We start from the raw sequence: 72089 nt of genomic DNA, 5'->3' as shown, positions 1-72089 counted from the left end.
ATAATTAATATAAAATTTATGACTTTTTTTTTAAAATAATTATATTGAGATTGGATATATAATTAAATATATTTAAATTTCTTTATAACAATTACCTTTTATGATAATAATTTATTAAAATAGCCAAGTTTGTCATAATTTTTTTTATATTTTATTTTAAGTCACTACAATAGCTTTTCACTTGTAACAAACAATCCCTGTAATTATAAATATCTTCTTTACTAAAATAGCTTTTTTATAATAGCATTGTGCTCAAATTTTAAAATAAAATGCATATTTAATATAAGTGAGAATATTAATTATATTTTATTAAATAAAAATTATCTTGATAAATTAAATAAAAATAATAAATTTTAATTAAGCTATTATTTTAACAAATTTTTTTTATTTTTACATAAAGAAATCTATTAATCATATTTTATTAAATAAAAATAATATTTAATAACTGGAATTGCATAAAAATTTTTTATTAAAGATATCAACTTAATAAATCATTTAAGTTTCGTACATTTAAGTATTCTGCTACGTGTATAAAAAAAATTATTCTTCTATAAATCGGAAACTCAAATTCACTAATTAAACTTTACAACTCATAAATTAGTTAATTTTTAATCGAATTTAAGACATTTTTAGTCATAATAGCCAAATATGATTTAAATATAAAATATAATAATTAAAGAGAATTAGTGTAACTTATAATATTAAGAGATATGGTTTGAATGGGTTGGTGAGGAATTTAGTTCCAGTCCTTTGACTGGTCACATTAAACAAACAAAGCTTGGTATAATTTCAGTTTTAATCCTTACAATATGCTCAAAATATCTATCTATATCTAAAAGGAAGGTCCAACCTTCCTTGATTGACACGTGTATCAACCTCTCTTATTCTTTTTTTTCATTATATAGAAAAATTGTCAAATTTCAATTTTAGTCCCTATGATATAATCAAATTTAAGATTAAATCTTTATACTTCAACTTTTTGACATAACTTGGCACTCTTTTTTACAATGTTCATTGATTAGCCCAAATACTTTATTTTGATCAAAAAACTGATGTAACTTTTAAGAGTTGTTAAAGCTATTAAAATTATTTGTTAAATTCAAGTCAATTGCAATATTATTTTCTTTTGTTACATGGCTATTAAGTAAGTTTTTTTTTTAATTTTAAAATATCACACTAATGAATTTAACAAAAGAAACTAATGGTGTTGTGTTAACAATTGGATTTGAATTTTTAAATTCGAAAAATAGAGTGACTAAATATCTAAAGTTGAAAGTAAAAAGACTAAATTTTAGATATTCAAAAAGTATAGAGACTTGAAGTATATTTTAATATTCAAATATTTACACTATAAATTGATCCAAAAGTAATTAATAATCAACTATACTTGTATTCCTATTTTGATTATTCAACTCTTAAAATTTTCAATTTAGGCATTAACGTTTAAATGTATTTTTGTTCCGACCACCCACCGTTAAATTGATAGCATAAAACATTTTTCTAACTGGTGTAATAACACATTTAGTCCTCAATACTTACTTGTTCTATCCATTTGATCACAATTCTAACTAATTCAATAAATTTAATCCATCATATTTACAAATTCTATCAAATTGATCTTCAAACTTTCTAATCAAAGCTTTCAGCTTGTAAAACAGAGTCACCCCACATCTATAAATTTGAAAAACCCAAAAAAGAAAAAAAAAAGCTTCTCTCAACTAACGAGCTGTTTTCCGAGCTAATTCTAGATACCAGTGAGTTTATATTGAAACTTCATTTCATTTTTTTCATTAGTTTTCTTCTAAATATAATATTTTATAACATTGAGATTGATAAAATTTTGGATAAAGAAAATGGAAAAACCTTAAACAAAACACTTTAGATTTACTCTTGTTGTTAGCAATATGATATTTTCTTCCAGGTAAGTAGAAATAGTTCTTGAAGTGGGTCTTTGAAATTAGAAATTAAATCCAAAATAAAAAAATTATGGCTTTAAAAAATCCAATTGTTCAATCAATAATTATTTAAGAAAAAATTAAGAACATTTAATTTTTAATAATGAAAAAAATGTGAAAGAATTAATTGAATTTCCTTTTGCTACATTGATAAAGGTTTTTTTTAAAAAAATTATAAATTTATTAAGAGATTATTATGTGTTCTATTTATTTTTAATTTTTAAATTCACAATAAGCAATACGTATTGCTAATAATATGATTTAGTGTCAAATCATTTACCAAATCAATTAAAAACTAAAATTATGCTATTCAAGTGAAAAATTATTTTTTACAAATATTAATTTATTTATATAATTTTATTATATATTATATTTTTAAAATTTACTTTTTTATTATTTTTAATGGTGTTTGTTAATTTCTAACACCAACTTCTTAAAAATATAAATAAAAAGGGTTATGTACTAAATTAGATGATTTCAACCATAAATCAAACAGTTAATAGATGTGGAATCCTCTTGTTTTAAAAGTTGAAAGCTTTGATTAGAAAGTTTGAGGATCAAATTGATAATTTATAAATGTGAATGGTTAAATTTATTGAATTGTTAGAATTAGAATCAAAATGGTAGAATATGTGAGTATTGATGACTAAGTGTGTTATTATACTAGTTAAAAAAAGGCTTTCTGTTATCAATTTAATTGAGGTTGACCAAAATAGGAACAAATTTAAACATTAGTGTCTAAATTGAAAAATTTTAAAGTTGGATAACCAAAACAAGAACACAAGTATAATTGGATGATCATTTGTGGAATTTACCCTTGGAATTATTGGAAGGAAAAAGTTTTTGGCTGAATAGAATTTTATTAAGTGAGGGACCAATTGAGTGTGAAAACGTTGGAGTGGGCCATCACTATTCAAGAATGCATGGCATGATAAACATGCTTCTTTTTATCTTTTAAGAATTAATTGGTTTCTTAGAATAATCAGAGCAATAACCCTCATCAAGTGGGCGTGCCAGAGTGGTTATTGGCACCGGCAGGGGCCTAGCTAGGGGGCTGGCATGGACCGCCCCCTAAAATGGAAAATTTTATTTTAGGTTATTGAAATTTTTTAAAAATTTTAAATTAGTAAAGGTAAAATTATACTTTAGCCCCTCCTAAAATTATTAAAATTTAATTTAATCCTTTACAAATTATAGAAATATAAACTATAAAAAATTAAAATTTCATCCGGCCCCTCTAAAAAAATTTGCTGGCTTCGCCCCTGGTTATCGGGTATGACTAGAAATCATGTGGGCTTTGCTCGCGTAGGTTCAAATCCTGCCGCTCACGCTTTTTTCGAATTTTTATCTCCTCTACTTTCTAAAGCGACGTACTGTTTATCTTGGGTTTTTTGTAACATAATAATTTTATAAAAAGAAAATCAAATCATAATTTTTTGACACAAATCTTAAAATTATATTTAAATTTTAATTTAATATATAATTTAATATATGAACTTTAATTTGGTGTAATTATATGCATTTAATTGTGGTTAAAAAATATATATAACTTTCATTTTGATTTAATTATACATATTTTAAAAAATAAATATATTAAATTATTTTTATATTGGATAAGTATAATTATTTGTGTACGTAATATATAAATATAAATATAAATATAAATATAAAATGATGTTATATAAATAATTATGTTAATTTATGAAAATTGAATCAAATCAAAATTTTCTATGTAAAATTACAGATTAGACCAAAGTTAATGTATCGTTTTGAAATTTATCTTTTTTCTTTTTAAAATTACAATCAAAGCTTATATTATAATTTAGGGTAAGTGGATGTTAGTAGTGGGATTCAAACCCTTGACCCGAAGTGTTAACGCAGAGTTTTAACCATTTACTCTTTTGGTTGTTGACATTTTAAAATCATTTTTTTATCATATTTAATATACAATATTATTCCATATAATTAATACAAAGAAATATTATTCAAAATAATAAATAATATAATGATTATAAAAAATCTACTCATTATTAAAATATTTGTCCAATTAGAAAAATTGATATATTTTTATAAGATTTTTAATTTTCACCTTTTTTTAATCATCAACAAATTGATGATAATTCATAATTAATAAATAAATAATATAATTATAATCTATTAGATTAGATTATATAAATGTAGTGCATTATTTATAAAATTTATATATAATATAAAATTATTTATTATATAAATAATTAAAAATTGTCATTTAAAACTAAACTACTAAAAATTTTTTCCTTTTCTTTTTTTACTTAATGAAAATATAATAACTTAAATATAATATTAAATTTAATATTGTCTTGATTTATATCGAGTCATATGAAAGTTCTTATCAAATATTTAATATTAATATTTATTATATATAATTGGTTTAACAAAATCATTTTAATAATTTCAGAATTCATATTTATAAGTATGATAAAAAATTTTATCAAGTAAAATTATTTAATCAAAGTTTTTATGATAAATTTTATAAATAATAAAATATTTAAAATGATAAATTATGTATATAACAAAGCATGAGTGTTGGCTCAAAATAAGCAACAAAAAAATTAGAATTACTTGAGCATGTGACATTTGTCACCTATAATATGCTGAGAAATCGACAATAAAATTGACTACATGTGCAAGCTCTATTTTTCGACATCTTTCCAACTATATATTTCATCTTAGTTTGAATAAGGAAAATTCATTTAGAGTGTGTTTGTGTAGCATCTCAATCGCTCGACCAATCGATTGGCTATACCGGAATTGCCACAACATAAATTTTTAAATGAGACATTAACAAGCGTATTAAGAGTGATTAACAATAATAACTTCGCTAAATTGTAACAATCAACTCCGTTGGAATAATAACAATGTTATTCAAACTCAATTATAGAAATTTTTTATCCTAAGGCTTAGCCTGTAGGTCGCCTCCATTATATATATATGTTACAATTAAGAAGAATAAGCTCACACAGGCTCGACAAATCCTGGCTTAGTCCTTCTCCAACGTCTCACATAGTCCTTTTTACCTGAACACATAATAAGAAGCTAGGTAAGTTCAAATGAATTTAGTGAGTTATTAATATAACGTATTTGAACATGATGCTATCATAAGATATGTCTTCGATGGCCTGGTCTCATGCTGACATCACTTGCATGAGGGCAAATAGAACGTCTTTATGGTGCACTCTTAACATCTTTTGCATTGGAACAACTTGCAAATGGACACATTTATACATGGGCATATTTTCATTGTTCGTGCGTTAGTTTATCTTGTAGGATGGTTTCGCTTATGCATTTACATTGGTCTCATACAAACAACTTGTTATCAATTTTGGCAGTCGATCATGTGCTGGGTATCTTGGAAAATAATACTGTTGCAGATTAACACTAAGTGGTTGGTCCTTGAAGGATCATGCATGAAATTTTACACTTATAGGACCCTTAAGTGCGAACTCACACACGACGACTTAAACATGCGAGTTCGAACTTGGCAGGTTTATACATATGAATTCATTCTTGGTGGACTTAGATATTCAGAATCATGCTTTGGCAAATTTAAACTTGTGGATTCGTACTCGTCGGTTAGTCCTTATGAACTCTTACTTGAAGAATAGTCCCTGCAGACTTTTTCGTGTGGGTTCATGGATGCGGAATCACATATGCGGAACCATAGATATGAAATCATATATGAAAAATCATAAATACGAAATTATATATGTCGATTCATAAGTACTGATTCATATATGCGGACTCTTAGATACGGATTTGTATATATGGATTCGTAAGTACGGAATCATATATGCAGATTCATAAATACAAATACATAAGTACATATTCTTATATATGGATTCATAGATACAGATTCATGCCTGCGGACTCATTCACGCAGATTCCTTGAACAGATAGTCCCGTGGACTTTCATATGGTGGAGTTCTACGTATAACCTTTGCATGGAAACTTAGAGACAAGTTAGCGGATTGTCTTAATTTGAAGTATGGGGACAAGTTCAATAGACCGTAATAACTTGGAACATGATGAGAAGTCCAACGGACCATCATAACTTGAGTATGCCCATGGCTATGGGACTTGTTGTTGGATATGGTATCCTAAATGTAGTATTTTCGTCAATACACGCTTGTAATTTTTTCGAATTTATTGGTTAATAAAACAAATTCATTGATTATGTTAATATACTTTGTATAATTTTCCTCACATGGTTTTCGCGTGCAAAGCTAAATGGAAGCAAATGTTGCTCATTGGTTGTTTATTGTTTAACTAATACTAAACAATATTATGTGGTTGGATCGAAGTACAAAAAAAAACTTGTATTAGTAGACGAACCTAAACATGTCTTTAGTTTAATTGGAAATGAATAAATCAATTAAAAAACTAATATGTCGTCTATCAAGTCTAACTGGGGAGATGCTTTGTCTTGGGCATCAAAGCGGATTATTCCCAATAGATAGAGATATAGATGTGACTAAATGGACTAACAATACATCGGGCAAGACCCAAGCAGAATAGATCCTGAATCCGTTTATAGATTTATTCACTTGTGACGTTCATAGTGTGACATACCTAAATCCTGAGTGGATGGCGGACTATGTATGAGTGACTTGTACATTTTGATGTAAGTAAAAGCTTGAATTCAAATAGATAAGGAACCGGAATTTGGTGCATTGAGTGTACGTGTAACACCCCAAAATAGAGCTTAGAAGTTTTAGGGATATTTTAGAGATTATAGCTTTAGTGTGCTCAGAAATTTTGTTAGCACAGTATTCAAAAATGTTTTTGTTTATGGTATTTAAAAAATCCAATAAAATTTTGAAAATAATGTTAAAAAGGTTTTTAATTTTGAAATAGGGACTGATTTGTAAAATAGGCAAAATTCTGTGTGTTTACGAAGCAATTAAACCAAAGCTTTAAAATCAACCTAATATCTTCCTGTACCTATAAGTTTCATGTTATTTTTCTTCCTATTCAATTGTCTTGCCGTCCATTGCTCCCCAAGTCTCCCCTATTCAATTTTTTTTACAAACTTGATTCCTTTTGATTTCCATCATCACCCAAGCCATAAACCTTCATAAAATTTCAAGGAAAACACCCAAAACACCATAGATTTCTCCATTGTTGAATTTTTAGGTTTTTCAAGCTTTTGATCAAACACTCGGGTTTTCATCATCTAAGGTAACGATTCAACTCCTAAATAGTTTTAAATGTTATATAGTCTTTAAAACTAAGTTTTTAGCCATTAAATCACATATTTTGAATAAAAGCCGAAAATTGGCTCGTTATTGGTGGATTTCAAGATTTTGGGTAAAAATGTGGTTTCAAAATGTTTTTCAATTAGTTTTTATGAGATTAAAATGTTTCTAAACTTGATTTGAAATTTTGTTAAATATTTCTTGGGTTTTAAATTAATTTCGTGAAAATTTCCATGAACATGTTGAAAGTTTTCATACCATGAATTAAGTAGTTTTGCACAGTTTAAAGGTTAAAAATCTATCGTAGGTGAATAATTAGATGAACAGAATCAATTTTAGACAAAAAAGATAAATATAGACCGAGATATTTGGAATTTAAGTTTGTTATGTTGAAGGTTTCGATTATTTGAGAACTTAGTGTATACTTAAGTTTTTGATTGCTTGAGTTGAATCCTTATCTAATTTTTGAATGTGTTGTTGTGTGATTTGTTGTGTTAAAGCTTTGGATTCATTAAGACCATCTACAAGTTAAGGAAAGGCTAGTTTGGGCTTTCGGCATTTCGATGAAAACGTATTTGGTGAGTGTTTAGAATAGCTGTTTGTGGACACGATTCAATATGTTATTTGGGAATTTAGTTGTAGCCTAAAACCCTACTCTAAATTTCGAGTGTAAGCTTTCTCATACTCATGCTTAACTGGTGAAATATGTGTTTGAGTTATTATGAAAATATGGATTGAGATGAGATGCTATTACATGAGTTATGTGTTTATGATTACTGTTGTGAAAGTGTATATGGAAGAATGTCATACATGCTAAGTGGCAATAATAATATTGTGCTAATGATGCAAATATGCAGTGGTAGTGAGTGGATAATCGGTAAGTAATATGTGTGTTTAATAATTGATATTTTGGCCTTGTGAACTTTGACACTGTTGGATATAGTTGGTATGCCATAGGATTATGAGTACTCGCCTATATGTGGTATGTGATTTGGGTGTTGAGGCCCTGAGACATGTTGGACAGATAAGGGAATATGAGCTAAGCTCCATTCAATGGGACATGTTTGGTGTGATGGAGAGTGTTAGTTATATGCTTCACTTTTTTGGGATATGTTAGATTTTATGAATCTTTTGGTGTGTTAGAGATTTGTGTATATGATGAGTGGTGATAGAGCCCACTTTTACATTTCATAGCTTAAGTGCCAATTATCTATAAATATGTTTATGAGTATTGTGATACATGCTTAAATGTTATGTGATTATTTGTGTAATGTGATATATGCTTAAAAGTGAATGTGATTACCTTGTAAATGAACTAGTAAATAATGCACGAGTGAAGTATAATATAACAATAGAGTTGGAACTGTTGAGGTTTTGCCATATGGTTGTTTCATTAATGCTTGATGAATTGTTTGCATGGTAGTTGTTCTAAGTATTCACTGAGCTTGTTAAGTTCGCCTACTCCTTTTAATCCATTGCAGATTAGAAGCGTTCCGAGGGGTGATCCAAGTAAGCCTTTTACGTTAATTTGTAGGTGTTTATTATCTGTTTATGATTTGGGAAATAAATGCAATATGGTAGAACTATTGCATAAATGTTGCCATGACGTTTTGGTTATTTTCATAGCTTATTAATTCTTAGGATTTATGGATACTGTTCTTGTTATATTGCTTGGTTTATCAGACATGTTTTGGATGATTGAACTGTTATTGTGGTCATTTTGATATTTATTTGACAAGGTAGTAGTTACATGTTGAATTGTTTATGATTGTGATGGATTATTAACCTTATTATGCTATATTTTTGGTGTCTAGAGCAGATGTATTGACATTCGAGTTTTAAAAACGATACCTTTGTGATATTTCATTGTGTAGGAAGTCAGTATTGTAATTTGGTATCGATACCTAATCATAAGTATCGATACTCGAGGTAGAATAATTGATACTTTAATAAATATACCGATATTTTCTGGGATTTGATTTTTAGACAAGAAATATAATGCTGTTTTGGTACCAATTTTTCAACCGATATCTATACCTTTTAAAGGAAATATTGACAATGTTGTTTCAGTATCGATACCTACGTGATTGTGTTGGGAAATTATGCTATGTGGTCCCTATGCATATCTAACTATATTTATATGATTAATTAAAGTGTGAGTAGTAAGTCTAACTAATAATTAGGAGTATATTTGACTTAAAAACTTGTGTAAATGCTAGAATGGAAGATGTTTCTTTAACAATGAGATCATTCGTACTGTGTGTGATGTGAGACAGTGGTGTGGCATCTTGATATTCGAGCTCGACGACCGGGTCGGGTATAGGGTGTTACAGTATGACTTCTGTAGTATGTAGCATCATTCACAACAGTGAAATTCATAGCCCAAAACATGGGTAAATGATCCTTTAATTGGCATTACATGGTTGATGAAAAGGAAACGCGGCCTCGGGTTGTCCGTCTGTGATGGATGACTTGGTTACTATTTGATAGTGATTGACTTTTAATGAAGGAAGATGAAATGACTATCATAAGATAAAATATGATCGTATTGAGAGAATGTATATTATCCCAAAAGATATCAATGATATCCTATGAGGGTAACACATTTATGTCGAGGTTATTGGACGAGCACTGAGTAGTTGCTTTTGTAATGGTATGTCATTGAGAAGAACTTAATTATAAATCATTTGAGCCTCAACTACATATATCAATCGGTCCCTCTGCTAGCTTGTTGAAACTAGAAATGAATTATGTGTTTGAATAGAAATGAACATAATGAATATAAAAAAAAATGAGAAACATTTAGGAATGATTATGATTTATGATTTTCTTCAAAATGGAGAAATGAAATCATTTGGAAATGAATGTAGGTTTCTAAAAATAGAAATGAAAATGAAAATTTACAATCTTATATAAGGTTATTTAAAAAATGATGGAAGATCGAGTTTATGTGTTTAGACTATTTTGAAGCTTGAAAATGAAAATAAACTATTCGGTCACAGTAAACATGTTGAGTTGTGACATATTGAATGAATTTTCTCGAAATTTTATCGGGGTAAAATCGTCAAAATTTTACCTAGGGTTAATTCGTCAAAATTTTACTGGAGTAAAATTGGGATGAGAAAATTATTTAATATGTAAATATTAAAGTTTATTTTGGGAAATAGAAAAACTGAATCGAGTTAGATTGCATTACAGAGTACTGGGTCAAAAAGTCCTAGTAAGTATTCGTAATTGGACTTGATGTGAGAGAGGCCTCAAACCCCTCATGTAACATGAAAAGGGCAACAACCTTTGTAGAAATACAAGGGTGAGTCGTTTACGCCTCTCCTACTTTAAGTAGGATATAGTTTTCCTATTTAAAATAAACTTCTACAACTCTACAAGGGTTTTACATTCTCTTTCTTTAAATAGATGACACCGGTAGAGCTATAAACACAACTTTTGAGAGATTGTTATTCTGCCGAAAAATAGAGAGAATTTATTCTCAAATTATAAACATATTGTTTAGAATAACAATTTTACCGGTTTCTATTAAAGAAGAGAGAATTTTCGTTTTCACCCTAAATGAAAAACTTTTTTTAGTTTCGTGTTTTGATTCAATTGGTTCGAGTCCACACTCGAAACAGTTCGTGGTATGAGAATAATAGAGAATATCGTTTGGTTAAAATCCAGAAAACATCAATGATCCACTTATCCAAAAACACAGGTACAAATTCAGTTAATGTTATTACTATAAATACTAAAAACCAGGTCAGTTTTCAAAATTTTAATTTTTTGCTGTGTAAGAAAATCGTTTTCAAATTGATTTTTTTCCATACATGAGACTTAGAGCCTTAGACTCCGCAGAGTCTCATACTTGAGAAGAACCCTCATAGAGTTATCACATATTTGTGCGCATATATCTCCGTACAGTCCAACCGAACCTCCGCAAAGCCAGATATTAAGTGGCACAAAGTGCACAACATGAAATCTCTTTATTCTTTCATCTACATTACATCACTCCATACTCAGCATATCAATTATTTTCATCAAAATAACACATATCAATCATTCAACAATATATTGTAATCAATAGCAATTTACCCAGAAGCTGCTTATAAATACATCAAACTTATGTTTACAACATGGCATGCATTTGCACACCAATTTAGCATGCATCAACATTACAACAGAAAACTCCTCAAACCAAAAATACACAAGGTAACTGGTGGACAATTTAGATATCATCATATACCAAAACTTGAGCTCACAATAACATGCACCTTATATCCTAACATACTTCCGCAATTTTGGCAACTTTACCATGACAAGGTATCACTTTCTCATAAGCATAACGCACAATCAAAACAACATAGTACAAAGGTATATAAGACAAATACTGAAGATTTAAGTTTAGGAACTCACCGACATAATACCTCAAGGATGCTTCACTTGCTAATTTGCCTTTCCCATTGTCATTTGGTACCTTTCCATCTTAGCAGGTTAAATAATAACAACAATATAGAATCGACCGTGAGACATTTATGAGCATGATAATCGAGCTCTAACAACATGCAGAGTAAATTCTCTACTTAACATCTTACAACCAACATTTAGTCAGATATTCACAGTTTTTTTCTTTCATACAAAATCAAAAAGATAAAGAAGAGTATAAGAACGTTACCAGTTCACAAATTTCGTATTTGATTTAGCTAAATTGTTAATTTTCACCTACATGTAGTTCGATTCCTTCATTCCTCTGTCTCTGGTCCCAAAATATCTAGAGAGAAAATGATAGTTGAGAAGAAGTTGGAAGAATGAAAAATATATGTTCACCGTTTTCCTTCTCCCATTATATAGACACTCGCATCATATTGATCGTTCAACACTTTCCATGCAAGCACTAACTTGATGTAATATAAAATATTAGAAATGAGCCATTATTCCCCAACAGGTCTCTCAGAAAATTCGACAATCCTCATTAATAAGCAATTCAACCTCCAAGTTTTACAATTTGGTATAGATAGGATGCCATAGGATCAAATTGAAACATATAAAATAACTCAAGGCCTCCAGTCCAATATGGCCAAGTCTTGATTAAAAATTCAGGTGTGAGAGTTTTGATGAAAATTTTAAAATTTTTGAGATTTTTTAAAATGCTAGTATTTTAGAATTCATCAATTCAAAATGTTGGGATTTGTAATTTCTTTGTTTGGATAAAAATTTAATTTAAAAAAATTAGGTTATTGAAAATTTACAAATTTACAAATAATTATAAAATAAGAATAATTATATTAAAAAGAAGTAATATAAAAAATTATATATGCATATCATTATATTGGTAACAATTTATAAATAGTTTTAATAAAATAAAATTTAAAAAGTAAATATTAGATTTGAAATTTAAGCTTTTTATACCATGTCTATTAAATAAAAAAATTATGAGAAATTTTGAAAAACTACCTATTTAGATAGAATTTGAAAAAGAAAATTGAGCTATTAAATTCCCTTTTTAAATTATTTATAAATTTTGAAATTATTCAATATATTTATCCATACAAGTAAACTCACTTTCAAAATTTTAAAAAAGCTTAATACAAATAAAATCTCTTTTACAAATTCCTCACTCCAACCTTAATTTAAAATTCATCAAACCTTTCCCTATTAAAGCATAATTTTTCCAAAAACTAATTATTTTTAACATTATTTTTAAACTATTGCAACATTAATTTTTATCTAGAAAAGATTCATGATTATTATGTATGATATTTAACAAATGTTCAGAATCACTTGTTCTATGCAATATGCTTCTGTTCTATCTATTTCATGAATTAGAAAAAAAAAGAAGAAAACATAATCTTTTATTATAAACTTCAACTATCTATTTTAATTGATTGTTTTTAAAAAATAAATTATTATATAATATGTTTACAGTTAATTATCAATTTTTTCATAAAATTTATGAGAAATTACTAAATTATTTTACATATAAATTGATTAATCCGACTAAACCCATACATGACGCTAGTACGCAAACTAGTTAGTAATATAATAAACAAATTATAAAATAAATTTGTTAATAATAATGTTATTCATATAGCTCCCCTCCACTATATCAAAGGTTTGGAAGAGATGACGAAATGTGGTTGGGGTTGGACTGGGAGGGACCATTTTTCCATTTTGTTGGATGTTGAGCCTTATTCAACTCAAAAAAAAAAAAAAATCACACACACTCACAAATCACTCTTTTTTGGACCATCATTCAATCAGCACCACCTGCTCCAGACTTTATGTTTAGGTTTTATTTTATTCATTTTTGGAGGATGGTTGGAGATAAGGTCTCTGCCACTGCCGCGAAATACAAACCCTCAAATCTCTATGATGTGCCATTTTGATGCGCAGATTCATACACAAACAAAATACGCAAACTAACGACAAATGCAGTGCAGTCGCCACAACAACACCGAAACCTATTTTACTCTCCGGTTTCTCAATATATTTGTGTGTGTGTGTTTTCACATCAATAATGTTCAATGTATAGTCAGAATATGATTTCCCTTTTCATGGACATAAAATGTTCAATGTATATTCAGAATACGAAAAAGGGTATCGAGTATATCCGTATCGATAGGGACGGAACCATAAGTACAATTAAGGGAGACTTGAAAGGTATATATATAAATTTAACATAAAAAAAATTATTGTGAAAAACTTTTAGAAAATATGACAAACCAGGAGTTAGTATAAAATTCAAAGTTGACTAGATCGAGTTTTAGAGAAGCTAAACTTAAAAAAAATATGAAAATATAAATCAACAGTAAATTTTTAAATAAATTATCTTGTTAGTCATTCTAAATAAGCAATCGTTTCTATTTTGGTCATCTTAAAATTTTTCTAGTTAATTTGATTAGCTAAAAAAAATTAATTAAATTGATCACATCACCATTAAATAGTAACAGAAACCAAACAATGTATATTTACATTAGTCACTCTAAATAAGGATTATTTTAATTTTAGTCATTTCATTTTTTTTTTGTATAAATGCACCGTCATTTTTGTATAAATTATCTTTGCTCATAATTTTTTATCCTTTTTAAAAAAAATTTTCACGTAAAATATTTGTGTTCGATGTTTACTTTTTCTTTATTATTTTACTTGTCCCAACATATAATAATATTTTTTGATATAAATAAATATAATAATAACAACAACAATAAGTGCTTATATAAAATAGGAACTCATGAGCGGCTGCATTTGACACGGCTTTGAGGAACCAATCCCATTAATAACAACAACATGAGTCCCCTATCTTTATGTATATGATTATTATATACGCAAAAGATGATCCTAGAATCCATTAACTTTAAGGAGCAAATCTTATTAAAAAAAACTCTGACCCAAAGGTGTTCTACAAAGTGAAAAAGTGGAAGCTTTTAATTAACATTAAATGAGTTTTTGATATTCTTGTTTATTATGCAATACTTCACATTCAGACTAGATATGTAGCACTCTCAAAATGTATTAAATAATGTTTAAAAACTCTTCTTCATCTCTTGTCAATCAAGTTGTTTTTGAGTTTTCAACCTTCCGAATTAACTATTCATTGTGAGGTTATTTATTGATAGAGAAAACGTCTCTTTTCATCCGCTTTTTAGTGTTTATATTTATCTTTTTAAGGATTTTTAGAGTCTACTTGAGTATAACAACCTCATATTCTTTTAAAAGGAATAACAAAATGGATCCCATCATGCACATCTCTCACGTACCCCATGATCCATGATGATAACCACCTTTCCATGCCACCACTATTAAGTAAGGGGAATCTCTTATAAATACCTCCCAAAACAATGAGAAGAAGATCTTCTTCCCATTAAACAACCTTGAACACTTATCCCTTGCAATCAGCCTTTTAACCCTCACAACAATCTACCTCGTCCACTTACTTTTTTTCGGTTCTCTATCTGAATCAATCTCTTTTAAACCACTACCATTACTTTTTTGTTTCTCTTCCGTTATTAAAATTTGCATCAACAAATAATAACATGACTCCTTTTTAACTTTATGAATATGATTATTCTAAATGCAAAAGATGCTCCAAAGAATCCATTAAGGAGCAAATCTCATTAAGAAAATCTGACCCGAAGCTGTTCTACAAAGTAAAAAAGTGGAAGTTTTTAATTAACATTAAATGGGATTTGGTATTCTTATTTATTATGCAATACGAATGAGAAGGAAATTGAAGATGACTTGTGGGATAACTTTTACAATTATAACTAAAAATCCAAGCACATACCTCATTTTAGTTTTGTAGAATCTTAACTGCAGCTAATATTTATCTATTCACTTATTATTATCATTTGATTTTAGGTTGGATAAATGGAGGAGGGCATATATAATTATATTTTAGAAAAAACATTATATGTTGGATAGTTTAGTCCATATTTATTAGGAGCAGTGGTTAAAAATTCGTTAAATATCTGATAAGCATATTATATTGATTAAAAAAAAAACTACACTTGTGATATTTATTTTCATGAAAAGGTGAACCACTCCACTTACGGCCAATTAACATTAAATTGGGTGTTTCACATATCCTTTTAATTAATTTCTAAATACAATCTTTTGGGTTTATTTTACCTTTAGGAAATGTTGGAAAGCAAAGGAAAGGTGAACATCAGTAGGCATTTGTCAAATGATGATATGCTAATTTCAGTGGTTTGCAAGTTGCGAGGAAGATTAGAGGTGGAGGAGCATTCTGATCTCAATTAAGCAAGGGTGTGAAACAACATGGTGGTGTAATCAAATGAGACATGAACAGCAATTGATACTTGTCAAATGATGATATCCTAATTTCAGTGTTTAGCAAGTTGAGAGGGAGATTAGAGGTGGACAAGCATTTTGATCTCAAGCGAGGTTCTGCCATTTTGGATAACAACATGGTGCAAGATGGAGAACTTTGTGGCTCTGATTGGCCCATACAAGATTTACATGCGTATAAAACTAATGCTTGACATCTACAATACAGCTGATACCGCACGCCACTATCACCAACAAATAATTACTACCCACTAATTTTATATGGATCATGTGATTGGAAATGCAGCTCAAAAAATGTATTATATTCTGGATCTGGAGGGATATTGCATGCAAGCAACGGACCAAAAGGAAGTGAAGAAAATAAAAGAAAATTGCAACTTGATGGAGGTTAGCTTGCCGCTATTGATGAGAAGAATTCCGATATGGATGACATGACTCAAAAGAATATTCCTTCAAACCTTTTACAACAGAAGACTGAAATCAATTTAAAATAGCCGTCAGAATGCATGTTTTGTTTTTAACCACAATGAACATGTTTTTAACCAAAAGTGCAACTCCTCGCTCCTATTAGACCGAGTATAATAGAGGTTCGTGTATTAAGAGTTAGATTATATTTTATTTTTTTTACTTAAAAAATGAGTCAATTAGTCCATGTACATTAAATTAAAGAGCAAATATGTTATTTTGTTAAAAATTCCATCAATTTATGCTTTTGAAAATTGGTCTCTGTATGTCAGTATTGAAGTACACATGGCACGTTACATATTAATATCTAATTATTCTGTCAATCACGCCAGTTTTTAACAGTATAAATAGATAAAATTTTTAACAGAAAGGATTAATTTACTTTTTAATCTAATGTACAAGAACTAATTTACTCATTTTTTAAGTAGAGAAGGCAAAATGTAATTTGACTTTTAATATAATGACCTTCATAGTAGTTTTAGTTTCCATGGTTGATATGCTTGTATACTTGCCTTCCAATAAACTTCTTTTTAATAAATTAAACATGTTATAAATTTTGGATTCAAATCTTGAACTGATTAGATATCAAACATTAAACTAAGCTGAGATTATTATTTAATACAATTTAAATTAATTATATATGAAGATGGATGTGAGTTCAAACATGCATTAAATAGAATATTGATAGTGGAAGGGAAGAGGGTGAAAAGAGAGGAAAGGGCCCATGGGAGGTAGGAAGGGATTTTCATTTGTTTGATGAAGCAAGTGGGATGCAATGGCCGGTGGGTTTGGTTTGAATCAGTTTTCCAGTGGTGTCAGTGTTGCATTTTTAATAAGTGTGAAGTCAAAAACCCTGTGGCACGTGCAGGTCACATGGAGGAAATGAGAAATGCTGGGTATTACAGGTTATTCATTTTCTTTTGATGTTGTTGTTGTGTATAGGAGTTGTCCAAGGTTTTTGAGTTGATAGTCAACTTTCTTGACCCTACTGAACAATCATTATTATTCTTGTCAACTTCACTTTGTTTATGAAATTCCCAATATATAATGTCTTTTATATAGTGGTAGGTCTGAATAGAATAGTTTTATTGTTGATAGAGAGGGATCTTTTTCTCAATAGATTCAACTTTCATAATTAGAACCCAGATATGAAATAAAAGTAAAATAAGTGGTATTTGTTTAACCTGTTCAATCCCATTCAATTAAGGTATCTGCAAAATTATTCCTATATAAATGTTCACAAAATTTGAATGATTATATTTCACTTTTTATGTTCCAAAAAAAAGGATAAAATAATATTTTAAGTTATCAACTTGAACATTAAAAAAAAAATTTGGCTTAACATGGCAGTTTACGTGGTGGTTTTAGCATGTTTTATTGTTGACATATTATTTATTCGTCTTATATGTAATGTTAGTAAATATATTTAATTTTATTAAAAAATTAAATATTATAATAAAAATTTATTAAAAAAATTAAAATCTTCGTATTTTAAAATTAAAGTACATTAAAAAATATAAAAAAATCTACAAATTTCAACAATTGTTAAAAATACAAATTTAAAAAAAAAGTTAAAACCTCTTCAAAATTTTCAATGCTTCTATGATAAACAAGTTGCAGTGTTGGTTGAATTGGACCGGACAGGATTGATTGGTCGAAACGGGAACTACCGAGATACCAGTTTGGAGATTTACTTTAAACCGGTTAGATTGAGAATCGGTACGAACTGGTTGAACTGGTGTTTTTGAAATTTTTTTGAATTTTCAATATTTTTTAGTTGGATTGGTCGGACCAACAAATCGTTGGCCTAACTGATTTGACCATTAGTTTGGTTTTAAAAAAACATTGAGAAGTTGGCCTGCTTCCTAATTAAAATCTGTCTTTTTTTATATGAAAAATCACTATTAAAATGTAAATATAAGTACATGTTTGATCAACTACAATGTGGAATTAAACCAATACAAAGCATAGTGGAAGGAGTATCGAAAAGAATTGAACAAAACCTACATATAGTATACGTACATGATGGAACCAAGACCCACATATCACAATTGTACATGATGAGACTCATATCTAAATATTCAATGATTTAAGACCTTTTCCTTAACCAATAAGCCAAGGCTTCATTGGTGATATTAAATCTTTCATTTAATCTTTGTTTTCTGAAGCTTTATTTTTTTTTTCAATTTAGCAACATTGGTTTAGTTTCTAATATAGAAGCCCAATGAATCAAAACAAAAAGGATTTTTTTTCTTCTGATTGTGCACGTGGTATTATGAGAACCAACTAGAGAGACCCGCAAGCAACCCTCACCTTGTCTTGTCCAAAGGTCCACTTAGTGATCAACTATCCGCGTGCTTCATATCCCCTCATAGGTGGTCCGTCTGTCCTTAACCACATTATCAAATCCTTTGTTAAGCCATTTATTACTAACAAGTGCACTCTCCTCAAGATGACCACTTGGGAACTATCACCCACCTATAAATACCTCCAAAGCACAACATAAAGGAGGGCTCTCTCCTTTCCTTCCAACATCTTCTCATTTCTATTCTCTTCTCTACTACTTATTTTTTTCGGCTCTCGGCCCTGACATAGGTGAACTAACCTCCCTCATCACTATCCCCTCCTCTTTCTCCAACCTTATTCCGATTGAGACACATGGCAGCATGAGAATCAACTAGAGAAACCTGCAAACGACCCTCACCTTGTGTTGTTCGGATGATCACTTATTGATCAACTACTCGCATGCCTTGTACTCCTTCATGGGTGGTCTTTCTGTCCTTAACTGTGCGGTTGGATCCTTTGTTAAGCCAACCATTACTAATGAGTGTACTCTTTTCAAGAGGACCACCTATAAACAAAGAAATCCCAAATTTTTGTAATAAACTTGAAGAACTTGTAGACTTACCGATTGGGATTAAACCCATAGGGTGTAATTGGATCTACAAGAAGAAGAGATATGCAGAAGGGAAAGTGAAGAGACTTGTGGGGAAAGGCTACACATAGAAAGAAGGCATCGATTACGATGAGACCTTCTCTCCGGTAGCCATGCTTAAATCTATTCGCATACTCTTATCCATTTTCGCTGCTTTCGATTACATATCTGGCAAATGGATGTCAAGATAACATTCTTGAATGGATATCTTTATGAGATCATTTACTTGGCTCAACCACTAGCTATGTTGTCAAAGGAAAGGAGCAGAAAGTTTGCAAACTGCTAAGATCCATTTATGGGCTTAAGCAGGCATCCCGTTCATAGAATAAAATATTTGATCAAACGATCAAGACTTTTGGATTTGGGCAAAACACTGATGAACCTTGTGTTTAGAAGCGTATAAATGAAAAAAAAGTGGTCTTCTCATTTTGTATGTCGATGGTATTCTACTTATCGAAAACTATGGGGGAGAATTGTCATTGGTTAAACTGTGGTTAGCTCAACAGTTTAGCATGAAGGACTTGAGTGAAGCTAGTTATATTCTTGGAATTCGAATCCTTAGGGATTGAAAGAATAAAATGGTAGCTCTATCTCAAGCTTCATACATCGATAAGGTATTGGAACATTTTTCAATGACCGATGCAAAGCCAGACGTTCAGCTAATTACATCAGGTTTTCATCTTTCTTTAGATGACTACCCTAAGACAGCAGAAGAAAGAAAGCATATGAGTAAGGTTCCATATGCTTCAGCAGTTGGAAGCCTTATGTATGTGATATTTTACACACATCCAGATATCTGTTTCACAGTAGGAATGGTTAGTCAATATCAGATGAATCCAGGTCTCAGGCATTGGCAAGCTGTAAAGCATATAGTAAGGTATCTTAAAAAAACCAAGGATTATATGCTTATGTATTCTAGGGAAAACCTTACTCTTGTTGGATACACAGACTCAGACTTCTAAACCTGTAAAGATTTAAGGAAATCGACATCGAGAAATGTATCCATTCTAGGCCGTGGAGCGATAGCACTACCGGCTCTATTATGGAGGCCAAGTATGTGGCTGTTTTTAAGGCAAGGAAAAAAGTAATATGACTTTAAAAGTTCTTAATCGAACTTGAAGTTATTCCTGGTATGGAAAAAAGTTATAACATTGTATTGTGATAACAGTGTTGCAATAGCAAATACCAATGAAATGAGAAGTTACAATAGGACGAAACATATTGATCAAAAGTATCACTTGATACAAGAGCCAGTAACCAAAGAAATTGAAGATGTGATGAAAGTAGCTTTTGAAGATAACCTTGTGGATCCGTTTACTAAGACTCTTGTAACTAGGAGTTTTAACAAACACGTCAAGGATATGAGAATGCGAAACATGACACATTTACTTCAGTAGGACAAGAGGGAGATTTGGGAAATGTGCCCATGTTGTAGTAAACATGTAACTATTTTCTATTTATTTGAATGATGAATAAATAAATAAAATTAATTTCATATTTTACTATTATGTCTTGTATTTTCTGTCTTTTATATTTTGTATGCATAGCGAAATTGTGACAAATAAATATTAGCTCATTAATTGTTTAAAGTTCAAACTGAAGATAAGTGGCATTGTAAAGAACGTTTACATTGTGATAAATGAGTCCGTAATCCATAAAAGAATCAAAGTGAGTATGTGATTCAAATACTGAGAAGGATTATTATGTCGTCTACAATTCCAATTGGGGAGATGACTAGTTTTGACTATCGGAGCAGTTGACTCCACGAGTAGAGACATAGATGTATTCATTGGTAGAATGATACATTGGACTGGACGCAAGATGAATTAATTCTAAATCTGTTTGTGAATTAATTCATTTGTGACATTCATGGTTTGATTTACCTAAATCTTAAGTTAGTCACTGACCATGTGTATGCAACTCATGTGCTTTGATATAAGTGGAGGCTTATGCTTTAAAGATGATCGAGCCCATAACCGATATGTTGGGTACATGACTTATGTATGACATGGCTTTACTAGCAACAGTGGAATTCATAGCTCAATTAAAGAGTTAATGATATCCTCTCATGGACATTGTGTGGATTGATAAATATGGAATGTGGCCACAAGTTGCTTGTTCTCAAATGAGCAATTTATCACAGTTAGATTAATCATTAAGAAGACACAATGGTGACAATGAGATAAAAATAGGATTGTATTGAGTGAACGAATTTAACTTAAAAGAATCAAGAATATCGTATGAGGGTAACACACACATGACAATGTCATTGGACAAAGTAGTTGGATGAATTGCTTTCGTAAATAGTATACAATAAGGAGTTTTCAATTATGGTACTTTTTTGTGGATTGACTCCATGATTAAGTAGTTGCGAATTATAGGAATGATGTTTCTGGACATAATTGCAATCACTAAAGCCTAATTGTATATGTCCAATTAGTCCCCCCCGCTAGCTCAAAAAAAGCTCGATTGGACTGCATTTGAATCAGAAGAAAATTCTATTACTTTGGGAATAATTTAATTGAGTCGATTTGTTTAATGTGGAATTAAATTAGGTGGTCGTCAGAATTGTTCAACTAGAGAATTTAATTAAATAATTTTCTTGAAAAATTAATTTGGAAAATCTAAGTGATTTTTAGAAAAAATAATTTTGATCTAAGTAAAATTAAATTAATCAAATAAATTAAAATTAATATGATATTTTCGGAAGGTAATTTTCAAGTCAGAAAATTGGCCCAATGGGTAATTGAACTTGAAAATTGGACCTGAGATTGTAAATTGGGCCTAGGAGCCCAAAACTGAGACCGAGACCAAAAAAAGGTCAAATTGGGCCTGGTATGTAAAATCGGGTTACCGGTCCAACCAATGGCTTGGCCGAACCAGTCGAGTCGTCATTGACCCAAACCGAACTAGCAGTAGCAGAACCGGTTCGAGATGCCATAAGTGTGTCACACCTGCATCACTGGACATGACGGTGCCGGTGGCTGTGACGGAGGTGTCCCGATGGCTGGCGGCGGTTAGTCATCGGTGGTTGAGCACTGGAAAAGTTACACTCCTACTAGGACTCTACCAGAGAATTTGGTTTCAGATTAACTATTCCAAAAATAATATTATTTTAATATTTTAATATTAAATTAAATTTAATGTATATAAATAAGATAAACATTCTATTATTTTAATAAGATTTAATATTAAATTTAATTTTAAATATTAGATTGATTTATTTAGATTAAATTTAATATTAAAGTGATTAAGTTTAATCATAGTTGAACTCTTTAAACTCTTTCTATATAAAAAGAGCCTTGGGTTATTATTTACATACACTTGAATTTAAGAGAAAGTTGTAAAAGGAAATTCTCTAAAGAGATTATTCTGGAAAATTTGTAGAGATATTTTTCTGATTTACAACTTGACCCAAAAGTTTAAATAAATTACAAATTACCCCACTAGTAAATTTTGTGAAAAATTTTCTAATTTGAAGTGAGTCCACATTCGGCAGACGTGAGCTTGAGGATAGCGGGGAAGACTACTAGGTCGAAGCACTCATCCTAGACGAATCGAAAAGGTACAATTTTGATTAAATGTTTTTTACTTTAGATATCATAACCAAGATCTTGTTTTGAAAAAAATTTAAGCTCTAGTCTTTCCCTAAATTTATTTTCTGCGACATTTTCCAAACACGTTTTCCCAACATTTTTACGTGATGTTTCAAACTAATCCTTGCTTGTTCCCTAATTGTTTTTAGAGTATCTTAGACTTGATTTAAATCTCGATTTAGTACGAATAACTTGATTGTTGAATGAATGATTATTGATAATTGAAATTAAATTAATTTTTTGAATGAAATTGTATGTTTTTGATTTGTTGCATGTTGTAGCATCCCTAACTCAAATCCAGTGACGGAGATGGGTGTTACATAAGCAATCTTGGCTATTCATTGTGCTTTAGAAGTTAGAATTGGAGAATAACTTATAGAATTGATTTTAGACTCTCTAGTTCTAGCCATTTAAAAAAAAGAAAAAACAAAGCAGTATTGACTGAAGAGATAGAGGAAACAAATATGATTTCAAGAATTTCCAAGAGATCAAACTAGGTCTTTATATAGTCGTAAATGTAAAACTTAGGCAAAAATTTGGAAAAAAAAGTACTTAATTTTAGAGATTATAGTATGCAATTAATAGCCTTCCAAAATTATCACCAATATTTGAAAAACACCGAAAAAATATAACATAATAAATATAATTTTTTTATTAATCGCTTATTCCCTTCAAATAACAATCAAGTTTATATTATACTGTACATATTCAAAGTGCACTTCCCAACCCTTCAAACCTGTTAGCATTGAGTCATTTTTGTAAAGTCATCAACAAGTTATTTTTTAGCTAATATTTATTCTAACACCATTAAATTTAAATTCAACCAACCTATCGATAAAATGACATTTGATGCCAATACGATTAGTGTGAGATTCTAGTGTTGGATTCTACGAAATTTTTACCACACTGGTGTTTTAATTGAATACTATTACAATTCCTATTTTAACACCATAATCCATCAACATCTATCTCATCTAGAGAAGCATTTATAACAACTTCAAGCAATAATGTGCTCGACCTTAGTAGTTGATAAGAAGATGAAGATTTGCTTTTATTTTACCATGAGACCAAATTGTTACCAAGGTAAAAGTAACAACTAAAGGTACTATTTCAATCATTTTTGTTTTTGGCCCAATCAACATTACTATAACTTACTAGGTTTATATTGAATTTTTTTAGAAAACTAGATTTTTGAGATCAATCATCCTATTAATGTATTTGATAATATGTTTGATTACCTTTAGATGAGACTTATAGAATGCTTGCATGTAGTGAAAAACACAAATTTCCAATGATGCTATAGTATCTTTTTGGGTTTGTCGCAACACTTTGATTATCTTTAGATAACTTTTCATTTGTTCCAGTATGTGTCCTCATTAGTTCAACACCATTTAATCCAAACATCTTCACCAAATATTCTTGGAATATTTATCCAATGAAACAAAGATCTCATATTTGAGTTGTTTAACTTGGAAGAAAAGAGAAAATGTTAATTCTACATCTATGCTCATCTCAAATGGAGATTTCATGAGTTGTATAAATTCTTCTTTTGTAGTTGAAGATGTAAATGCATAAATAACATTATCAACATAGATATGCATAGAAATAATGTCTTCTTCGATCTTTTTGGCGAAGAGGGTTTTGTCTATAATCCCTATCAAGTGCATTCTTTTTTGTAAAGGAACTTAGAAAACCTTTCATACCAAGCTTGAGGAGCTTATTCAGTGCATTTAGAGCATTGTGAGTTTATAGACATATCTAATATGCTAAATGTCTATGAACCCTTTGGGTTGTTCCACATAAATTTTAACACACTTTACCTGACTCGAATCACCAGATTCGGATATCGAATGCTACCACATACAAAGACTTAGCATAAATTTTAACAAACTGTGAATACTTCTTTTTGTACATACTTCGTGATATTTTATTTATTAACATATGATATAAAGAAAAAATATCCAACAGTACAACAAGCATTTAAAGGTAAAATAAAACATTATGTCACGACAATTTGTTAGAGACATATTCCCTTGGTGTAGAGAACTATACACCATATTTACTATATGCATAGTATCACTGCTCGTCACCTTTCTGGTGCATCCTTGGCTTGGTCTCTCCTAGGGATGGTCGTAAAACTAACTAAAAATTTGACTAAGGCAAACGCACCTATCAAACAATAGTATAGTTGAGGTGAGACCGGAAATATAGTAGCCACGAGGACTAAAAGTACTAGTAATTACTATCTTTTTATTATCTAGCCTGAGAATCGAAGGGATGTTTTAAAAACTAAAATTAACTGTTTAATTAACTAAGATTACGACAGAGAGTAAAGTTGGAAAATACCTTTGGAAGACCAATAGCGAAGACAATACCCAAGGAAGAATCCATCTAGACTTCACCTATTACCTTTGAATTAGACAATTTATTCACTTGACTTAATCCGTAGAAATCCTTGATTTATGTTAATATCCCTCTCGAGACTAAAAACAACTGACTCTAAGTTGATTAATTGAAATCTCTTTCTAATTAAAACCCCTATTGTCGTATTAACTTGATCTATGGATTCCCTTATTAGATTTGACTCTAATCCGACAGATTTATGTCGTCCTATCTTTAGGATTGCATGCAACTCTGCTTAATTATGGGTGATTTACTCTTAACAGGGAATTTTCCTCCTTTGAATAAGCACATCAAAGACCTGAATTAATATCCTGGAATATTAAAGCAAGGGTAAAATTCACAATTAAGAATAAGAACAAGTATTTATCATATAATTCAAATAGTAATAAGATTCATCTTAGGTTCCTTAGGTATTTAGGAAATTTAGTTCATAATAATAGAGTGAAACATTTCAAAATTGGGAAAACAACAAAACATAAAGAAACCCAAAAACTTTGATAGAAATTGAATGGAGATCTTCAATCTTGAAGGAGATCCTTCTTCCGGGATGATTCCGATGGTTGACCTTGAGTGTTTTCTGCGTTCTACTCTGTGTGTCCCCTTTAATCCTATTCTAGGGTGTTTATATAGACTTTAGAATGCTTCAAAACCCTCAAAATTAGCCTTTTTCAAGTAGAATTAGACTTGGGCTTGACAAGGACACGACCGTGTACCATTCTCGTGTGAAGGTCCTCAGGCTGTGTGCAATTCTGACTTGGTTTTTAGTTGACACGATCATGACACACGGGCATGTGGCCTGCCCGTGTTTCACACACGGGCCGGTGGTTTACCCGTCTGGAAGTGCCTAGGCTGTGTGAAACACTAAATTAGGTCTAATTTGTCCATTTTTGGCCCATTTCTTTCTCTTTTTGCCTTCTTATGCTCACCTAAGTATAAAACATAAATTTAAAGGGTTAGGAGCATTGAATTCAATGAAACCAAGGAAAAATCATCCATAAATATGCCAAGCATGGGGTAAAAATATGTATAAAATGCGGTTTATCAAATATCCCCACACTTAAGCATTTGTTTGTCCTCAAGGAAAATCCTTAACTCACGATTAAAATAAATTCTTCTTAACTTATAATTATCATCAATAATGTTTGAAATAATCCACAAGTAATCATACGTTAAGAGCTTGACTAAAAGATTATTAAAGTTTCAAACAATCCAAATTGAGCATTTCAATCATAAAATCATAAGTATTCCCCTTTATCTAAGTAATCACCTTTAATTCCAAATTGGCAAGGTTGACATCCTTACTAATGATTCATTCAAATTTTAAGGTTCAATAATCAAGCACTCAATATTCAAACATGAAAAGTTATTACCATAGTTTTGCATAAAAATCAAATCTCCACCACTATAAATGAGATGATACACAAATCAAAAGGTCTTTAACCGGGTTGTAATGGGGCTTGGGTTAAAGGTGTGGATAAAGGCTAAACAAGCGGGTTAGAATCGAGAATGATTTAATAAATTACCCAACTTAGAAGAATAAAGCTAATTACTGAATTACAAACAGGTGCCAGAAATAAAACTTTCTAAGATGAAGTGAGCTTTCCCTCAATATAATAACTTTAACTTAGTCAAGTTCTTTTAAAACAATATGTAATTGAATGAATATAATTTTACAGTTTTTTTCTAGAATACGAACAAGTACAATACGGAGTAGTACATAATGAGAAGTAATTCAGCAACTGGAATGAATGAACATAGTTAGGTAACTAATCTAATCAAATCAAATCTCGATAAAAAGGAGTCAATGAAAGGGGAGAAATTCTTAACGAATCAAAAAGGGTTAAGTTGTGGGTTAATATTAAGGGAAAAATCACGAAACAATAGTTAAGGCTCAAAGGGGTTCACTAGGGGTCAATTATGTGGGTAGGCTTTTTATGGGGTACATGGGTTAAAACCTATGTGTCTTTATCATTTTAGAATATCAAATCAAAGGTATGGTCTCGACATGTATAATTTATGCAAGTTCTAGAACAGCAAATTAATGTTGACACACTCATGGAAAAATTAGTGAGCAAGAAGAGATATATGCTCTAAAAGGCTCAAAATCTCATGAAAATTAGAGGTATTTGATGTCAATCCTGCAAATTCAAAACTTCAAGATAATACCTCAATTCAGAGAAATAACCTAACAACTTTAATTCTCAAAAGTCAACTTATCATGCTTGATTCTCTAATGCGTTTAAAGTTTAAACAATCAATGCACCATTTCCTATGATTTTAATTCAAAACATATCAATAAAATCATAAATCAATCAGAATTTACTCTAATAACAATATGAGAAAATTATTTGAGAACAAGATAAAAATTTAGGAATTTTCTGATAATCACATAAATAACCTCCCACACTTTAAGATGTACATTGTCCTCGATGTACAAAGATAGATAATAGCAATATGAGCATAAAATCAAAAAAGAGGGAGAGAAACAAAACTGCCCTAAATTTTTGGATAAAATCCTTGGAAGAGCTAGAATAAGGATTGTAGAGAACGTCGAATGAAAGGCATGATTCTAAGTTACCAATAAGAAAATAAACACAACTGTGGAAGAGAATCAATGGGTTATTTGATAAAACCATAAAGATAAATAAAGTTCAAAATATAAAACATAAGTCTTCAAAAATAAATAAGTAAAAGAAAAATAAAATTAAAAATAAAAATAGTAATAATGATAAAATAAAAGGACTCAAAGGTCCTCATCATCGGATGCCTCGTGGGTTGATGGTGCCGAAGGAGAGATGTGGAGGGGTGGCAAATCTGTCGAAAAGTGGCATCGATGCTATTAAACCGCTCAAAATACTACTGCTCAAATCGAGTGAGTTGCTCGGATATATCGGTCAAAGTAGCAGTAGGAGGTCGATGACTCGGTGGTAGTGGCTGTAGGTGTGGGTCCTCGTGAGGGGGAGGGAGATCATTAGTAATGTCCTCTGGCTCATCCTGGTCATCAGAATGGATGAGTCTGTATTGAGGAGGGTCAAATCCACGGCGTCGCTCTATGATCCATATGTGGATCATACTCGATATCCCTTGAGGAGACATCTGGCCTACTACTGTGAGTGTCGATGAAATCTCTGAAGTGTCGAAGAGGCCGAAGTGTCGAGCGAGGTGAGTCATATAGGGAACAAGGCAGATGGGTCCCCTCCTATGGCGGTCCGCCTGATGGCGAAAAGCAAGCGCTATGAAATATTGATAAACCATAATATATACATATTTTTAACCTATGCTTGACATATTTATAGATGATTTTTCCTTGGTTTTATTGAATTTGATGCTCCTAATCCTTTAATTTCATGTTTTATACTTAGGAGAGCTTAGGATAGCAAAAAGAACAAGAAACGGGCCAAAAACGGATAGATTAGGCCTAAATCAGTATTGTACATGGCCTAGGCACTTCCACACGGGTTAAACCACACGCCCGTGTGAGGTACACGGGTAGACCACACGCCCGTGTATCATGGCCGTGTCGACTAGAAACCAATTCAGAATCGTACACGGCTTGAGCACTTGCACACGGGCGTGGCACACGACCGTGACCCTGTCGAGCCCAAGTCTAGTTCTACTTGGAAAAGACCACTTTTAAGGGTTTTGAAGCATTGTAAATCCTATATAAACACCCTGGAAGAGGATTAAGGGACACACAGAGTTGGAAGCAGAAAATACTCGAGAACAACCATCGGAATCACCTCGGAGCCAGGATCTACATCAAGACTGAATATTTTCATCCAATTTCCTAGAAGTTCTTTGGGTTTCTTTATGTTTTGTTGTTTTCTAAAGTTTAAGACGTTTTCCATTATTACTATGAATTAAACTTCCTAAATACCTAAGGGAGATGAAACCTAAGACGAATCTTATTACTCTTTGATTTATATGATAAATATTTGTTCTTATTTTTGATTGTGAGTCTTAATTCTTGCTTTAATATTCCTGGATATTAATTCAGGTTTTTGATGTGCTTATTTAGTAGAGGAAAAGTCCCTGTTTAAGAGTAGATCATTCATAATTAAGCAGAGTTGCATGTAATCCTAGAGATAGGACAACAAAAATCTGCCGGATTAGAGTCAAATGTAATAAGGGAATCCATTAGATCGAGTTAATGCAACGATAGAGGTTTTAATTAGAAAGAGATTTCAATTAATCAACCTAGAGTCAGTTGTTTTTAGTCTCGAAAGAGATATTAACATAAATCATGGATTTCTACGGAATAAGTCAAGTGAATAAATCGTCTAAGTCAAAGGTTATAAATGAAGTCTAGGTGGATTCTTTCTTGGGTATTGTCTTCTCAATTGGTTTTTCAAAAGTATTTTCCAACTTTCATCTCTGTAGTAATCTTCGTAAATTAGATAATTAGTTTAGTTTAAAAAAAATATTCTCTTAAATTTTAGGCTAGATAATAAAAAGATAGTGATTACTAGTACTTTTAGTCCTCGTGGATACGACATTTCCGGTCTCCCTAATTACTAGTACTTTTAGTCCTCGTGGATACGACATTTCCGGTTTCCCCATAACTATACTACTGTTTGATAGGTGTGCTTGCCTTAAGTCTAATTTTTAGTTATTTTAACGACCGTCAAGTTTTTCGTGCCATTGCCGGGGACTAAGATATTAGGAACGCTTAATTTTTATTACTTTAGCCATTTTCTATTTTTAATGCAATTTTATTTTATTTTAATTTTGCTTACATTACTAAATTTTCTTTTATTTACTTCTAGTAGGTGTTTATAGTTTATGACTAGAAGAAACCCGTCAGGACACCTACTTTTTGATAGTGAGATCGAAAGTACAGCTCGCAGAAACCAAAGAGAGATAAGGCGAAGCCTACGATACATAGAGGAAGGACAAGATGACGATATTCAAACCACAACCGAGGAGATGGCTGATAATCAAAATAATCCGTTACCTCTTGTGACTGTTGCGAACCCAGTAAATCAGGATCCTGCTCCTCGTACTATGTATGATTATGCTAAACCTACTTTAACAGGAGTTGAATCGAGTATAGTTAGACCTACTATTGTTGCAAATAATTTTGAACTGAAACCTAACACGATTCAAATGATACAACAGTTTGTTCAATTTAATGGTTTGCAGGATGAGGATCCAAATACTCATTTAGCAAATTTTCTGAAACTCTGCGACACTTTTAAGACCAATGGCATTTCTGACGATGCCATTCGCCTTCGGTTGTTCCCATTCTCATTAAAGAACAAAGCTAAACAGTGGTTAAACTCGTAACCACGAGGGTCAATCACAACTTGGGAACAAATGACCGAAAAATTTTTACTGAAATATTTTTCGTCGGTTAAAACAACTAAAGTAAGGAATGATATTTCTTCTTTTGTACAGATGGATTAGAAACACTTTATGATGCATGGGAGAGATACAATGATATATTGAGAAGGTGCCCTCACCACGAGTTACCCTTTTGGCTACAAGTTCAAACTTTCCACAACGGTTTGAATCCCTCAACTAGACAGATGATTGACGTAGCTGCTAATAGGACTATTAATAATAAGACACCTAAAGAGGCTTATGAGTTCATAGAAGAGATGTCACTGAATAATTATCAGTGGCAAGTCATGAGGACAAAGCCCACAAAAGCATTCGATATTTTTAACGTCGATTCGGTTACTATGCTCTCTAATAAGGTAGAACTTTTGAATAAAAAAATTGATGGTTTGCTTGGCTCCTCATAGGTTCATCCATTAATGCAGTATGATGCAAGTGGAGGTGGAATAAACAATTTGGACTATCCATCATATGGCCCTACCATGGAGAATAAGCAAATGAACTATATGGGTAATAATCCTCGACCTCAAAATAATCCTTATAGTAACACTTGTAATGCAGGTTGGAGGAACCACCCAAATTTTTCATGGGGAGGCCAAGGGAATCAAAGACCACCACGCCCTCCAAGCTTCCAACAACAACCGTACCAGCCAGAGAAAAAGTTGAACCTTGAGGAGATGATGAAAAAATTCATCTCAGTAGTGGAAACTCGTTTTCAGAATCCTAAAACCACACTTAAAAATTAGCAAGCATCAATTCAAGGACTCGAGAATCAAATAGGACAGTTGGCCAAGATGATTTCAGAGAGATTACTAGGGAGCCTACCTAGCATACCGAGCCCAACCCAAAAGAGCATGTGAAAGCAGTTACATTAAAGAGTGGGAAGGTGCTAGTTGAATATGAAAAGAAGCTGCAACCAGAAGCTGCAACCAGAAGCTGATAAAGAAGAAGGTGAGAAGGAAAAATCCAAAGATAATGAAAACCAGGTGCTGAAGGAATATAAACCACCAATCCCATACCCAGCAAAGTTGAAGAAAGACTGTATGGATGCACAATTCAGTAAATTTCTCAAACTTTTTAAACAATTACATATTAATTTACCTTTTGTTGAAGCTATCTCGCAGATGTCCACATATGCAAAATTTTTAAAGGAGCTTCTAACAAATAAAAAGAAGTTTGATGATTTATCTATAGTGGAACTCAATGAGGAATGCTCGACTATACTCCAAAATAAACTTCCAACCAAACTGAAAGATCCAGGAAGTTTTACTATTCCCTGTTTCATTGGTAGTTTGAATGTTGAGAAGGCATTAGCTGATTTAAGTGGTATCATTAATTTGATGCCATGTAAAATGTTTAAACAACTTGGTCTTGGGGAACCAAAACCCACTAGGATGAGTATTCAACTAGCTGATAGACCTGTTAAATATCCTAGGGGTGTTATAGAGGACGTACTCGTAAAAGTAGACAAATTTATATTCCTTGTTGATTTTGTTGTGCTTGGCATGGATGAGGATGTTGAGGTGCATTTAATTTTAGGTCGTCCATTCTTAGCAACTGCTAGGGTTGTTATTGACGTGGGTGGTGGTAAACTTGTGGTTCGAGTTGGTGACAAAGAGATTATTTTCAAAATTTATGATGCTATGAGATTTTCTAGGGAACAGGATGACTCATGTTATTTTATTGACTCTATTGAGCATGCTACTCAAGAATCTTTGCAGGAAATCATACATAAGGACACATTGGAATTGTGTCTTGTCCAATGAGAGGATGTAAATGATGATGATTTTGAGATAGGTAAGATAAAAGGGGAACTAAATTCCAATGAACCTTCATTGAGACAGAAGAACTATGAGGGTATTGGGGTAAACAATGAAGTAAAATTAAAACCCTCTGTTGAAGAACCGCCTAAATTAGAATATAAGCAATTACCAGATCACTTGGAATACGCGTTTCTTGGAGATAGTTCCACATTACTAGTAATTATTGCTTCAAATTTATAGCCAACCAAAAAGGACGAGTTACTCAAAGTTTTAAAAGAGCATAAAAGAGCCATAGCTTGGAAGATTTCTGACATAAGAGGGATTAACCCTTCTTTTTGCACACATAAAATCCTAATGGAAGATGAATTCAAACCCTGTGTGCAATCGCAAAGACGGTTGAATCCTAACATGAAAGAAGTTGTAAAAGATGAGGTAATTAAACTTCTAGATGCTGGAATTATTTATCCTATCTCTGACAGTTCTTGGGTGAGTCCTGTACAGGTTGTTCCTAAGAAATGAAGCATGACTGTCGTGGCCAATGAGAAGAACAAATTAATTCCAACACATACAGTCACAGGATAGAGAGTCTGCATTGACTATAGGAAATTGAATGCTGCCACAAGAAAAGATCACTTTCCTTTACCATTCATTGATCAGGTGTTGGAAAGATTATCTGGACGCATGTATTATTACTTCCTAGATGGACTCTCTGGTTATTTTCAAATCCCAGTAGCTCCTGAGGATCAAGAGAAAACAATATTCACATGTCCATACGATACGTTTGCTTGTCGATGAATGCCTTTTGGACTATGTAATGCTCCTGCTACTTTTCAGCGATGCGTGTTGGCTATTTTTGATGAACTTGTGGAAAACATTATAGAGGTATTCATGGATGACTTCTCGGTGTTCGGTAACTCTTTCCATCTCTGCCTTAAAAATTTAAAACGAGTTCTAACTAGATGTGAGGAAACTAATCTTGTACTGAATTGAGAAAAATGTCACTTCATGGTTTGTAAAGGGATTGTGTTAGGCCACAAAATTTCTAACAAGGAAATCGAGGTTGATAAAGCAAATGTTGAAACTATTGAGAAATTACCCCTCCTACTACAGTTAAGGCTATTCGTAGTTTTTTTGGTCATGCTGAATTTTATAGATGATTCATTAAAGACTTTTGTAAAATAGCTAAGCCTTTAGCGAATTTGCTAGAAAAAGACGTACCCTTCAATTTCAGTCAATATTGTTTAGAAGCGTTCAATACTCTTAAGGATAAATTAATTAACGCTCCAATTGTTGTTGCACCTAACTGGAACCTTTTGAACTAATATGTGATGCGAGTGATTATGCAGTAGGAGCGGTTCTAGGATAGCGGAAAGACAAGCATTTTCAACCGATTTACTATGTTAGCAAAACATTGACAGCTGGACAAGAAAATTATACGATGACTGAGAAAGAATTATTGGCTATGGTTTTTGCATTTGATAAATTTAGACCCTATTTAATATTATCTAAAGTTGTCATTTACACTGACCATTTAGCTCTTCGATACCTCCTTACTAAAACAGATGCAAAACCTTGACTAATAAGATGGATTTTATTGTTGCAGGAATTCGATTTAGAAATTTAAGATAAGAACAGAGCAAAAAATCTTGCGGTAAATCATCTATCCAGATTAGAGAACCCACATCTCAGTGAATTGAATGGACCGGAAATAAATGACTCATTCCCTGAAGAACAACTTTTGCTATCTCTGAATCTGAGGAACCTTGGTTTGCAGACTTTGCTAATTATTTAGCCGCTAACATTATACCAAAAGGGTTGACACATTAGTAAAAGAAGCGATTCTTTACTGATGTGAAAAACTATTTTTGGAAAGAACCTTTTCTTTTTCGTATATGTGCAGATCAAGTAATTCGAAGATGCGTTACAAAGACAGAAGCGATTAAAATTTTAGAGCATTGCCACTCAGGACCGACTGGAGGACATTACAATGGAACTAATACCGCACATAAAACACTCGAATCAGGTTTTTATTGGCTTACTCTATTCAAAGACGCCAACAGATATTTTGCTACTTGGGATAAATGCCAAAGAACAAGTAATATCTCTAAAGGTGACGAAATGCCCCAAACGTACATGCTCTTATGTGAAATATTTGATATATGGCGTATTGATTTCATGGGTCCATTCCCCAGCTCATTTGGGAATAAATACATATTAGTAGACGTTGATTATATGTCTAAATGGGTAGAAGCCCAAGCCTTACCTACTAATGATGCTAGAGTAGTGGTAAAGTTCCTTAAGAAACTTTTCTCTCGATTTGGAACACCTAGAGTAATAATCAGTGATAGGGGCACTCATTTCTGTAATACTCAAATTGATAAAGCCATTAAGAAATATGGAGTTCACCACAAAACCGCTACCCTTTACCATCCTCAAACTAGTGGACAAGTCAAAGTCGCTAATCGAGAACTTAAACGCATTCTAGAAAAGACTGTAGAGTCAAATAGGAAAGACTGGGCAAAGAAAATAGATGATGCTTATGGGTCTATAGAACCGCTTTTAAGACACCCATAGGAATATCCCTTTACAGACTTATTTATGGGAAGAGTTGTCATTTACCGTTTGAATTAGAATATAAATCATTCTGGGCTATAAAATTTCTAAACTTTGATCCCAAACTCGCAGGTTAAAAGAGATTGATGCAGCTGAACGAGTTAGATGAATGGCGAGCTAATGCCTACGAGAATTTACGAATATACAAGGAAGTAACAAAACGCCGCCATGATGCTCGTCTAAAGCAAAACAAACAATTTGAAGTTGGAGATCTTGTCTTGTTATACAACTCAAGGCTCAAATTATTCCCTGGGAAGCTTAAATCACGATGGTCAGGTCCTTTCGTCATCCAAAACATTTTTCCATATGGCACAGTAGAGGTAAGTCACCCAACTCAAGGCACTTTCAAGGTAAATGAACATCGATTTAAACTTTATATCGGTGAGGATTTCAAAGACAAAGGAGAGGAGCTTCGGCTTCACGAACCTGAATAAACATACCTACCAGGTAAAGTCAAACTTAGACTCTAAATAAGCACTTCTTGGGAGGCAACCCGAGTACTAACCCAACTAAATAACTTAGTTTGTTCTTGTCTATTTTACTTTATTCCTAACTATAGGTATTTTTGGCACACACGGCCTAGTAGACGGGCATGCTTTCGGCCGAGGGATCCCAACGGGTAGGAGACATGGGCGTGGTTATGGCCGTGCTAAAACAGGACATACATTTTTCCCAAGACTGGATGACACACGAGCTGCGATAAATAGCCACGGCAGTGCGACTCGGCCATGCGACTCGGCCGTGTGCATCACATGGCTAAGGGACACGGGCATGTCCCAGATCATGGTAAAACTGCACCTTAATTTTCATAAAAATTTAGCAGAGACACAGGTTACAATAAAACAGCACGGCTATGCGAGGCGGCCGTAGGAGACACACGGCCTGCACCATGGGCGTGCTGGAGGCCGTGGGAGAACTTCCCAAAAAAAATTGAAACGATAAACGAAGTCAGAATAGAACACGGATATAAGTCACGGTCATGCTTAAGGGTCGTGCACAATCCTGATTAATTGCCACAGGCGTGTTGGATTGGCAACGGGAGTGGGAGAAACGAAGGGAGGGCCACATGGCCATGTGATATAGCAGTGTGGGTCACACGGCCTAGGGACACTGCGTGTCCTCAGGCCGTGTACTACATTGACTTGAAACATCAAACCATAAACATAAACCAGGTACATGGGCATGCAGTACCTAACATGGGCATAGGAGAAGCGAATGACAGTGCACACGGCTGTTCGACACGGCCGAGTGCACCACACGGCTTGGGGACATGGGAGTGTCGAAGGGCCCGTGTACGAGCCTAACTACGATTTCACGAAAAACATGGGCTAGAGACACACCACACAGGCGTGTGCCACGACCGTGTGGCTGAACACGAGGCTTACATGATCATGGCCCTCATTTTAAACTCAACCCCTAACCCTAATTTCCCTCTTTCCTATTTAAATGCCCATTTTTTACTATTTATTTCCTTCCCCTCTCCCTCATTTATCCTACCCTCCGACCACTACAAATCGCCGCCGGCCACCTCCCCCTCTACACGCACTCCTCCTCCTCCAGCCAGCCCACACCGTACAAGCACCACCGTCGTTCATAAGACACATCATGACGAACCCAAAAGGCAAGAAATCTGCAGTTCCTACCTCGAAAAAAAAAGAGCGACATCTTCCTCGGGTTCCACCACCGAGGTACGACACCCATTCCTTCAATTTCCACCAGGGCTCCAAGAAGAACTATTTCAGATTCTACGTGCCCGACCCCTATGTGTGGGGCGCTGCGTTTTTTGGGCCGTACTAGAGAAGGTCCACCTAGCCGGTTCGGTATGGGCCCTCCTCGCCACAACTCCATGGGACCGATTCTTTGATATCATGGAGCCGAAAAATTTAGAATTCACCTTGGAACTCGGCTTGACTTTCTAGTTACATACAGTGATGGCGGAACACGACAACTCAAGAACTGTTCAATTCTGCCTTGACGGCCTCGTACGACAGTTAAGTGTCCCTAAATTTGGAGCTGCCTTGGGACTCTATACCGATGAGTTTATGGAGACCGACCATTTTGATCCTAGCCGTTCAAAGGCATCGGCTCTAGCTCCAGCTCTGTGCTATCTAAACGCCATTTTGGCACACACATTAACGGGGAGGTGAGAGAGCACAAGCGTCATCAACACTCACGACGCATATTTCCTGTGGACCATGAGCCATGGACATACTTTTGATCTAGCATACTTTGTTGCCCTTGCCTTCCGCCACTAGATAGAACGACACCGAAAGGGAGTCATCAGCATCGGCCCCTATGTGACTCATTTAGCACTATATTTTGGGCTCCTGAATACAGTGGCGCAGTCTTCATCGCTCACTCTCATTGGCCAGATGTCCCCATAGGGCATCCAAAGTATGCTCCATATGCGAATGATTGAGTGTCATCGTGGGTTAGACCCTTTTCAGAACTGACTTGCATGAGCTACCGATGAGGATGACACCAAGGATATTCCAGATGATATTCCTGCATTTCAGGAGGACCCACTATCATAGCCACTACCGAGCCACCGACCAATTCATGTGGCTGCTTCAATATCTAAAGTTTCTGACCATCTTCATCGCTTTGAGCAGTATTACACTCAGCGATTTGACAGCATCGAGGCGACCCTACAACAAATCTGCCAACATTTTCACATATCGCCTCCAGCACCACTACCGCACGATCTAGCTGTCGACGAGGACTATTAAGTCCATCTAATTTTTCAATTGCTTTTCTTTTCTTTTTATTTTATTTTTATTTTGGCATTTCTTTTGCACTTTCATTATCAATTACTTACAAGACTTTTATTAGTATAGTTTGAATTTTATTTTATCTAGTTATTTCATTATTACTAACCCTAATAACCATATACATATAAATCAATTAAATTTTATCAATAGTATCGCAGTTTCAAAAGGTTTAGTCGATGGGTACTACTAAGGCATACACATACAATCATCCACGACTGCCATGTCCACGACCATAGCCACCACGACATTAACCACCATGAAAAACCTCTTCGGAGGGCACTGTGATTGTGGAACCCAACCTCTATCACCATCTTCACCTCTATCTACATGTCACATACACATCACTTTCAATGCTTCTAAACCTGTTCCCGCTCTTTCAAGGATTACATCCAAATTCAAGGCAGTTTCGATTCTTTCCATCTCTTCTAATCTTATGCTCATATTGCTATTATCTATCTCTATACATTGAGAACAATGTACACCTTAAGTGTGGGGAGGTTATTTATGTAATTACAAGAAAATCCTTGAATTTTTATCTTGTTCTTAAATAATTTTCTCATATCATTATTAGAGTAAATTCTGATTGATCTATGATTTTTATTGATATGTTTGAATTAAGCCATAGTTAATTGTGCATTAATTGTTTAAACTTTAAGACATTAGGGAATCAAACATGATGAGTTAACTTTTGAGAAATAAAATTGCTAGGTTGTTTCCCTGAATTGAGGTATTATCTTGAAGTTTTGAATTTACAGGATTGACATCAATTACCCATAATTTTGGTGAGATTTTGAGCCTTTTAGAGCATATATCTTTCTGGCTCACTGATTTTATTGGTTATGAGTGTGTCAGCATTGATTTGTTATTCTAGAACTTGCATTGATTATACATGTTGAGACCACACCTTTGATTTGATATATGAAAATGATAAAGGCACTTAGGTTTTAACCCGTTTACCCCATAAAAAGTCTACCCTCATAATTGACACCTAGTGAACCCCTTTGAGCCTTAACTATTATTTCTTGAATTTTCCCTTAATATTAACCCATAACTTAACCCTTTTTGATTCATTAAGAATTTCTACCTTTTTATTAACTCCCTTTTTATCGAGACCTAATTTAATTAGTTTCCTATTTCTTTTTCATTCAATCTAGTTGCTGAATTATTTCTTATTATGTATATTCCAATTTTTGTACTAATTCTTACTTTAAGAAAAACGTATATTAATATTCATACAGTTACATATTATTTTAAAGAGCTTGGATGAATTAAAGTTGTTATGTTAAGAAAAAGAAGCTCACATCATTTGCTTTAGATAGTCCAAATTAAGGCACTTTCTTGTCATTTAGCACTTAGCCTCACTCTTCTAAGTTTGGTAATTTATTTAAATTAATCTCGATTCTAACCCTCTTTTTCAACCTTTATCCACACCTTTAACCTAAGCCCCATTACTACCCTGTTAAAGACCTTTTGATTTGTGTATCATTTCCTTATAGTGGTGGAGATTTGATTTTCATTCAAGCCTATGATAATAACTTTCCATGTTTGACCATTGAGTGCTTAATTATTGAACTCTAAACACCTTGAGTGATTTGAGTAAATCAATAGTGAGGATGTCAACCTTGTCAATTTGGAATTAAAGTTGATTACTTGGATAAAGGGGGATACCTATAATTTTATACTGAAATGCTCGATTTGGATTGTTTGAAACTTCAATGTTCTTATAGTTAAACTCTTAACGTATGGTTACTTGTGGATTATTTCGAACATTATTGGTGTGAATTATAAGTTGAGAAGAACTTATATTAATTGTGAGTTGAATATTTTGCTTGAGAACAAGCAAATGCTTAAGTGTGGGGATATTTGATAAACTGTAATATATATATTTTTACCCCATGCTTGACATATTTATGGATGATTTTTCCTTGGTTTTATTAAATTCGATGCTCCTAATCCTTTAATTTCATGTTTTATACTCAGGAGAGCTTAGGATAGCAAAAAGAGAAAGAAATATCCAAAACGGATAGATTAGGCCTAAATCAGTGTTGCACACGGCCTAAACACTTCCACACGGGTTAAACCACACGCCCATGTGAGGTACATGGGCAGACCACACGCCTATGTGTTATGGACGTGTCGACTAGAAACCAACTCAGAATTGCACACGGCTTGAGCACTTGCACACAGGTGTGGCACACGGCCGTGTCCTTGTCGAGCCCAAGTCCAGTTCTACTCAGACAAGGCCACTTTTGAGGGTTTTAAAGCATTCTAAAACCTATATAAACACCCTAGAAGAGGATTAAGGGGCACACAGAGTTGGAAGTAGAAAATACTCGAGAACAACCATCGGAGTCATCTCGGAGCCAAGATCTACATCAAGACTGAAGATTTCCATCCAATTTCCTATAAATTCTTTGGGTTTCTTTATGTTTTGCTGTTTTCTAAAGTTTGAGATGTTTTCCATTATTATTATGAACTAAACTCCCTAAATACCTAAGGGAGATGAAACCTAAGACGAATCTTATTACTCTTTGATTTATATGATAAATATTTGTTCTTATTCTTAATTGTGAGTCTTAATTCTTGTTTTAATATTCCAGGATATTAATTCATGTTTTTGATGTGCTTATTCAGTGGAGGAAATGTCCCTGGTTAAGATTATATCATTCATAATTAAGCGGAGTTGCATGCAATCCTAGAGATAGGACGACATAAATCTACCGGATTAGAGTCAAATCTAATAAGGGAATCCATAGATCGAGTTAATGCGACAGTAGGGGTTTTAATTAGAAAGAGATTTTAATTAATTAACCTATAGTCAGTTGTTTGTAGTCTCGAAAGGGATATTAATATAAATCAGGGATTTCTATGGAATAAGTCAAGTGAATAAATCATCTAAGTCAAAGGTAATAAGTGAAGTCTAGGTGGATTCTTTCTTGGGTATTATCTTCTCAATTGGTATTTCAAAAGTATTTTCCAACTTTCATCTCTATCGTAATCTTAGTAAATTAGATAATTAGTTTAGTTTTAAAAAAAAACATTTTCTTAAATTTTAGGCTAGATAATAAAAAGATAGTAATTGCTAGTTTTTTTAGTCCTCTTGGAGACGATATTTCCCGACTCACCATAACTATACTACTGTTCGATAGGTTCGCTTGCCTGAAGTCAAATTTTTAGTTAGTTTAACGACCATCAAATATGCTAGATCAAAGACGTGACCAGTGGCCATGCTCCATAAAAAATAAGCATCGGTCGTGCTAACTACTCCGGTGCTCTCTCTCTTCCCAGTCAAGGTATGAGCCAAAATAGCATAGATATAGTGTAGTGCTGGAGGAAGAGAAGTCACCTTTGAGCGACTTGCATCATAGGGGATAGTACTCGCCGTAAGGTCAATCCAACAGCAAGAGAGCGAGTAGTGTGTGTGACGGTGAAGATGTAAAAAATTCTCGTTAGCCATGAACTCCTCCGTGTAGAGACCCAAAGCAGCTCCAAACCCTGGTACACTCATGTGTCTTACGAGTCCACCAAGTCTAAAAATAATAGTATCGGCCTCGTCGTGGGTATTCATTATGTGCTGAAGATGGAAAGTAGTACAAAACTCTAAGGTAAGCTCCGAATAGGTGGGCTCAATAATTACAAAGAACCGATCCCACAGGGCAATATTGAGATGAAATCGAATAAGGTGAGCAAGTTGGACCTACTCCAAAGCGGCCCAGTCAATACATCGGCCCAAACCTAACGGTCGCATGTGCAAAAGCTGAAACAGGTCATCCTGTGGGCCTGACGAGTATCGAAGCAGCGGGTGGCGAGCTTCAGTCGAGGCGCTCGAGGAGGTTGTGCTAGGACCCTTCCGCTTTCTCGAAGCAGGGGCGATAATCTTCTTGCCTCGTGTGTTGGTCATGGTGTTCCAGTAAGAGTAAAAGAATCCAAATCAGGGAACAACTAGATAATAAAATAGCAAGTAAGAATTAATAACGATGTAGACAAATTATGGATGGAACAAATGAGTGGCTGCTAAGGAAATCTAGAACAGTATTTAGAGGAATGGTAATGATTGGTGAAGTTAACAAAATAACGAATATTAGACTTATATGAATTGGTAGGAGGCAGATATGACTAACATGATAGACTAAATATGGAGTTCCTAAGAGAACAGTAGTAGCAATTTAAACATAATAGAATTAACCTAAACTATTCTGCAGCAAACAAAACTAAAATAACTCAAAGGCATAGTAAAACAAAACTAAAAGAAAGACAAAGATAAAGATAAATAAATAAAATGCATAATAAAATAATAATTTCAATAATAATAATAATAATAATAATTGGGAGGGGTAAAAAGGGAAACCGTTAGTGGTGGCTGGAGGTGCGGACAGTGGTGGATTAGGGATTTGGGGTGTTATGCGCAAGGGAAAAGAAGGAGGAGGGGAAACGGGGTAAGGGGTGCTTTGTGCACGTGGGGTAGGTCAGTCAGACCGTGGTGCTGCTGTTTGGAGGATGACACGGGCATGGGGAGTTAGGTCGTGCGTCGCATGGGAAGGGGGAGAAAGAGAAGAAGAAGGATTAAGAGATGAGGGGAGAAAGATAAAGGGGGGAAAAAGAAATAGAAAGGGAAGAGAGAATGTGGGGAGTTGACGGTGCTGGGTGGTGGCCGGAGAAACGGGTAGCTGCGGCGGTAAAAGTTTTGGGGGGAAATTTTGAGAAGAAGAAGACAGACGTGTTCACACGCCCGTGTGGATCGAGTTTAGCCCGTGTTAATCGTGAATATGGAATGCCTATTCATCACACAGTCGAGGACACGCCCGTGTGTCCAGGTCGTGTAGTTCACACAGTCGTATCGCATGGCCGTGTGCAATGTTGTTTGCTTCCTCTATGCCTGTGTGATATCCCACACGCCCGTGTGTCTGAACACACGACCATGTGCCTTGCTCATGTGGCTTCCTGACTTATTTAAAATTTGAAAATTTAGCTCCAGTTTTCACATGGCCTAGGACACGCCCGTGTGTCCAGGCTGTGCGGTCCATACGGTCGTGTCACACACTCGTGTGGCTCGATATTTAGGGATTTTAGCCCTGTTTCCACACGGAAAAGGACACGTCCATGTGTCCAGGCCATGTAGATTATTGTACCTATATAAAAACATGAAAAATAGCTAAAATAAACTAGTTAGTCGTGTTAGTGCTCGGGTTGCCTCCCGAGAAGTACTTATTTAGAGTCCAAGCTCGACTTACCTCAGTTTTGTGTTGTCACGGTGGTTTGAGGAGTTGAAACTTCTTACCCTGCTATCAATTTTTTCAAAATAAGGTCTAAGTCGAGTATTATTTATCTTGAAAGTTTCAAATTGAGAATGATTTACCTCGACTGTACCGTATAGGAAAACATTCAGTACCGTGAAAGAAGTCGCTCTATTTTTATTACGCTCTGAAATAGCAATTCAGGGGTCTTTTTCTTCTAACAATACTTTATCCTCGACCTTAAATTGCTTTGTTTCATCCTTACACTCATCACGGTGTCACTTTGATTTATCGTGTACTTTTGGTTTCTCCTTGACATGTATTCGTCATTCATCTAGTTCATCAATTTGTAGTCTTCGTTCCTCATGACTCGTTCTGTTTTTGTCACATGAACTAGACTGTGGCTCCATCACGTTCTTTCTAGGTGTTTCCTACAAAGAAGTTTGCGCCTTAACATTACTCGAGTTAACAGAACTTAAACAATCATCTCGATTACTAGATATATTAGCAGAATCATGAGCTTGAAGTTTAATCGTGTCATCTCCTACACGAAGTACCAATTCGCCTGTGCCGACATCTATGATAACTCTAGTAGTTGCTAAAAAGGGCCTTCCTAAAATTAAAGGTGCATCACTATCCTCATCCATGTCTAGAACAATAAAGTCAACTGGGAATATAAATTTATCAATTTTGACTAGCACATATTCGATGATACCCCTAGGAAACCTAATTGTTTTATCTGCCAGTTGAATGCTCATCCTAATTTGTTTGGATTTTCCAAGACTGAGTTGTTTAAACATTTTATAAGGCATGACATTAATGCTCGCGCCTAGATCAGCCAATGCATTCTTAACATTTAAACTACTAATTAAACAAGGGATAGTAAAACTCCCTAGATCTTTCAGTTTGTTGGGTAGCTTATTCTGTAGAATGGCTGAGCAAACTGCGTTAATTCCATATGTGATGCATCATCTAACTTTCATTTATTAGCCAAGAGCTCCTTTAAAAATTTCACTGCATTTGGCATCTACGAAAGAGCTTTAATAAACAGTGAGTTAATATGCAACTTTTTTAGTAATTTAAGGAATTTACCGATTTGCTCGTCCATGTGGTTTTTTCTTGTTGCCTTAGGGTATGGCACACGAGGTTTATACTCTTTACTTACCGGCTCTTGTGTACTATGATTCATCTCATCCTTACCATTACTTACCATAGCCTCGTGCCTCGTTTCAAATTTAGATTAAACTAACCCTTCTTCGTCGCGCACAGTGATGGCATGGAGTTGCTCATTTGGGTTAGTTTATGTGTTACTGTGCATGCTACCTTGTAGTTGTTCAGAAAGCAACTTAGCAAGCAGTCCTATTTGAGTTTCGAGCCTTTGAATTGACACTTGTTGATTCTTAAGCGTGTTTCAGTATTCTAAAAATGAGTTTCTGACACCGAGATGAATTTTGTGAGCATCTTTTTAAGGTTCAGTTTCTTCTCTTGTTGGTAAGGTGGTTGTTGAAAACCTGGAGGATGTGGTGGTCTTTGATTTCCTTGACCACCCCACGAGAAATTGGGAAGGTTCCTCCAACCTGCATTATACATGTTACTATATGGATTATTTTGAGATCTAGAATTATTACCCATATAGTGGGCTTATTCCTTTTCGGTGCTAGAGTTGAAGGATGGATGGTCTGTGTTGTGCATTCCTCCTCCATTTGAATCACACCGCATCACTGGATGTACCTGAGTAGAACCATTCAAACCATCAATCTTTTTATTTAAAAGTTCCACCTGGTTAGAGAGCATAGCGACCGCGTCGAGGTTGAAAACACCAGCTGCTTTTATCGGCTTTATTCTCATGACTTGCCACTGATAGTTATTCAGTGACATCTCTTCAATAAATTCGTATGCCTCTTCATGTGTTTTGTTGTTTAAAGTTCCACCGACGGCTACATCGATCAGTTGCCTTGTTAAGGGGTTCACACCATTGTAAAAAGTCTAAACCTGCAGCCAAAGAGGTAACCCATGGTGAGGGCACCTTATCAATAGATCTTTGTATCTCTCGCATGCATCATAAAGTGTCTCTAAATCCATCTGCACAAAAGAAGAGATATCATTCTTTAATTTAGCCATTTTAGCTTGCGGAAAATATTTAAGCAAAAATTTTTCAATCATTTGTTCCCAAATGGTGATTGACACTTGCGGTAACGAGTTCAACCATTGTTTAGCCTTATTCCTTAATGAAAATGGAAATAACCGAAGGCGAATGGCATCATCAGAAACACCATTAATCTTAAAGTTGTCGCAGGATTCTAGAAAATTTGCTAAATGAGTGTTTGGATCATCGTCCTACAAACCATCAAACTAAACAAACTGTTGTATCATTTGAATTGTGTTAGATGTCAGTTCAAAATTATTTGCAGCAACAACAGGTCTAACTATACTCGATTCAGTTCCTGTTAAAGTAGGTTTAGCATAATCATACATAGTATGAGGAACAAGATCCTGATTTACTGGATTTGCAGCAGGAGGTAACGGATTATTCTGATTATCGCCATCCCCTCAGTTGTGGTATGGATATCGACCTCTCGCTCTTCCTCTATGTATTGTAGGCTTCGCCTTATTTCTCTTCTGTTTCTGCGAGCCATGCTTTCAATTTTGCTATAAAAAAGTAGAGGTCCTGACGGGTTTCTTCTAGTCATAAACTATAAAAACCTGCCAGAAGTAGAGAAAACAAGATTTAGTAAAAAAAAATTAAATTGCAATAAAAATAAAGAATGGCTAAAGTAATAAAAATTAAGCGTTCCTAATATCTTAGTCCCCGGCAACGACGCCAAAAACTTGATGGTTGTAAAACTAACTAAAAATTCGACTAAGGCAAGCACACCTATCGAACAGTAGTATAGTTGAGGTGAGATCGGAAATATCGTATCCACGAGGACTAAAAGTACTAGTAATTACTATCTTTTTATTATCTAGCCTGAGAATCAAAGGGATATTTTAAAAACTAAAATTAACTATTTAATTAACTAAGATTACGACAGAGAGTAAAGGAACATACTTTTGGAAGACCGATAGAGAAGACAATACCCAAGGAAGAATCCATATAGACTTCACCTATTACCTTTGAATTAGACGATTTATTCACTTGACTTAATCCGTAGAAAACCCTGATTTATGTTAATATCCCTCTCGAGACTAAAAACAACTGACTCTAGGTTGATTAATTGAAATCTTTTTCTAATTAAGAATAATAACAAGTATTTATCATATAATTCAAATAGGAATAAGATTCGTCTTAGGTTTCATCTCCCTTAGGTATTTAGGGAATTTAGTTCATAATAATAGAGGGAAACATCTCAAAATTGGGAAAACAACAAAACATAAAGAAACCCAAAAACTTCGGTAGAAATTAAATGGAGATCTTCGGTCTTGAAGGAGATCTTTCTTCCGGGATGATTCCGATGGTTGACCTTGAGTGTTTTCTGCATTCTAATGGTTTGAATGACTGCAAATCTGTACCTACCCCTATGGTTCTTGGACAACAATTATCACAAAAAGATAGTAACCCGGGTTTTTATGTAGACTTTAGAATGCTTCAAAATCCTCAAAATTAGCCTTTTCCTAGTAGAATTAGACTTGGGCTCGACAGGGACACGGCCGTGTGGCACGCCCGTGGGAAGGTCCTCAGGCCGTGTGCAATTCTGAATTAGTTTTTAGTCGACAGGGCCATGACACACGGGCGTGTGGCTTGCCCGTGTGTCACACACGGGCGAGTGGTTTACCCGTGTGGAAGTGCCTGTGAAACACTGAATTAGGCCCAATTTATCTATTTTCGGCCCGTTTCTTTCTCTTTTTGCCTTTCTATGCTCACCTAAGTATAAAACATAAATTTAAAGGATTAGAAGCATCGAATTCAATGAAACAAAGGAAAAATCATCCATAAATATGCCAAGCATGGGGTAAAAATATGTATAAAATATGGTTTATCACCTAGCGAACTTAATTATATAGTTAAACCTGAAGCATGAACAAAACGCTTGTATGTTTACACGAACTTAGTGAGTTTGAATACAAAATACCTTGAAGCCTTTCTAGTTGAAATCTTCATTCTAAATATTTGGATTATCATTTTGTCTTTGGTGGACAACTTCAAAACATCGAACATATATTCTTATACGCTACCAACCATATTTAACGTATCACTCTCACTTTACTACTTGGCTGACTCCAAGTCTTACCAGATAATATCTACATCTATTTTTTTCTTAGAAAAATCAAAGGTGATTCTTCAAAGAATATCTACACAGAGTCCGACTATCTACGGATCTTATCTTAAAACAAGCTTTAACATTTTTCTCCAGAATGGTTGTTTACAGATACTGTTCCTTGGTGGATATACACCAACTGGTCTTACATTGGGTGGATTTCCATACTCAGTTTGATAAATTTCAGACTACCATTCAGATCATATCCTGAATCTAAACCCAAATCAAACTTAAGTTGATGATGAAACATTCTAGATCATTTGGAAGAGTTCCGAACACCTTTGTTACATGACACATGAACACCCAAACTGACAAATGATTCAAATTCCAAAATCTTAAATCGATACATAATACTATTCAGATATGGAAGATACCAAATAATTCATATTTCAACCTTACTTACTCAAATTAATAAATATTTATACCTTTCATAACTATGAATACGTCCGTATCCCATATTGGCAGACTCTTATGGCAGATTCTCTCTTTAGAAATATTGATACATACTTTCATTCATAAACTGTCCTCTAAGACTTATTCAAATTCATCACAAGATTAACCGAAAACGTTAATTTTAGAACGTTCAGGTCATTATCATAGAATCTTCTATTGGAGAGATTGCAGAACTTAGCATAAGGGTGGATAACCAGATTCTGTCATGTAGGCATTCTTGAATATGCAGCATTGACATTTCATAATTTTCCACAAAGCCGACACAAGATACACCTCCAAAGCTTAGGAGATCACGCCACACAGGTAACACACAGAATCACTTATGTATTATCCTGCCAGACTTTCATAGAAGGTCTCATGGGTTTCTCCAACCTGACTCATATATTTCCCATGAAGTGATCTGCTAGTCCAGTCTACAAACTACTGAAGGCATCACCATGAGCATTTTCATAGTCATGCAATACCATGAGTCTTCGCCACATGGACTTATACATACTTTCATATCGTGATCTGCTAGTCCAGTCTACATTTCATTAGAGGCATCACCATGATTGTTATCTTTCAACGTGATTTTCCTGTTTGGTTAGCAATATTCCTAGCTTACCAGAGGCATCAAAAACGTATATTGGTTTATCCCACGTAGATTACACTTACAAAATTCATTTTCTTACCTGATTTACTCGTATTCTCTTAATAAAATTCACCTTGATCTACCAATTTCATTTACGATTATATCTCACATCATTTTGATCATACATTGATGCTTTTATCTTTAAAGTGAACATGCAACATCATTATCTCAATTCATATACATACCAGCTATCCTAGATATTTTTTTCATATGTATTCTAAATTGAACAGTCCACAGACAAGAGTCAAGGTAGAGGCGCACCTTAAACTCACTAAGATTGCAGCTTAGAGTTCCAAAACTTGAACATCCTTCTTGAACCAACAATAAAAACTATTTAAAGAACATAGAACCACCATTAAAATCCATTTCCATACAAATGACTATCATCTCAATTACAAAAAACCCCATATAGGGTCTTGTATTCATAATCTACTTTTCGTAAGCTTTATAAGTACCTTATTCTTTTAAAACCTTAACATGTAAAGCTATTAGACTTACCAAAAGGTGAAACGTTCACTGGTTAACTCAAAAACCTTAGCTCCATCTTAATAATGAAGAAAATGACATACAAGTTTAGGAAGAAGAACCAGAGAATAGTATTTTCTAGAAATAAAAACCTCCTCACGAACTCCTTTCACTACATATATATACCCTTAGTTTCCTTTAGTAGAACTTGAAAAGTGTTAATGGTGACCAAAATTTGTCTCAATAAATGACCTACAAGATCTGAGAGAAACATAAATGAAAATTTTGCACAAATGATGTTTGACTAGTCAATTCAGTTGGTTCTTAATTAGATCACATTACAAACCCAATTAGTATAGTGTTTAAGAAAACTGGGCACACTATACATTTGGCGGTAACTCTTACCAGGCTTACTCTTTGCTTGACACATTCTTTTCTTAAATAGCATAATAACCTGAGATAGAATCTTTAATTACTTATACGATGAGTACCATACGCCAACTCTTATTCACTAATAACCTCTAAATGGGTGGACTATACTATGCCAAACATGTATATTCACATCTACATGCCTTCTAATTGGGTTCGCTAGATTTGGCGTGTGACATAAACTTCATCATTTAAGAATTAATTGAAGAAGACATTTATACATCCATCTTGAATAGTTTTATACCTAGGCTACCAGTTACTACAAGTAATAATATAATGGATTCCAGTCATGCCACAAGAGAAAAAGTTTCATCGATGTGAACCCCATGTACCTGTGTATATGCACATGTTACTAGTTTGGCTTTGTTTTTGATGATGTTTCCATTTTTGTCTATCTTATATTGAAGATCCATTTAGTGCCAATAGCATTACACCCTTATAAACAAGATATTAGTTTTGAGATATCATTTCTCGCACACAAATGATGCTTTTCTTCCATTGTATGGATCCAACTTTCTTATTTCAATACTTTTTCAACAGTTTTTTTTATTTGATGGAAGAAGTCTAAAAGACATTATTAAAGTATGCCTAAAGACCAATCATGAGAAAATTTTAAAAGATACTATTTAGCTTATTTTATTAATAAAGATAACCCCATTATTATGTTTATTCATAATTTTTGTGTATTAAATAAACATATAAACAATAAAGTCCTTGGAATAGTATGAATATTCTTGGGTTTTTGTTGGTTGAGTATTTTGTGGCCTAGGGCAACAATAATACGTTGAGACCAATGAGCGGTTGTTTGATGGCAAGGTGTTATCATGAGTGTGAAATATCATATCAACACAAGGGCATATGTTAGAAGAACAATGTAATGAACTGGCTCATTATGAGAATGATTCTTGGATTATTATGTGAAAATCACAGTGATTGTGGCACCCCACACTTGACATGAAATGTGAGTCCAAATATGAGATGCTATATTATGTTGTTAAAGTAACTCAGATGTCGTTCATTCAGTAATCGGGTTGAGAAATCAACTTTTAGAACATTTTTACAAAATTATGAAAAAATAAAATCAATCACATGACTTTAAAAAAATTTTGAAATCATTTACATTCAATTTTTAGGTGTTTGAAGGTGTCCAGGATCGAATATGGTATTTGGAGATTAAAAGAGGCTCAAAACAGAATAGTGGCCTTGTTTAGGGGCCTATGTGTTAGTACCTAAGGCATATGTATCAGTATGTAGGTCATTGTATTATATATTTTGGCATTTTACCAAGTTGGGTACCGATACCTAAGGTAAGGGCATCAAACCCTAGCCCATTAGAGTAAAACATTTGCCCTATGACTCCCCTATTTTGGTACCTAAAAGTGCTTTACACCAATTTGCACTCATAGGACTTAGAAACCAAATTTAGAACACCAAAAATACATATAAAAAATTGCCTCCAAACATAGTGATTTGAAACATGCTTAGGGAACATTCATTTATAAGTATGACACCTTTATAAAGCATGATAAATCTAATCCAACATAACACCTTTTAACCTAATGATCTCATTCATGCTATGAGAAATACCAAATTCCATCATTATGCTAGCTTACTCAAACCATAAATGTTATAGCATAAGTGCATACATAACTTCAAACCTTATACATTTACATGACATAACCAACATATACAAAACTTACTTTAGGCTTAATTACATATTCATCAACATAACAAAAAAAGAAAAAAAAACTTAACATAAGTGGCACTAACGATTTCTTCTAGCTTAGGTACATGTCCATACGTAACTAAGTTTAAAAAACGTAAAACAAACATTGCTTGAGCTAATATGAGGAACTTGGTGTTGTTAAAGTGTCGCAAGCTATCAAAACTTATTCGTTACCTGTGCACGAAAGAACATATCCTTAAACTTAACATAGGGAGTTCAATGTTGCTAACATAATTTGAATTCTTAACATGCATAAAACTAAAAAATCGAGTAAACATTTTGAGTAAAGTCATGAGGCATAAAAAATTTTACCATAACAAGAATGGCATTTTAATGGAAATACATAAATTCTATCATTTGACCTTAGGGCTCTTAGTTCATATTTTGCATGATACTTCACATGCTTATTAGATCTCCTTCTCATTTACACAAATTGAGTAAACCAAATTCATTTCTTTATATCACTCATAGTTCATATCAATTTTTCATCATCATTACATATTATAACAAGCATTTTAGCCCCTATTTGTAACAACTCTAACCCATATCCGTCACTGGAATAAGGTTTCAGAGTATTACTAAAATTTACAGATTAAAATATAGACAATTCATTTCATTTATACAATCATATTAGGAATTAATCATAAAGCCCCTTACAAGAGCTCTCGAGGCCCAAAGCATTCACTAGAAACAAGTCAAGACTAAACCGGGTATTCAGAGAATTTTTCAGAAATCTTAAAACTTTTCTAAGATTCAGGGGACACACGCCCGTGTGGCCAGGCTATTTGGCTCACACGGTCAAGAGACACGCCTGTGTCTCAGGCCGTGTGGGCATTCAAAATAGGGCACACGCCCATGTTCCAGCCCGTGTCTATACCCGTGTAACTCTCTAACTTAGGTCACACGGCCAAGTCACACGCCCGTGTGTTAGGCCGTGTGAACATAATAAATTGCATTAAATAGGTGCGGGGGTCACATGGCCAAGCCACATGCCCGTGTGCCAGGCTATGTGATCAATTTTGAGCATTCTGTTATGAAATATTTTAAGATGTAGGGGACACATGGCCAAAACACACACCCATGTGCTAAGCCGTGTGTCACACACGGTTGAGACACACGCCCGTGTGGATGAAAAAAGGCCATTTCTAAGCCAAATTTCTCACCCAATCTTGGCATCAACCTATCACAATAAATTTCACATTTACAAACCATATCAAATCACTCAAAACATGCGAAAATCATGCCTTCAACATGACATATTACCACATTCAACCAATGTGCCTTTAGGCACCTCAAGTGACAATTTATTTTCATGTCTACCTAATACTTATATGCATATTCAATCTCCATTTCACTTTCATTCATTTATCCACACACACACACACCCAATTTATGATACCACATACATATACATATATATATATATCAAAATTTACCAAATACTAGCCATTCAAATGGCTAATCTCAACAAAACGTTTACTTGCCAACATTGGCCAATTAACCTATGCATGACATTATAACCAAAATTAGTTTTATATTTGTACCGAAATAGGCTGATGGATAGTGTGAAATATCTTCGCTAAGCTTCCAACCCAACGAGCTTTCGGATTACTATAAAACAAGGAAAATAAAATAGAGTAAGCATTTAATACTTAGTAAGTTCGTATAACATGGAATTAAACTTGCCAATTCATCACAATTAAGGTAAACATTCAAGGCATATTCAATCCAAATTGGACAAAAGCCCTAACACATATCCTCATCAATCTTGTTAGACATGTATTACATATAAACAGTAAGAAACATGTATGAGCTCAATAATAATCAAATTTCCATATACACATATTTTCCACATCATGTATCCATATATCATGTATAAACTATATCCATGTATTTCAAAAATTTACTCATAATATTTTATTTTGAATTCATGTTATCTCATATAAGAACTTTGCCCGTTGAACCATTTAAAATATTGATGGATACTTGGGTAGTAGAAAAGAAGTGTATAAATCTGTAATCTGTCAATTCATATTCAGGAATGCTCATACGAGCACATAAACAGGAAGCTCTTTCGAGCCATATAATGGGAAGCTCATGTGAACCATGTAACGGGAAGCTTGTGAGAGCCATAATCGGGAAGCTTATACGAGCCAATATCAGGAAAGTTTAAGCGAGCTAATATCGGGAAGCTCCAAAGAGCCATTAATGGGAAGCTTACAAAGGGCCTTTAATCGGGAAACTCGCGAAGAGCCATATATCGAGACACTCATAAGAGCTGCGGTGTGTCCACAACACATGTAGGATCACAACCAAATCGGGATGCTCAGAAAAGCTATTAATGGGAAGCTCACAAACCATATAACAGGAAGATCATAAGAGCTAATAACGGGAGCTCTTTCGAGCTATGGTGTGTCCGCAACACATGCAGGACCACAACTAATTGGGGAACCCTGTATCCATCAAATTTTCATTTGTACAATCGGGACTTTATACTTGTTGAACATTGTCGGATATGTGATTAATTTTTATACATGGAAATTTACACAATTCACATACACAACATTCAATTTAAAAATATTAACATACAATTCAGTTACACGAACTTACCTCGACAAATGTTCGCGTACATAAAATCTACTAATCCGATACTTTTTCTTTTTCTCAATCTAACTCTGTATTTGGTCTATCCGGATCTATATGAATGAATTTATCATTAATTTAATACAAGTCATACCCAATTCAATTCAATTCACATCTTAGGAAAAATTACCATTTTACCCCATACTTTTAATTAATTATGATTTCGTCCCTAGGCTTGGAAAATAAAATTCATGCAATTTAATCCTTATTCCAAGCCTAGTAAATTTTTACATATAACATTAGCAACACATATATTTCATAAATTTAGAATTTTTTCATGAATTTTACATCTTTTCTATTTAGTTCCAAAATCAAAATTTCATCAAAATTCACTTTAAAAAAGTTGTTTATCTATCAATAACCTTTCATTTTCTACCATAAAATTTCATAATTCATGCATACTCATCCTCGGAAAAACCCTAGTACTTTGATAACTTTGAAAATTAATCCCCGAGATAGCTAGATTAAGCTATTACGATATTGGAAATATGAAAATTACTAAAAACGAGACAAGAGTTCATACCTAATTAAGCCAAAATAGCTTGCTTGATCTTTCCCTCCATAACTAGGGTTTCCATGCATTTTTATTTGGGAAAGATGATAATATGATGATATTTTCAATTGTTTTATTATTTATCATATTTTATCTTTTCTCTTTTCAATTTAGTCCTTTTCTTTATTTAATTTTCCATGGATGACTAAGCATACTTATCTACTAACTCCTCTAAATGGTCTATTTGTCATATAAGGACCTCAAATTTTGAATTTCATAGCTATTTGATCGTTTTAGCTATTAGAATTCAACTTTCGCACTTTATGCAATTTGGTACTTTTCATCAAATTAGACATGTAACCGATAAAATTTCTCTACGAAATTTTCATACAATATTTCAATCATAATGCAGGCCATGAAATAAGTTTAAAATTATTTTTCTTCCAGACTCGGATTTGTGGTCCCGAAATCATTGTTCCGATTTCACTGAAAACGGGCTGTTACACTAGTAACCAGACTAGAACTTAAGATTGGGTACAGACATTATTGAGGTATATGTTGTTGTATTAGTTGCATTTGTGTTTTTAACAATGAAGGCAACACTATTTTCGACTTTCACTTTCTGTCTTTTGCTTTTTTCTAAACTCATATCAAAAGTTCATAATGAACCAATAAGTTCATACAACCTCATAGTGTTCATGTCTTTGGCCCATTGTATAACTATAATTTTGATGGCAAATTTTTCAAGAAGAGATTGTAACACTTTTCGAACTCGTTTCACCTAAGAAAATTGTTCACCGAGAGAAAAGGCTTCATTAGAAATGTCACAAAGTTTTGCATAAAATTCAAGAATTGATTAGTCTACAAATTTCAAACCTGGATGTGAGTATTTATAGTTTTGACATTTTGATAGATATGGCTACTTCATGCCGAGTTTTGAGAATGTCTCGTGCATCTTGTGCTGCAACATATTTGAGGATTTGTTTGAACGGGTGAGTATCCATGCTACCGAAAATAATATTTAATATAGAATTTTAGTTTGCAATTTTTTTTCTTAAAGGTCCAAGTTTCTTCAAACTTCACAGATCTAGTGTCATCTTCACTGGTTGCTACAGGTCGTGTCCACTATGTGAAAACATATCTCCAGTCCCTTTCATCAAGGGCTTTTATTAAAACTTTAATATGACCTTTCTAATAGGCATAGTTAGAACAATCTAACAATAGTGGTCGAGAAATTGAACTTTCTTTTTTCATGGACTCCATGGCTATCAACTAAACACATGATCACACAATGTATGTTTGGTGGTAGACTCTAATAAAGTAACTTCTAGTTATTTGAAGTGTTACACTAGATGTTGCTAGGATTACTAGAACAAGTATTAGTGAGAACAAGTAAATACCAAAAGCAGTTTAGTGAACATGCTTACATCTATGAAGTCTTGCCTAGAGATTGAATCTACTAACAAGTCAACATTACAACTATTAATTACAACTCAATTAATACGAGGATTATTGAAGCCTTAGTGTTGCATGATGTATGGAAATTTGTTATGCAAATGCACATGTCAAATCAAGTAATAAAGTGATAAAAAGATATCATTCCCATGAGGACCAAATTCTAAGCTGCGAAATATCAAATATCAAATTTTATCTAATCCGGATAAAGAAATTCTAATTACTACTAAAATTAAACTAAAAGAACTAAAGAGATTTTAATAAAGTAAAACGATGAAAGTTACTAAGCTTCTCAATCAATTTTTAAAGATATTGGAACTTTAACTTCATCTAATTCAGTTAATCGATTATCTCTCATTTAATCGTTCGAGCTATGTAGTTACTAACCTAGGATTCAATGACATTAATTAGACTCTTCCAGTATCTAGCTAAGTGAATCCCTCTTTCCCACTAGCTATATTCTTATGCTAGGAAAGTTGGGTGAAGTGCCTAAGAACAAATCTATTTGGTTGATCAGGGCATCAAGTATATTCCTATCCTAATCGAAAATTAACTCATTCGTCGACGCAACTAAACTTAATCCTAATCCATTTAATTGAGTTCTAAATATTAATTTTCTCTTCCAAGACAAATTTAGATTATCAAATTAATATAACTTGGTGACCAGACAAGTAAATTAAATAAGCACAAGAATGAATAAATAATTAACAAAGATCGAAACAGTTAAAGAGAAAAATAAATAAATTAACTAAAAATAGGACCCATTATCATTCCAAGAAAATAGAGTTTAGTTCATGTTGATTTGAGAAAACATAACAAGAAGAATTTTAGAACAAACTTGCATTGAGAAAAAGTAAAAAGAAATAATCTAGAGACAAAAATAATTATCAAACTGATGTCGAATACTCCAGATCTATTTTTCTTCTCGTATTTGCATGCTTGAAATTTCTCTTGGTGTGAGAGAATTGTTTCTTAGCCTCCAAGTTGGTTATTTCAGTCTTCTTTTTCTTTTATTATTATCTATTTTCCTCTTAAATCAGGTCACCCCTTATTTTTAGAGTTTTATTCGTTCCATTCACCGGATGCAGAATTGTGGTGGAGTGGACTAGTTGCTATTTGGAAATTCTCAATTGAAGATTACGCTCCATCACACTAAAGTCCATGCTGCAAGCCTTCCATTTTTTATTCGAAACCTACAATTTAAAGAGGAAAATGACAAGTAAATCCGAACTAACTCTAAAATTAATAAAAATAAACAAAACATAATTAAGCTAAAAAACAATAAAATGTAACAAAACTAAGTGATAACATTACCTCCAAATTAAATATTATGAAAACTATACTAATATAACTCTAAATATGAGAGTTATGTACACTTCTAGTGAACTCTTTCAAGAACTCAAAACTTTTCCTACGGAAGGTTCCGATTAACTCTCAAAAGAGTGAATCAAGCTCTTGAATTGCACGGCTAGAAGTTCCTAATTGAACATTAATGTGCACTCTCAAATTCTCATTTCTAATGAGGATGAAGATCCCTTAAATAATGTCTTCGATGCAATTCCATATGATGACGAAGTCATCCTATTGATAATATGAATTGTGTTGCCTAAAAGTATCCTTGGATCACATCCTTAATCGTCAGAATCAACTTGATTGGTATCTCATATAAAAGGAAAGAACACATCCGAAATATATGGACTCTGTAAATCTAGTTTCCTATTACAAATAAAGCTTGTTGGATTTCTATTGGTGATCTCTCTAAACTTGTTTTGGGTGTTGATTGTGGGAATATGGTTCTGATTGTATTTGTGGGTTTTTCCCATGTTAGGTTTTGTTAACAAACATGGCAATTGACTGCTTATTTTGTTATTAATAAAAGTTTTATTCTACGGGAAAAAAAAACAACAAATAAAGGTTATATTTGCGGCCATTAACATAAGAGCTAAATAATCCATAAGAGAAGAACAATTCAACATTATCAACTTTGACACACTTGTTGTTACCCGTAATGTTGTTCAAATGATTGGAGTACTCATGTTCCTCATGTTCTCTTTTAAAGTACGATAAAAAGGTAGACTGCTGTTGGATTGAAAATATCCAGACAATTGCGTGTGATTTCAGGAGACTCTTTGTTTGATTGCTGCTATACAAGTTTCTGCTATATATATGTATGATATATCAGGTGATGAGAAAGGACTTTTCTTTGGTTAATATGCTAGGGCTTTGGTAAGGAAATTTCTAGGGTCTAACATAATCATGATATCTTTGTATCTTTTTCAAGTTTGAGATCATTTTTAAGGTTTGAATTTGAGTTTATTTCATAGCAATATAATATATTTTATCATTACCATTATACGTAACATTTGTTAATTTTTGATAAAGATATAAACCTCAGAACTGTGGCTTACCAGTGCCTCTCTAGAGTTCTAATCCGTTTTAGGGTCTAACATATAGACCTCACAACTGTAACTTTTCATGATTGAAACATTCCTGATCTTCTCACAATAAAGAAAGTCGGCAATACCCTTTACTTTCACCAAAATTGACAGTTGAAAAGCATAAAGAACTACCACTTTGCGGTGTATGATAGATATAATCCTTTATGCACCTTTGCAACATTCTTTTCATGTCAAAAAAAGGTCACATATCGCAATTCATTTCAGTGTTAAATCCTTTAACCCCACTCTCTTTTGGCTCTTTTTCAGGAAAACCTTTGCTTTCTCTTTTTTTGGATCGGTTGTAATAATATTAATGTTTTCAACTCAATAGTTTCCTAAATCAGCTATGGTATATACGTAGAAATTTAAGCTTGCCTTTAGTAAAATACAATACATTAAATTGGATGTGTGGTATGGGGATGTGGGGCATCAAAGGCACTAAAAAAGCGTAGGCCAGGGTGCTGTTGTTCAAAACGTTCACTACCACATAGAATAGGTGAGATGATTGAAGGTGTGATTTTGCATGTTGCAGATTCCATTTTTCCTCTTTAACCCTCTTCAATCACCATCACCTTTTTACAATTTTCCTTATATTTTCTCAAAAAATATCTGCTAATAACAAAAAGAAAAAGCTATGTTTTTAATCAGTGCCAGAACCTTCCACCACACAAAAAAAATGCGATAAACCTAATCCCTTAACATAGAAATATAATAATATATATCTATAAAATAAGACTCGTAATCTGTCTTATTTACTTAGTGGAGAGCCACTTTTTAGTTTTTTAACTTCAACATTGTTTGTTACACTTGTAATCTTCTTGCCTATAAAAAGGGAAGCTAATTTCCAAGACTTCCAAGTTGCGAATTTAAGCAACCATAGAAAGACAAAGGCATTTATTACAACCTTACTCTCCTTTTCCTGTCTTTCTTTTTCAGTATTGTGGTGCTCCTTCCTTTCTTTAACAGCTACAATATTCAGAAACATGGTGGGTTTTTGGTTTCCATGCACACTATATATGAACAATGGCTGACAACCCATTTTCCTTCTTTGTTTTGTGAACATGATCATTTGGTTCAATGCTTCTAAAATATTTTGTTGATGGGCTGATCAGGAAGGGAAAATGAGTTGGACGGTGGCGGATGCGGTGGACTACAAGGGTTTCCCGGCTGACAGATCCAAAACTGGTGGTTGGATGCCAGCTGCACTCATTCTAGGTTTGCTCCTTATTTACACCATCCGCCATTGAACTTTGTTTCACCATCATTACTTGAGCTGGTTTGAGATGAACTTAAGACAGCTTTACACATTTTGGCTTACCACTATTTTGCTGGACAAGCATTCAGCATTCCATGTGACATCATATTATCATATAGAATCTCTGTTACTAGTGTTGGATACATAAATACGTCCAACACAAGTATGTTTATAGCTTATATTTAGATATTCATTAAATATTAGTGTTACAAATGAGTATTTCAAGAAAAAAGTAAAAATAAATTGAGAGTAAATATTGCTGGTGAATGTGTGAAAGGGGATGGTGATATTCCATCAAAGCAACAGGCGGTTAGTTCATGCAAAGGTGTTGGGGCTCTTAAGTCTATATATATATATATTTGGTACAATAAGTCTAAAATTTTTGAACTGGAGAATTAAGCACAAAAATTTACTAGCAAATTCAGCACTAATACATGAAAGCCTTCGACAAGTAAGAGAAAAACTTAATGCTAGTCCTCAAAACATGGGAAAACAAATTAGACACCTGGCTCTATCAGACACTTACCAAAATTTGAGTTACACAGATGGGACCCATCAGAGCTGCAATTCATAAATACTTACAATGAGGATAAAATTCATGTCATTTTCTGTTTGGATTATGGGATAAGGAAGATATTCTATATATCTAGTCCCAATCATGCAGGAAAGTAATGACTGAGGGCAATGTCTTCGACCCAAATTTACTTTTTGTTGGGTTTTGTGAATTTAATCTTCACTTTTAGATTTTTGAAATTTTAGACTTCTTCATACTAATTCATTAATTAAGTTATGTTATTTTTAAAAATCAATGCGATAATATTATTTTACATGTAATGTCCTATTAACTTGTTATGTTCATATGTTACTTACAAGAAAAATAATTAATATATTTAATGACGGTCACTTACTATAATAAGATTGAAATTTTGAAATTCTAAAAATATAGAAATTGAAAATAATCCACTTGATGAACATGGACTGAATCTATAACTTTGCGCATAATATAGTATTAATAGCAAATCAAACAGATTTAATTATTACTGTTTGGTCAAGACTAAAATTTTAAAAATTGAAAAAATATAATGACTAAAATTGATCAATTTGAAAAATGTAAGGCCTAAAATTGATCAAATTATGGTACATATATTAAATCTACAACTTATGCAAAGCACAAGGACTAATAGCAGAATTTCACCATTTACTTTCCACCATAATTCTTTATGTTATTAAATAACTCCACTTTTATAGCATTATTATATAGGTTTCACTTTCTGCTGACAATTAACGTCCCTTTAAGAAAGAAAGAAAAAGGTTCACTCACCTTTTTGATTATTTAATGTAATTGAAGTACTTAATAAATCTCTGCTTCTTAGTCATCAAATTACAATCATCGACTTCCCCCACTAGAAAAAAAAAAGCTGATAATAAAATAATTTGTGAAACATGTAATAATGCTGATTTGTTGAAACCATTTCATAGGGATTGAGATCTGTGAGAGGTTGTCAACAATGGGGATTGCAGTTAACCTTGTGACATACTTGGGAGGAACACTGCATTTGCCAAGTTCAACTTCAGCCAACGTAGTCACAGATTTCATGGGCACATCTTTTCTCTTGTGTTTGCTTGGTGGCTTTCTTGCTGATACATTCCTCGGCAGATACAAGACAATTGCCATATTTTCCATCATACAAACACTTGTGAGTGTTAAAGAAAGCAACAAAGAAAAGAAAATTTTCATTTCAATCTTTAATTGATCAGTTTTTGACTGTGATTATGATGTATATGGTGATGTAGGGGACTGGCACATTAGCATTGGCTACAAAGCTGCCACAGCTTCGCCCACCACCATGCCATGGATCCCATACATGCAAACAAGCCAATGGATTTCAGATGGGGATTTTATACATCGCTCTATATCTCATTGCACTAGGCACAGGTGGCCTGAAATCCAGTGTCTCAGGATTTGGAACTGATCAGTTCGATGAAAAAGATGAAAAGGAGAAAGCCCAAATGGCTTATTTTTTCAACAGGTTCTTCTTTTTCATCAGTACTGGAACCTTGATGGCGGTCACAGTGCTTGTTTACATACAAGATGAAGTTGGTCGAAGCTGGGCTTATGGGATCTGCTCAGTCTCCATGTTTGTAGCCGTTTTGATATTTTTATCAGGGACCAAAAGATACAGATACAAGAAAAGCTTGGGAAGTCCAATAGTTCAGATTTTCCAAGTTATTGTAGCTGCAATAAATAAGAGGAAGATGGAACTACCTTACAATGTCGAACTATTATACGAAGATACTCCTGAAACTTCAAGAATTCATCATACAGATCGGTTTCGGTGGGTTTTCCAATCTACTCAGTCTTCTGTATACATAACTTAATCATTTATTTCTTTGCTTTTGACGTTTTTTTCCCCTTGTTTCGTTCATATATGCTAAATCCTAGGTTCTTGGACAAGGCCGCCATTGTTGGGGAAGGTGATCTTGAGAGAAACGTTGGGCCTGCTGCTGCTCCAAATCCTTGGAAACTTTGCCCAGTCACAAGGGTCGAGGAAGTGAAAATGATGGTGGCGCTTCTCCCAATATGGGCCACAACCATCTTATTTTGGACCACTTACGCACAAATGATGACCTTTTCAGTGGAGCAAGCCTCCACCATGGAAAGATCAGTTGGAGGTTTCCAGATTCCTGCAGGTTCCCTCACTGTCTTCTTTGTGGCAGCTATATTGATCACTCTGGCTGTTTATGACCGTCTCATTATGCCATTATGGAAGAAATGGAAAGGAAAACCAGGTATGTATGTATTAGGAAAATAATAAATGACATACTAAATCATGCTATAATTTATTTCAATATAATTACCATTTCAATTCTTTCTGGTGCTACAGGTTTCAGCAGCCTGCAGAGAATTGCCTTAGGCTTAGCACTATCAACTATGGGAATGGCATCTGCCGCAATAGCCGAGGTGAAAAGACTGGAAGTGGCTCGAGCCACGGGTGCAAGTGCAACGACTGAAACCCTGCCTGTAACAGTGTTCATATTGATCCCACAGTTCTTCCTAGTGGGTGCCGGTGAGGCTTTCATTTACACAGGCCAGCTTGATTTCTTCATCACTCAATCTCCCAAAGGAATGAAAACCATGAGCACTGGTTTGTTCCTCACAACACTGTCTCTGGGTTTCTTCGTCAGCAGTCTGCTGGTATCAGTGGTGAAAAGCGTGACGGGAGGCAGCAATGGTGGACAAGGATGGCTGGCTGATAACATAAACCACGGGAGACTTGACTGCTTCTATGGACTTTTAGCCGTTTTGGGGGTCATAAATTTTGCTCTATATATTGTTTCAGCAGTATGGTTCAGGCCCAGGAAATCCAAACCAGCTGCTCTACAAATGGACACCATTGTTAATGGCTCCTCTACTGCTGAGAATAAGTGCTAAACAACTTCAGGGATTGCAATATATGGGTGTTTTTTTTTTAAGCTTGTTTTTCTCCTATGTGTATTAAGATTTGGTTCCATTTCTCTCTCTTTTTCTTCTTTTTAATAGAAAAGCAAAATTTTAAGTATATTTCATCATTGTTGCTCACCTTCTTTACTCTTTTCCGCAAGTAAATCATTTTCCACCATTATTGTCAGCCTTCACCAACATTGAACATTGATAAATGAAGATATGCTAAATCAACAACTCAATCTATTTATCCCATTTGAACAGTAACCTACGTAATTTATTACCGTACCATCGAATTAAACTAAATACAAATATATCCCAACAAATAGAATAAACAAATCAAATCTTTTAAACAACATAATTTTAATATTGAATAATTGCAATATCATCATGCAAAAATATGACACACCAAATCCTTTAAATAACATAATTTTAAACATAAAATAAAAATAATTATGTAACAGGTACCAAAACAAATAATTAAGTAATAAATATTAATTAAGCAATATATTTTTTTCTATAGTTAATTTGATTGATTAAATAATTTAAAATCAAAGAATTATGAAATCATAAACATAAAAACATATATACTTTTTAAAATTGAATTGCGTCATAAGACTTTAAATAAATTAAAGCAAAACATAAACATAACAAAAAATAAATAATAAAAATGTTAGAATTGTAAAACAAGATTTGATATAAAACTTGATTAATCAGGATCTATCATATTAAATTGTCAATAACAAAACTAAATACGGAGGGGTACCTGAATCCATTGATTTCTTGAAATTTTCGGTCTTGTGATTTTGATCTTCCAAATTAGCATACAAGTAATTCAGACAATGTGACTCTCTTTTCTAAAGATGGCATATTAGAAAAGTTACGTATATGTAATTTGGAGACCATAACCCTAATATATAATTTTTGCACACCAACCCTAATTTCTAATCAGCTTATCATCAATTAGAAATTAATTACGAAGTTATCTACACATATTTGACCCATACTTTATTTAATAATTAAAGTCCAATAAACCTTAACCAAATTAGATCACTTTTAATTTAGGCTAATCTTTTATGATAGTAAACAATAACATATAATTATTATTATATATGTGATGTCCATATTTTCTAGCAATTTCCACTTGGACCACACATATATATATTAATTACTTTATAATGGCATGTTATTATATAACCTTATAAGCTCAAAACTTTACTATCATGTCCAAAGGTTATTCCGAATAATCTGCTCTATTAATTACGTTAACATAGAACCAAGGCGACTTTCGTTAGATATATCGTAGCTAAATCCATCTCTGACCACGTACATTAACACAACCAAATGACATAGATCAAGTATGGATGTGCTACATGGAAATTAAATGCAATATGATCCAAACATGCCTATTTCCAACTAGTCTTCCTTAGCCTTGGTAAGATCAAATCTTGCAAAAATTAGAGTGTGAATAAACCAAAGAAACTTTATTTCTACAGAGAATAAAATAAGTTGAAATAATCGAAAATGTGTATGTAACAGAAATGCATTTAAAATTACAAACTCCCACTAAAACTGGATATCCTGGAATGACATTGCACCCATATGAGCAGTGTGCTCTTATAACACCTTGGGTGTAGTCCCTTAGTAAGTGGGTTCGCAATCATGGAGTTTGTTCCAATATACTTTATAGGGACTTAATCACTCTTAACTTTTACTTTAACAACCAGAAACTTAAAGTCTATGTGCTTTGACTTTGATGTGCTCCTGTTGTTATTGGAATAAAAGCTACCAATTATTGTCACAAGTTGCACCCTAATGACAAAATTTTGCATCAATATTTCATCAAAATTGGAGTCTGTATACCTGATGATCTTTAACTTATTAGACCTCTGATATGTGAGCATGTAATCTTTTGTTATTTGAAGATATCTTATAATCCTCTTGGTTACTATCCAATCGTCCATCCCAAGGTTGCTTAAATGTCTGCCTAACATTCCAACAATGTATGTAATATTCGAACGTGTACATACTTGATCATACATTAGACTCCCAACAGCTGATGCATAGGGAATATTTTGCATTTCCTAAATTTTAAGGGTACTTTTAGGGCTTTGAGTAAGATTAAATTTGTCTCCTTTAGCAGCAAGGGTGTCACTTGGTCTACAACATTGAATGCCAAATCTTCTGAGTACTTTATTGATATAGCTCTTTTGTGACAATCCAAGAATACCCCGAGATTGGTCTTGATGTATCTGAATTCCTAAAACAAAAGAGGTGCCCATGTTTACATTACTTGTTATTATATTGTCTTTAACTTATCTTATTACTATTTTAATGGGATTGTGATAGATCTTTTTATGTTAGTAAGCTTTAAAATAATCTATTTATTTGAGAGATTTGTATAGGTTAATGTATAGAGAGAACTAAGCACTTAATTTACTCATATGAGGAAATTTATTGTATGAGTGCATCTTGATAGTAAAACCTTGGTGTTGTGGTTTTACTTGCTAAATTCACAATGTGTGAATTTAGGAAGAGATAGAAAACTCTTAGTTGAATTAGTAGAACATGAATGATATTTATTTGATAGAAAAAATATTTTCCTAATTTAACTAGGAGAAAAAGGTGACACACCCTAGTTAAATACACAAGGGTTGTCGCCTCTCATATCATTAAAATCCTAGCAATTTTACTGTAATAGAATCTATAAGAACATATATTAAATAATTTTCTTAGCTCAATTTTGTCACATCCGGTTTCCCTTGAAACCTGAAAATTTAAACCTTTAATGGTTAAATTAAAAAATGATTATGGATGAATGGTTGTTATACAGTGGGAAACTGCGCAGGAAGGGCTATAAATAGATAGAGAGTGACTTCACATGAGACTTTTTCTCCAATTTTTTTTATTTTCCTCTCTTATTCATCTTCTATAGTTGCTTTGAGGAAGAAAATATATTAGAAAGCTCTACATTAAGCGATGATCGTGAGGTTAAAGTCAAAAAAGTAGAGAACCTAACAAGCTACTAAGGTTCTGAGCCCTTCGGTGTACGTAAGACTTTGGAAACAAAGTTTAGAGTTTTTATAACCATTTTGAGGGTTCTGCATGTTTCTAAAAACTTTAGGTTTTAAAGAAAAAACATTAATTTTAACCCATGAATTAGTTGTCTTGCTTAGTTTTTGGGAGAATGGAAGCTTTGACGTCTAGAAGAACTAAGCAAACAAGATGAATGAGTATCAGGTGAGTTTATGTACTCAAACCCCGAACTGCTAAGTATGTTGAAAGGTTGCATGGGTCTATGAGTATCTTCCAAGATAGCATAGTAAACATGAATTAGCTATAATCCCATGATATTACGTCCATGAAATGTATGTAACGCATGTATGAGAAACATTGTTGGGTTTAGGCGAAGTTAAGGAAGGGAATTGGGATGATTCTATTAGATACCTCTATACGATGTTGCTGTGCGCACTTGTAATAAGCGAAGCTCCGGGCCTTACGAAGGAGACTCTGCAGTTTTTGAGCATCAAGGTATAGGATGGTGAAATTGATGAATGAATAGATTGAGATGAGAAGAGTAAAGATTAGGGCTAAGTCATGGACTCGATTGAAGGCTATATGCCTAAAATGAGTAAAATCATAGCTGAAAGGCACTATGGCATCAGAATGGAAATGAGTAAGACCATAGCTAAAAGATGCTATGGCATCATGATGAAAATGAGTAAAACTATGGCTGAAAGGAATTGTGGCATCCTTTGATAGTTTGCTGGGATAGTAAACATGAGGATTATACTGTGTAAAACCCTATGTAACATCCCGAAATAGGGCCTAGTCGAAATAGTAGTTTCGGGACCACAAATCCGACATCAAAATGTTTATTTTATGATTATTATGAGGCCTGGAATATGAGTATATGCATGTGTTAAAGTTTCATGAAGAAATTTTAAGTATAAAGTGTCTAATTGGAAATTAGGGACTAAATTGAATAAATTGAATAAATTGCAAAACTTGGTTTCTAGAAGCAATTTGTATGAAATTACTTTAGATTATGAATTAGAAGGTTTTGGAGAGCAATTTTCCCAAATTTTAAATTTTTGGACAAAAAGGGCTTGCATGGATGAAATTTTAAAGAAAGGGCATTAGGGCATTTTGGTCATTTGTTATTTTAATGAATTAAAATGGGAAAAATCAAGCCAAAAATCAGCCATTTTCTTCTCCATGGCTGCCGAAAATTGAAGAGACACCCTAGCTAAGGTTTTCAACATTTTCAAGCTTAATAGTAAGTGCTCTCAAGCCCCATTTTTAACGTTCTTTGTATTTTTGAAATCCCGGTAGCTTGATCTCTCCATTTCTACCCAAATTTCATGCTAGGGTTCATGTTTAAAAATTTACCCATGCATGAGTTGCTTGTATTTTGATAGATTATGGAGGAATATGAAAGGTTAATGTGTGTTAAATATCTTTTTCTATTTGATTTTCATAAGAAACCCTTATAGAGACCATTTTGCAAAAGATGTAAATGTGTGGTAGAAATGAGAAATTAATGGATAATGTGGGCTACAATAAGAAGAAAAAGTTTTTGGCTAGGATTGGGTAAGATAGAAAGTGCATGTGTTTCATTATCCGAGCTTAGGGACTAAATAGTAAAAATGTAAAAGGTTAAGGGAAAAATGGTCATTTGGACCGAGGGGTAGATATTAAACTCAAAATGCATAATGTAGTGTATTAATGAGTTAATTTTGCTGTTATAGACCCCGAGGAACAAATTTCGGAGGTCGATCGAGGTAAACGCAAGGTTTCGGAGTAACTGAAACATAATCCCGAAAAGAATACCAGGTAAGTTCGGATAACTTAAAGTAAACCCCTAATATATATAATTGCATGATTTATGAATGCATGATATTTGCATTTATTGATGGTATGAAAATGTATGAAATGCATCTTTGATAATGAATTGTTGATAACCGTATCGGTTGAGGTTAAAAAGGGAATTCGATGGAAAACCATGTTTTACATGTGGAATGAGATCCTGCATGTGTTGCAGTAAGGATTTAGACCAGACGGGTAATCCGTGATCTCAAGTATGAAAAGGAATCTAGCCCGGAAGGGTGTTCCTTGAATGATCAAGCCTCCCGAAGAATATGTGTGCACTATGGATTTAGCCCAGACGGGTAATCCGATTAGGGTCTGAATTTAGCCTGGACTGGTAATTCAGATCCGAGCTCATTAAGGGTGTTTGCCACTATAAGGGATTTAGCCTGGACTGGTAATCCCGACATCACCTTACGAGTTCATAATATGGGGAATTTAGCCTGGACTGGTAATTCCGCCATGAAATGTGAGGTTCACGGGAGTGCATATATGTAAAATGATCATTCTTGAGAATTATCGAATACTGGGTATTCCATCGAGATTTCCTAGAAACTTAATGGGTTAATATGATGTATGCTAACAAGATGATGAATGATGAACTCATCTATATAAATTACATGATGTTTTGTTAAGTGACTAACTCATTGATTGAGTGCATGTGATAGGAAATCATTTTATAATAGATGATTCCATGATTTAAGTATGGATGTAAGCTAATTACTCGGTAAGTTTACTTCCCGGTTATTCGAGCTTACTAAGCATGTAAATGCTTACCCCTCTCTTTTTCCCTATTTCACAGAGCTCGAGGACTCGAAAGGATTGGAGGACAACTGGAGAGTTAACACACTATCAACTAAATAAGTTTTGGTATGGAGACTTTGTTCATTTTGTTCAATGGCATGTATAGTATTTTTGAGTATTTTGTTATATGTGTCATTTGATTTGCCAAATGAAGGCATGTAGAAATATATTTATCTCTTTGTATATAACCATGAAAGTTGGCTTAATTTAAGTAGGCTATGACCTATGAATTTATGCATGGTTTTATTTACAAACGATGGGTTACTATCAATTGGTAATGAATCTCTTGAATGAGCCAATTTCAGATGGATTAATGCAGTATGGGAACCCATAAACACTAAATGGGAAATAACCTATCATGTATGAAACCAATGATATGAGGTTTCCATACAATGAGTTTTATTAAGATTATTTACAAATGTAAAATTGTGTTTTCTCTCAAACTTGGAAATTTCTAAATACAAGAGTAGAAAGGGGTGACTTTAGGCTTAGAAAATAGCCTATTAGAGTCCACATGGTTGGACACATGGGCATGTGTCTAGACCGTGTGTGACACAAGGTTTTCTCCTATAGGCGTGCGCTAAGGCCGTGTGTCCCCTGCACTTAAAATTTTTTTTCTCGAAGTTGTACACGGGTAGGATACAAGGGCGTGTGTCTAGGCCGTGTTAATTTAACAGAATGCTCAATTTTTGAACACGGCGTGAGTCCACGGGCGTGTGCCATGGCCGTGCCGAAATGTCAATATTGCCCACGGGTTAAAGGCATGGACGTGCCCTAAGTCACACGGGCGTGTGAGTCTACATGACCCACTTGCACGGGTGTGTGCCCCTTTTTTTGCTAAGGAAAATGTTCTGAGGAGCCCAAGGGAAATCGAACGAGCCTGAATTTGTCCTACATTGCCTTCCGATACGTTATAGGTTTCGAAGGCCTATATAAGGGATGAGATGTTCATGATTGAAAGGTTCTAAATTTAAATGAAATTTTGTGACCTGAGTTCGTGTACCGAAAGTGTAAAGTCCCGGCAATGCCTCGAGCCCTGTCCAAAGTTGGATACGGGTTAGGGGTGTTACACCCTAGTTGAAAGACATTACGACATCATAGATGGTTTGATGGGACGTTAAACATGAGATAGTCTGACGGAAAGTTAAACACGGGATAGCCCGACGGGATGTTAAACATGAACTAGTTTGACAAGACATTAAACACGAGATAGTCTAATAGGACATTGAATAAGGGATAAACTGACGGGATGTTAAATACAAGATAGCCTAACAAGACATTGAACATGGGGTAATTCGTCAGGACAGTAAACACGAGGATTATGGGGTTAAGACCATAGTTCACCTATGGAAACCAATGGAGTTCGCCAAGACAGTAGACATGGAATTTGACAAGTAAGACCATAGGTTAACTATGGAAAAATAGAGAGTCCACTGAGATAATAAACATGGGTCGAAAATCAGAATAGAAATCGTTGGATAACCTACTTATAAATCATAAAAGTAACACATTTTAATCCCATACTTAGCACATTTTTGGATGATTTATCATATAATTTAGTGAATTAGATGCCCCTAGTCCTTTAATTTCATGTTTTATACTTAAAAGAGCATAGGGGAACAAAAGGAGCCAAAAAGCGGGCAAAAAACTGACGAAACGACTGATTTAAAGATCCACATGGCCAAGACTAATCCCACACGAGCTGAACACACATGCGTGTCCTAGGCCATGTGAAAATTGGAGCTAAAATTTCAATTTTTAAACAAGTCAAAGAGCTATACGAGCGAGGCACATAGCCGTGTATTCGGACATACAGGCGAGGCACACGGCCATGTGTTCAAACAGACGGGCGTGTGGGAAGCCACACAAGTGGAGGAGAAGCGAACAACATTACACACGGCCGTGTGTTCAGACACACGGGCATGTGGGAAGCCACACGAGCGAAGGAAAAGCGAACAACATTACACACGGCCGTGCGATACGACCGCGTGAACCACATGTCCTAGACACACGGGCGTGTCCAAGGCTGTGTGAAGATTAGGCTTAGAAATTTATTCGCACACAGGCTGTACAGATTCTACACGGGCGTGTGACACGACCGTGTGTCCCAACACGGACCGTGTCACCCTTAAAGCCCTAGCCTCACTTTTTCTTTTCATTTGTCATCCTCTCCAAAGCACCCCAAAACCCTAGCCCCTGCTCCTTCCTCCTTCTCACCATCCGTCGACCAGCCACCACTCCTTCTCCCTCTCCCCTTTCCCCTTTTCCTTCTTCTTTCTCTTTCTCCCCTCTTCTCTACCTTCTTCTTTCTCTTCTTCCTATTTCCCTTCTTCCCCCACAACACAGCCCCCTTCCTCAGCCTAGCTCCCTTCTTCTCTCCCTTATTCGGCTCCAAACCCTATCTGACTGAAGTTTCCCCCCTCTCCTCACGCCTACCAATCTCAACCCTCCAACCGTTCACCAACGCACCATTCCCACACCCACAACCCCCACAATCACCTTTGTCAGTTTTCTTGTTCTCCATTTTCTTTATTTTCTTTATTCTTTTTATTTTCTTTTAATTTATTTTAGTTTAATTATTTTATTTTGATTCTTGCAATTTCTTATTGATGATTATTATTACTTTGTTATTTTTAAATGATCATACAATTTTATTAGTAGTCTCATCGTTTTTATCCTTATTATTATTCCATTTTTTTTAGAAACAATTTTAAATTCTACTTGCTTCATTATTTTGTCATGCTACTTCTTGTTATGTGTTCTTTTCATTAGTAATTTTCATTACTCTGGTGGTCTTGTGGATTGGTTATTTCTTTATTATTTCCTTTTTTTCATATGTGCATTAATTTGTCCCTGTTAGTTTAGCATAGTAATTCTTTCTGCCATCTTGCTGATTAGTTTAATAAGATGATTTAAATTAATCTGCTATTAGTTTTTGCATGTTGGGTATTAGTGCATATAGGAATAGATTCTACATCTCACCCATTTTAATTTTATCACACTAGAGTCTTTCAAGTCATATTCCTACCTTATTCACATGTTTGTTTATAGACTTCCTGATGTGCTTGATTGGTGATGTTTTTGTTCCTATTGGAATATTTTCATTTTTCAAGTACATCATGACGAACACTCGTGGCATGTTCAAGATCGTTGTCCCCGCTTTAAAAAAAAGAAAGGTCCTAGATCGACATCCTCCTCGAGCGCATCTGCCGAGCCTCGCCACCCTTATCTTCGATTTTTAGTGGGCTCCCAAGAAGGTCTGTACCAACTTCATCGAGTGCGACCACTTGGTGTGGGCTACTGTATTGATTGGGCCGCATTAGAGTAGGTCCGTTTGGCTGATGATGTGCGCGGGACTATTGTTACGGCCCCGTGGGATAGATTTTTCAGAATTATTGAGCCCACATACTCAGAACTCACTTTAGAGTTCAACGCCACATTTTCGGTCCAGCAGGTCATGTCGGTCCATGACGAGCCAATCACCATCACCTTCCACCTTGGTGGATTAATGTGACATCTGAGTATCCCAGAATTCGGTGCGACTTTGGGACTAGACACAGAGGAGTTCATGAGTGTTGAGGACTTTCTTTAGCTTCATTGGCATATTCATCACTCGCCTTCG

General features: G+C 33.8%; 1 protein-coding gene and 2 non-coding genes across 3 annotated transcripts; 2 read left to right on the top strand and 1 right to left on the bottom strand.

Annotated features, from left to right (window-relative positions):
- Positions 1 to 30751: 30751 nt before the first annotated feature.
- On the bottom strand, positions 30752 to 30857 carry LOC121231510 (small nucleolar RNA R71). Its single transcript, XR_005929568.1, has one exon. It is a non-coding gene; the product is annotated as a small nucleolar RNA R71 (small nucleolar RNA).
- Positions 30858 to 45116: 14259 nt separating this feature from the next.
- Positions 45117 to 45223, top strand: LOC121231639 (small nucleolar RNA R71). The gene has a single exon (XR_005929695.1). It is a non-coding gene; the product is annotated as a small nucleolar RNA R71 (small nucleolar RNA).
- Positions 45224 to 58847: 13624 nt separating this feature from the next.
- On the top strand, positions 58848 to 62914 carry LOC107962624 (protein NRT1/ PTR FAMILY 6.2). Its single transcript, XM_016899079.2, has 6 exons — positions 58848 to 59083; positions 59210 to 59312; positions 60832 to 61049; positions 61147 to 61688; positions 61796 to 62142; positions 62238 to 62914. Exons 1-6 carry the CDS (start codon positions 59081 to 59083, stop codon positions 62783 to 62785), a joined length of 1761 nt encoding a protein of 586 aa, XP_016754568.2. The 5' UTR covers positions 58848 to 59080; the 3' UTR covers positions 62786 to 62914.
- Positions 62915 to 72089: the final 9175 nt, after the last annotated feature.

This window comes from Gossypium hirsutum, chromosome A06 (genome assembly GCF_007990345.1).
Source record: "Gossypium hirsutum isolate 1008001.06 chromosome A06, Gossypium_hirsutum_v2.1, whole genome shotgun sequence".
NCBI classification, from domain to species: domain Eukaryota; kingdom Viridiplantae; phylum Streptophyta; class Magnoliopsida; order Malvales; family Malvaceae; genus Gossypium; species Gossypium hirsutum.
The sequence above is the reverse complement of the archived record's forward strand: the minus strand, read 5'-3'. Positions and strand labels throughout refer to the sequence as shown.

Excerpts from the sequence above, each read along its gene's own strand:
- LOC107962624 (XM_016899079.2), top strand. Across the intron at positions 59,313-60,831 it reads GCCAGCTGCACTCATTCTAG|GGATTGAGATCTGTGAGAGG; the intron begins GTTTGCTCCTTA and ends ACCATTTCATAG. Across the intron at positions 62,143-62,237 it reads GAAATGGAAAGGAAAACCAG|GTTTCAGCAGCCTGCAGAGA; the intron begins GTATGTATGTAT and ends CTGGTGCTACAG.